The following is a 71280-nucleotide window of genomic DNA, read 5'->3' on the forward strand; positions in this document are numbered from 1 at the left end:
TGCAGATCAACGAGGCAACGAGGCAAGAAGAGTTTGATGAGAACAAGCTCTGGAGTTGAGCTGCTGATCCGCTCCTGCTCGTGATTAGAGGCTTAGGGATTTCAGTTCCCGACACCAGCATCCTACATCCTTGCTCCGCCTCTGACTGCCGTTTCATGACTCGGCTCGGGCTCGGGCTTATGAGGACTGGAGCTTGAGCACCCGCTTTGGCATGCTCCAGCCAGTTACTTCCTTGTTATGATTCCACCATTTCACAAGACGTCATCACCGAATCTGGGTAATGCCGGAACAAGAGCTCTCATGCTCTCTTTGATCCATCGAAGGAACGTTATCATAGCCTGACGAGTGTACACGCCAACAACTTGCTTGGCACACACGATCTCAACACGAGACTTCGGGTCGGCAATAGTTCGGTAAACTTGTATTTTAGGCACGAGTTTAAATTGAACTTGCTTTTATTAGGCACGAGTTTGCGGTCGACTCGCTTATTGTTAGACACAAGTTTACAAAAACTCGTCTTTGGCTAGGCATGAGTTTACAGAAGCTCTCCTTCCACTAGGCACGAGCTCTCAGTAAACTCGCCTCTGTCTTAGCATGAGTCAAGTAAACTCGTCTTTCGCTAAGCACGAGTTTAAAGCAAACTCGCTTCTTACTAGGCACAAGTTCAAAATAAACTCGCCTAAACCGTCATAGGCATGAATGTGTCTAGTTCATTGTCTAATAAACCCTATTCGTAAACTTCGCAGAGATCGATTCCATCTCTCTCAACGAACTTGGGGGGACTTACTGTTGGGGGTGGATTTACATCCTCCCTCAAGGTCCATTAGACAATGTACTAGGCCCATTTGGCTAGAAAACCCTAGACATATCTTTCTATAAATAAGGAGCTCCTCCTTATGAGAAGGGGGCTCTCCTCTCCCATTTTACATATCAAACACTTCTTACAAAGCATTTATAGATTTAGATTTACTTGATCACTCTTGTAATACAATCTTTGATCTATAAATTCTTTTTGATGTTCATTTCTCATTTGATTCTTCAAGATTTTTCTTAAACCTCAAGAATCTAATCTTTTATTTTTAGGTTCTTTTATTGTATTGATTCAACAAACATTTCAGCTTAAACACCATTATTGGATCAAACAATAGTGAGAAATCGGCATACGAAATCGGAGCCGAAGACTGTGAGAGCGGGTGAATCCAAAAGGTCTTTACCATCGCTCCATTCGAGAATTGTGTTGGAGGCTTTTGTTCCACTCAATGTTATGTAGGGTTTATTCACAGGAATCACCACCTTTTCTCTATTTCAAGCGTTAAAAAATAAGTTTGTCACGGAATGTGATTAAGCATATTAAACTAGTCATCACTAAATCAGCTGCAAAAATGAATTCATAAAAAGAAATAGTTGGTCGAAGTGAATTACAAACATAGCTAGCTGAAGAGGCAAACCTAGCAACAAAACATATACTAAAATATAGAAAACAAATAATTAATGAAAGTAGTCTAAACATTGAACAAGTATAAACCCTAAAACTCATTGTAAAATCATAAGCCCCAATAAAAACTATTCCTATACGGTATAAAATCTTAACCTCTAAAAACGATTCCTAAACCAAAATTCGTGAATCTTAACGTCTTAAACTTTATCTTCAACTATAAACCTAAAAGAATGATCTATTTTCTTAATTTTTAAATATATTTAGATTTTTTTCCCAATTGTCTCCATATAAACATGTATGTAATCATATACTCTTTCTGTTCCTTAAAGTTACATATTCTAGAGAAAAAATTTGTTTCAAAAAGATATATTTTTTATATTTCATATGCATATTTTATTAACTAATTGCAAACTTCAAAAAACTTAATTGCTCTAGTTGGATTTTTATTGGCTTAAAATTATGGAAAAAAAATAAACACAAAAAAAATGTAAATTTAATGTGTTTTATTAAAACGTGTGAAAAATCTAGAATATGTAACTTTAGCGAAGGGAGTAATATATAAGGAAAATGTTGTGATCGTATACCGGTAAACTCCAGGCTTAACCCAAATGAAATAAAGTTGAGAGTTGTTAAGATTGGGAGGGATAGATTCAATTGCTTCTTGAATCTTATTGAAATCTCCTTTGCCCGATTGATCAACCCTTATTAGAATTGCAGTTGAAAAATCAATTGAAGACAACGAAGAATAAGAAGAAGAAGAAGCCATGGATGAAGATGTGATTCAAGAGAGGATGAAAATCTTGATGATTGTGATTTGATAATAAGTAAAAATGTAATGTTCAGACTTTGTTATATAAAGACCCATATCAGCCATAGCCCATGTGAGGTTTAACGTCTTGGCGATTGTGCAGATGACAAGAAAATCAAAAACAAAATAAGAATCAAAATGGAAATTGATAAATCAATAATTGGCTAATAAGCAAGAATGCGAGAACTAAGATATAAAAAGGTTTCGTTTATACATAAAGGTATCTTTTGTATATGTATCAATGAGTTGACTAAATGTCGGATGACGTGCTGGGAGTTGCCAGCGGCAGCGATTTCTTATGATCGAAGTTGAATGGTTGTATTTTCGTCTCCATAAGATTTTCTATATCAGATTCATAGTTTGAGATACAAAATCTATACACGTTAGACGAGCTTTCGCAGTCAATTTATCTACATGCATAAATATATTTACTTTTATATACTGTATTTGATACGAATTATTTTCAAGCTAGATAGCATTAGCATACCAACATGAGGATACGAAATTTCTTTCGATTTCTCCTTGCTAGTATCGCGTTACGGATGATTAATTAGTTGCTCAACTGTCTGTACACTCTTTGCTTCATTTAAGTTTTTTTTTTGGTTACCACAAAATGATAACTAATTTGATATTCATGTAGAAGATGTGATTTCTATTATTTGGTAACTTGATTAAAACATATATACCCAATATCAAACTGTTAAAAATTATGTTAAGAAAGTAGATAATAACTTTAGATACACTTAAAAAAAAAACTTGAGAAACACTTTACGTGTTAGGTTGGCAGCTTGCATGCTTCCCGCATTAGTATCAGTCATGCGTATTCTCATTATACCCATAATATAAACAATGTTAACTGGCCGAAAGTACAAAAACTTAAGGACCATAAAAGAAAACAGTGGCCTAAAACATAGAAGGATTACATTATATACGCTTGTCTTATATTCTTATGGAGGCGTGATTGAGGTGTTTTGGATCCTTTTATGATGAGTATAATCGCGCAGAATGAGGAGGATTCCAATAACATCTTAAGTCAAATTCATGTACTCGAGTAATGGAGCTAGCTGACGCCGTTATGGACTTTCATCATTTATTAGTTAGTATATTATGTTGGGTTTGGTTTGGGAGCATTATTGGAATGAGAAGGCGCAGGTCGGAGCCACTCTTTGCCACCAATAAAGTCTTTGCTCAAAAAGACAGTAGCTTCGTCTTCCGATAATATTTTAATTTTAGAATGACAAGGTAGGGAATACTGTTTATATATTATAGTAATCAAGTAACCTTTAAGCCAAATTCATTACACAAAAATTCATTTATTCAAAACACAACGAAATTGTCTGCTCAGTTTATTCTTCACAAGAACATCTTGTTTCAGTTTTTTTTCTTCAACATCCCCTCTGTAATAAAAATAGATGTAGAAAACTCACTGCACATGTTTAATGGTTACATTCATGGAGAGAGAAAAAGGAGATGATTCACGCATCGGCAAGTGCAATAAGCTGATCAACGACACTAGGATCAGCGAGTGTGCTAATATCTCCAAGCTCTTCTAATTGCCTTGAAGCGATCTTTCTCAGGATTCTCCTCATTATCTTTCCACTTCTTGTCTTTGGCAACCCTGGTGCCCAATGTATTCTGTCCGGTGCTGCAAATGCCCCAATCTGTAACATTGATACACCAAAACTATCATTACATAAATCATCAAAGTTTGCAAATTAAAATTAGTGTTGACACCATATAAAAGTGGCATCTCTAAAGCTTTCACTATTCATATTTTTTTTGTGGTTAATATGTACCTGGTTTCGGACCATGAGTACAAGGCTTTTCCGAAGCTCTTCGCTGTAAGGAACACCCTCCACAAGAGTGACAAACGCATAGATACCCTGACCTTTCACCTGATACAAAACAGGAGCCAACCGAAAGTGATTTCTACTTCTATTTTCTTAATGGTAAAACGAAGAACGTTGAATGAAGAACCAAATCAAACCCAAGAACAAAGAAGCAACCTTATGTTCTGTAATTAAGAACCAGGAAACTCTCCATGCTTTCAAAAGGCCAATAAAACTAGTTCCAATTACTAGACGCACTAAACATCGTACGCTTTTCTTGCATATTGGACTCTCCATGCTTATCAGTGTCACACCTTACATATGCATACTCAAGTCTACATACCTCATGTTCTACACCTACAACAGCTGCCTCTGCACATTGGGGATGTGAAGCCAGAGCAGATTCCACTTCAGCAGTTCCAATGCGGTGGCCACTGTGCATTATTTAAAAAACAAATCCAAACTTAAGTCTAAAGTTGCGCAGTACGGAGAATACTGGAAATTCAGAGAATTTAATGACATCGTTCTAATAATTTGTGCCTTACCTGACGTTGATAACATCATCAACCCTCCCTGTAAGCCAGTAGTAACCATCCTTGTCTCTGGAACACAAAATCAAACGTAGATTAAAAAAACAAGTAAAACCACCATGCCACTATCTATGTGATAGTTGAAAGATAACACACTAACTGCAAATTTGTTTTTGTTTTTTAAAAGAAACTAATTAGATTAGATTGTCCTACCTGCTGCAACCATCACCACTAAAATAGTATCCAGCAAAAGGTTTGAAGTACGTGGTTTCATATCTTTCATGATCCCCAAACAGAGTTCGAAACGCCCCGGGCCATGATCCTTTCACACAAAGAAAACCACTACACTCGCCTTCGATTTCATTGCCTTTTTCATCAACTATGACAGGCTGCAGCAGAGAGATGAGAATGAAGTCATTCTAAAGGACAATGCAGCATACTAAGTTTAAAATTGCACACTACAAATCACAGACCTGAACACCAAAGAAAGGGAAAGTAGCTGAACCAGGCTTCTGCGGCCAAGCACCTGGCAATGGGGTTAACTGCCATGCAATTTGATGCACATGAGACACAGTATGCAAGAGGTATCAAGAGACATAAAGAGCGAAAGAGAAGAGAGTCCACCATGAAGCCACCAGTTTCAGTTTGCCACCACGTATCGGAAATGGGACATCTTGAATCACCAACTAGATTGAAGAACCATCTACATGACAGAGCGTTGGTAAACCATTGAATAAACTTCCCCATTCAATTGATCGCATGAATGAAAGATTTAAAAGACAATACGAGTTCTAACCTCCATGCACTCGGATTGATGGGCTCACCCACACTTCCAAGGACTCGTAGCGATTTGCGAGAATGATTTGTCACAAACTATAACAATCAAAATAAGTTGGAAACGGTAAAAAAAAAAATGCTTTAGATATCTAAAACAATCTACAATGCTGATTAACTTTTCACCACAACCGAAAGATTGCATAAATGTTACCTTATCATCATCGCGCATGAGAGACCTCACCAATGTTGGAGCAGTGTAAAATATGGAAACCTTGTATTTGTCAACAATTTCCCAACAGCGTCCAGAATCAGGGTAGTTTGGAGTCTGTTCAGATGATAATATCACAACCATCAGTTCAATCCAAATGACAGAGATGAAAAATGAAACTCATTTTGGTACACATTCATAAGCTTAAAATGCTGATAGCTATGTAAGAAAAAAGAATGTATTGTTATGGCAATGGAACCTAGAATTGAATTTTTTGATTTAAGACATTAATTGATAGAAAATTTCAAGTATCTAAACATCTACATTTATCCAAATGGATTTACCCCTTCAAAGACAACAACAGTGGCTCCATTGAGCATCGGTCCATAGGTAACATAGCTATGGCCAGTGATCCAACCACAATCTGCTGTACACCTAATGTGAGAGAAGCAAAAGAGATTAGCCACTCTATTGCATATCTTTTACTAAGTAGTTTGAACAGTCAATGAAAGTGTGTCTTTTGCATACCAGTATACATCTGTTGATTTGTAGTCAAATGCATATTTGAATGTTGTAGCAGTGTAGACCATATACCCTCCAGTTGTGTGTAGGACACCCTTCAAAAGGACTCATATTAAAGAGAGAAAACTAAAACAATACAAGTCAAAATTAAATCAAATACCTTGGGCTTGCCGGTGCTTCCACTGGTGTAGAGTAAAAATAATGGATCTTCCGCATCAACCCATTCCACCTCACATGATGTTGGATATTTGGGAATAACATCCTAAAGAGATTACCATCACCCAAAAGCAGATTTTGAGAAAAGGAAACGCATGAATTTTTGGCAATTAGTAAACAGCTCTGCAATTTACCTGCCACCACACATCTCTTCCATTCTGCCATTTTGTATTTTCCCTTGTTGTCGCTGATGAGTTGTCATAGGTCAAGCATACGTCTGGTTGCAGAGAAACAAGAGACACCAACAGTCACGCTTATGAACCCATCAAACCATATATTTTCTCTGTTGAGCTCAAAGAACGAACTAATAATACAAGGTATACACTATACAGGACAGAGACACAAAGGGAGATTGGACTAACCTACAGAGACTCCATCTTTAGAGGAGATGTCAAGAGCAGCATCAACAATAGCTTTAAGATTAATGGTCTTAGGGCCTCTTTTAACAGCATTGCAAGTCAGTATCAGTTTTGGCTTGCAATCAATGATTCTTTGGGCAAGAGAGTCAGCAGAAAATCCAGCAAAAACGACCTGTCGTGTCGAACAAAATTCGGTTTTTGTGTGGATGAATTAGGTAAAATATTGCATTTAAAAAATTCATAGGTTTACCGAATGAACAGCTCCGATGCGTGCACAAGCAAGCATAGCGATAGGAAGTTCCATCAACATTGGTAAGTAAATTACAACGGCATCTCCCTTCTTCACTCCAACATCTTTCAAGTAATTAGCAAGCTGCAGTAGGAGGAGGACAAGGCATGTAAAGAAGAGTCTAGAGGTGGTAGGAGAGCACGAACATCAAGTGCTTATATACCTGGCAAACTTGTTGAAGCAACTGAGAATAAGTCAAGGAAGCATCTACATCACGTTCATTCCCTTCCCAGAACATAGCTGTTTTATCACCCAAACCAGCTTCAACATTTTTGTCTAAGCAGTTGTAGCAGATGTTGGTGATTCCCCCCTTGAACCACTGGTGGTACATGCATGATCTCTCAGATATTGTCAACCATTTTAACAAGACAAGGAAAAAAAAACAAAGAAGAGAAACCAAACCTCAATGTGAATAGGACCCTTCCTGACATCGAGATTCTCGGAGACCACTTGGTCACCCCATTTCTGCTTCCAGTGAAACTCAGACGCAATGCCAGACCAGAACCCTGCAGGGTCCTCCATCGACCTCTTGTGCATCTCCATGTACTGTTGAGGGGAGGAGACAAGAGCCTGGCTGGAGAATTCCTTGCTGGGAAAGACGAGATCATTCTCCTCAGAGGCAATGGATTCACCTAAGACCACAGCGTTTAACTGAGAGATCTTGCCGGCACCTGAGGGTAGCAGGGACATTGACTCAACATGCCTTAGGTGATTGGATGACATTGTCTTACACCGGAGAAGTCTGTCCAACGGGGATGATCTGCTATATCAAAACAAAACAACAAATGTCTTTTTGACTTACATATCAAAACTGCTTAAACCCCAAACCCAATCATCATCATAACCATATTCATCAATCATTCTATCATTGGATCAGATTATTCAATCACCTTTGAGAAGCCGGAAGAATCCGAGATCCAAGTGATCCGCTTGTTTTCAGATCCTGAGGAAACAAAAACAGATCAAAGGCGAATATTCTTTTTTGATTACAATCAGATCATAAGAAGAAGAAAATATTGAAACTTTCATAAACCCAAAACATATCATTATAACAAAGATCACATCTTTAACTCCAATGATCCCTAAGATTCGACTTACAGGTCGAGCGAGCACGAAGAGAGGAAAATTTTGAAAAATTGGTAGAAGGGGCGAGTGATTGATTAAAAATAGATGTTTTGCGTAAATAAGTCAACTCACCGATGAGCCTGAGATGGAGACAACGGCGAGAAGCGGAGAAGAAGAAGACGAAGAACAACCTATTTTCATTTTTGCTTTATTAAGGGATTTTATTCTCTCTCTCTCTCTTTCTCTTTCTCTTTCTCTCTCTTCTGTTCTGTTTTTCTAATTTTTTTTTTAAATATTTAATTGTTCTAACAATAATAATTCCTAACGTGCCCACCTACTTATATATCCACTGTGTGTGTACTGAGCTGTCACATGTCCTGAGAAAAAAAAAATAATGTTCTTCAAGGGGCCATACCTATATTTTTTTTTTTCTTCAGGGGGCCATATCTATTTATTTTTATATGCATCAATATTGCAAAATCCCCCCCCCCCCCCCCCAAGAAGCTTGGATTCTTTTCTTATCTAATTTGCATTTGTCTATTTTATCTTGTTCGGATTTATACAATATTCGTTTCCGGAAATGCATGTATGCATTCATATAGTAAAAATCAATTGCATACTCTATTACAAATTGACAAACCAAAACATTTTAGAACATGTATGTTTGCTTCGATCTATCCCATGAAAGTTCTTGTTGATGGTGTATTCAAGTTCATTATATAAATAAATAAGTACTTTTCTCATAACGAGAAATTACGAATCAAAGAGATCCTGAAGGCATATATAATCATCAAAAAGGTGTTAAATTGTAGCGGCTTGAGATACCACAGTTCAGGTAAGAAAAACAAAGCAAGTGAGAAAAAAAACAATAACGGAGGTGCATACGAGGAAATCGATCGTTCCGGAATCATCCGAACATCTATCGAAGAAGCCCTAGATCGACAGATTTATGCATCTTATACAAAAACTGGAAATCGAAAAAGGATGAAGACTTACAAAGAAGGAGATCAGAACCCATAGAGAAGATGAATGATTGGGATCAGGATTCTCAGTAGGCTTGGGCATTTTGGTAGTTGGGTTGGGACGTCTCGGATCTTAGATATTAGGATCCATCCAATAGAGTAATTAGAATTTGTTGGGTTTAGGTCGATTCGGGTCCCCTTGTTTAGAAACGTTAATATCAATTATTTTTTGTTTCTAAAAGTTTCGGGTCGGCTTCGGCTAGTTAGGACCCGAAAAATACCCAAAATCCAAAAAAAATATCTAAACCCAAAAAAATATCTGAAAATATTCAAATATCCAAAAATACTAAAAAAATTATCCATAATCTGATCCAAAACTCGAAAATACGTAAAAAGTTTATATGATTATCCGAATTATATTTTTGAAAATCTAAAATTTTACTTGAAACCCAAAACTATACCTAAAAACCCGAATTCAAAACTTAAAAAAATATCTGTAATACCAAAATTATATATCAAAACACCTTATACCTAATATATATTAGAAGCTTCAGATATTTCGGATACTTCTCGGATTCGGTTCGTGTCGGATCTAAAATCCGCAATTCCTCCACAACAAGATTCATTGGGGTAAATGACATTACATGTACCTGATCCGAACCGTTTTTTTCTAGTCGCTCGGATCACATGCCAAACTTTTGAGGAGAGATTTGGGTAAACCTTCTTCAGAGCTTGGGAGGCAAGGATACTTTCGTAATTAGCTTATGTAATTTGACTAGATGGGCCTTCTCCGACAAGTATACTTCCGGAGCTTTCCATCTTTCTGCGACAACGTTTTCAAGACTACTGCGCTATCAATTTTACACAACCCAAACCTATTGGGCCTTTACAAGCCAATTCTCTCTACTGGGCCCCGAAGAATTCTCTGGGGCCACTCATCTGATCTTCACTTAAATTGTCTACTAGAGTTTATACTTTCTACAGATTTGTAAACTCTTGCAACTATTTTAATCTAATGCACCAAATGTAAGCAAGACAAAAAAATTGACTAGATGACGACGCAGATGTATGGAAAAATGGCGAGGATACTTTCGTGATTAGCTTCAAAATCTGTGATTTGGGATTAGATAACGAATCAAATTTTCAAGTGGACCAAGTGGGTTGGCAAAATTCTACTTTAGCTCTCTTCTAATTAGGGCCGACTCGTTCAAACGCAACGGTTGCAGTTGCGGAAGTTTGCGGTTGTGGATGCGGGAGTTTGCGGATGCAGATTGCGGTTCCAAGCGTTATTAAGCGTTTTGTACGACTGGCACAATGTTTAAAAATTATTGCATTTACGGGATATTTGTAACTGGTTGATTATGAGATATTGCAGCGGTTTAATAATAAATTATTAATATTAGCATATTATAACATTATAAAAATATAAAACAAGCTATTGTGATAAAATATAATGATTATTAATATGATTTATAATAATATTATGTTTACTTATGATACTCTTTGTGAATTTAAATTAATATATAAAATGTGTATATATATATTTTTATACTATTTCTATTTTAAAATTTTAAAAATAATTTTATATTTATTTATCTAGTTGCAATCGCAAACGCTAGCTGGAACCAACTTTTGATTTTAAGAGGTTCGGAGGTGTTTAAAACGTTTTGTAGCGGTTTGTATGATTGGAACAACAAATAATCTACGTGGTTATGCAGATCCGACAAAAACAAAAAACACACACACACAAAAAGGATGCCAGGCAAGAGAAATCTAGTTGTTCTCTGAATCAAGTAACTTACACCCGTGCCACAATGAGACATATAAAGCTTATCCCCAATGCATTAGTATTATTTGATAAGAAAATTATGTATAAGTTCCTATACTAATAAAAAAATTACTACAATATTATAAGATTTTTTTAAAAAAATTAATGCAATGATCTCTTTTATATATAATCAGGTATAATTTAGAATGAACATAATGGACGTGGTCGGGTTACAGGTTTGAAAATGTGCCAGGTAAAACACCCCGGATTTGAAACCTACCACTTAGATAAACTGCACACATGTGGGAATATAAAGTATTTATATGGTTTGTCACTCTGTCTCATGGTCTTCAGGATTAGTTGGGTATTCGAGCACAGACGACCCGAATTACCTAAAAATAAAACAAAAAGATAAATATATAAAAAAATTGACTTTAGATAATGATTTCCTTAGATAAAAAAACATCTACAACAAGATGAAAACAAAGCTAATCCTCCAAAAATTATTAAAATTCAAGTAATAGTGATTTAATTGGAAAATCAACTGATTTTTTCATTAAAAAAATTAAAGCCAGAAATAAATTTGATTTTTATTATTTTGTTGCAAAACTATAAATAAATTAAATATTAAATAACTATATAGATTCTAATGTGGTTAAAGACATTTGTTGATGAGAAAAATATTATGGAACTGAAAAAAAGCTTTGGAACAAAAATCTCCAGACAGTTAGTTGTTTCTAGATAAATTTAACAGGCTAATATGTTTGAGTCAAGGCTAATCTTCAAATATTTTAAGATGCAATACACAGAGAAAAGGATCACATATAAAATGTTACCAAGTTTCTAATAAAATTATATTTCGTTAAACTATAAAAGATGAATAGTTATATTATTATGTACAAGATATTTACTATTAACGAATAAAAACTGAAATACTTTTTTTGTAAAATATACTAAAACATGAACAATTTATTAAAATTGTTTTAACTTGAGTAACGAAAATATCAACTATAAATATTATATATATATATTAACTGTATTCTACAGAAAGCATAGAGTGGTAGCCTCGAGATACGATACGCACAAATCCGGTATATCGTATTCGTACGGAGCAAACATTCGTATACGTACGGTACGGTATGTCTGCATTGTGTAAGCCACACTTTTACAAGTATCAGATTTCCATTTTCCTGCCCAATTGTTTTTTTTTGTAATCGACGTGAATTCTTCTTCATTTCGCATAATTGGCAATGGATCTTTCCATTAAGAAGGAAGAACCATTAGACACATACTGGGTTCGACTTTCGAGAGAACTTCTTCTTCTTGATATGCTTTCCATTTTTGGGATTCTCCGTAAATAGTATTCATTACAAAAAAAGAACCATTTGATTCAGATTGGTTTATTGATTCCTTCTCGACGTGGGTTCTTCTGAATCCTTTGAATTATCCCTTACTCTATGATCACCATTTTTTGTAATTGATTCAGACAATTGGATTTTTTTTCATTAAGAAGAACCCTAGAATATATTTGGTTAATTAACTCTAGGGCTTTTTTTTGTTTTACACCTCGACATACTAGTAGTAGATTGTAAGCTTGTGGGAAAGAGCAATACAAACATGCTTAAAGTTGACTAACACATCTTTCTACGTGTTTCTCTTTTATTCTTGACCATCATCATACCATAGTTTATAGGTTCTGTTGCTTTTTCTTTCACTGCAGCTTCATGCTTCTCATCCTGCCAAACAAACAAAATTGTTTAGACATTTAGCTTCTGAATCTAGTTGATTTTGTTAGTTTTCATGTCAAAGAATCATCCTCCAATATAAGAGAAATATTGTAATTTATGGTAGAAATCTCCGGTTCTAAATCTTATTATCTTAAGCTCTGTTTGTGAATACAAAACATTTAGTATATTAGATATTATTTTTGGATGTTTCTTGGGCAATATGTGGGAATCAGTTCATATAAGATACTAGCTAAAGCAACAAGGAATGATTATAGGCATATTTAGTGCATATGTGGGTGCTTTTAGTTTGGTTGTAACAAAGCCTGAGAAGAAAACACTTGGCAGATTTAGAGACTCATATTGCTTAGTATCAGAAGTCAGAGAATCTTTGTAAAGTAAAAAGCCTTATGCTGAAACAGACATGCCCTTTTCCTTTTAAGTTTGATTTGGTCTAATATATTGCCATGGCATAGGAATATAATTTGTCTATACAATTATCTTTAAAATGGAACATAGAAGTAGCCTATATATTATGGATATAAACAAACTGGATTACCTGTAATTATCACAAATTGTGTCTAATTAGATTGAAATAGAAATGGTACCTTTTGTCCTCATCACGCAGCCTGCCCTTAGTGCTGCCTCCATTAGTCTTGTAGTTAGGGAATGCCACGTGCCCATTCTCAATGCTTTCTATGTCACGTACGAGAAGCTCGTATTGTCTCTTAGCTTCATCTGGTGTTGTCCCACCAACAGCTCTAGCGACATTGTACCAACGGTCAGGGGAGTCCTGGTCATAGGTTGCTAGAGCACTCTCAAAGGCTTTGCTCTGCTTAACAGTCCATGAGCCAGATCCATAAGCAGACATTGAGTTTGATGCCATTGTGAAAAAGAGTGTATATAAAGTTGATGTTTTCTTTGTAGTAGTAATAATATAATGAGGAAATGATGTGGGTACAGATGTCGAAGAGTTCTTGCTCTTTATAAAGAGATGTGTTTGGAGGAGGGATCGAAGTGGGGTATAGTGCCAGTTGGCTAAGATATCTTTGCCAAAACAAAATTAACTTTAGGTCTTTGTCTCCATAGGAAACGCATAACTAATCTTGAAAAGAATATTGAGCAAAAATCGTGGAGATCAGCATCAAAGATCCCAAACTAATCACCCCCAAAGATTACGTTTTAAAGTGATTATTTCCATCCACATTTGGCATATGATGCTCGGTAGAGAAATCTTTTCTATAAATGTTGTAATTAATACATTTACTTTTCTTTCCCAATGTGTTATAATGATATTAATACAGAATATTTAATAGGATTATACCCTTGAATTGTTACTCTCTTTGTATCACTTTAAGTGATGTTTAAGGTTTTTGCACAAATATTAAAAAAATACAAAATTTTATGTAATTTATCTTGATCATATAAAATAACATTAAATACAACCAATTCAACCAATAAGAAAAAATAGTATTTTGTAATTGATCACAAGTTTCAAATGACATTAAATTTTATCTATAATTATGAGAATATCACTTATTATGAAACAAAATAAAAATTGTTAAACATCAATACTATTAAAGCAGAATATTTAATAGGATTATACCCTTGAATTGTTACTCTGTTTGTATCACTTTAAGTGATGTTTAAGGTTTTTGCACAAATATTAAAAAAATACAAAATTTTATGTAATTTATCTTGATCATATAAAATAACATTAAATACAACCAATTCAACCAATAAGAAAAAAATGTAGTATTTTGTAATTGATCACAAGTTTCAAATGACATTAAATTTTATCTAGAATTATGAGAACATCACTTATTATGAAACAAAATAAAAAATTATTAAACATCACTTAAAAGGATACGGAAGGATACGGAGGGAGTATGTTATTTACAAGTTATGTCAGTGCCATATTTTTTCATAAAACAACTTATTAATTTCAGCCATAAAATGAACCAATCGTTTCGCAGTATTTACTACCCAATAGAATTTCAACATTTATTAATATTTCCTATATCACAAAATCATTCGAAAAATTAATCACCCCTAAATATTATCCTCTATTAAATATCCGATATATTCTCTTTTCCTTATTTTGCACATAATGTTTAATTGTTCTTCAAGTTAAAAACTTACCTAGAAAAAAAAATATCTTTTGAAAACAACATCAGATTCAACTTGGCCCATTACGTTTGTTGTAAATCCATGTTAGCAACAAACTCTAATTCATGACAAACTAATTAAATTATTTCCAATTTTATTAATCTTAATGTTTTTAGTTATATCATAGAAACTTTGGATTACAAAAGCTTTTGAAATGTATATATAATATTTAACAACAAAAATGTATCACAATCCTTTTATAAATGTCACATCAAAATTCAAAATTTCACAATCTCATTTATGCCATAAATAAACATTCTTTCAATTGCAAAAAGAAAAAGTCTATTGAAGGAAAAAACTTATAATTTACATTACTCGGTTCAATTTTTTTTAAAACCATTGTACTATAAAATTTACAAAGTTTGTTTGTTGTAATGAAAACATATAATATGGAAAAATTCTCTAGGATAGACCCAAAAAAAGTTTTTATCACAAATGTAGACCTTAAAAATAAAAATGACCAAAATAGACTTAAATTTTTTTATCAAAAGAAGTAAATATATATTTATACCCCTAAGGTTAATTAATCTAGACATTAGGATTTAGAGTTAAAGGGTGGAATTTAGGGTTTAAGATTCAAGGTTTAAGGTTTAGAGTTTAGGGTTTAGGGTTTAGAGTTGAGGAGTGGGGTTTTGGAGATAGGATTTCAAATTTTAAAAAATAAAAAAATTTAAAATTTTCAAAATAAAAAATGTTATTTTGGTCATTTTAGCTCTTAAACTCTATTTTGTGATAAAACCTTGAAAATATTTATTTGAGAGAATTGCCCTATAATATCTCAACAAACTTTCTAATTAATGAACATAAACATATGTGCTTTTAAAGAGCCGATCAAAATCTAGTTATCTAGATTAAAAAGGAACAGTTTAGGTGATGAGTAGTTTGGAAAATTCTCTTACTGGAACATTCTGGTCTCTAAACACAGCACAAAGCTAACGGTATCCGTAACAAAGGAAATCATAATTATTGGATTTAAGTTAGGGAGAAGTCTCTTTTAACAGATGATTTTCGTTGACTATAAAGATTTCTTCTTATCGAAATCTTTGTAATCTGCACTAATCCACACGAAAAATATATGGAGCTTTTCATGTGTTCTCTTGAAAGAAAGTGGGGGCAGAGAGCTTTACCTCGGGATTCTGAGTCCTGAAAAAAACATATCAAGATATCTAGCTGTATGGATTTTTTCCCCGTACAATCTATAGGCATACTTGTGTGTTCTTTTGTTGTTCTTGTTGAATAAAAGGTCAACATTGTTTACCTACCTTTTAATTCCTTGGCCGGTTGGGTCCATTTTTTGAAGTTAGGTAACTGTGTTTTTCTTCTTGGTCTTATATTTTATCATTTATGTGGATTCTTAGTCGTTAACTTGTTAAATAATCACTTTTCTTGGTGGATATTCAAATTGTTTTCTGTTCTTTGGTGTCTGCATTATTGACTATGGGTATGGGGGGTAACAAAAGATTTACAGCTGTCTTGACCTTGCTCTGATTTAATAGTTTTCTTTAGGCTGTAAATGTTGTTGTTGGTGGTGAGATATATCCACATATCCACTATTATACAGTGGTTTGATACTTTGTTATCTTAGTATCAGCACTTTTGGTTGAAATGGCCAATTAATTACTATGTTTGGAAGTATCCAAGTCTGGGATGGGCAAATACATTAACGTCCTGAAACTAGGAAGTTAACGTAGACCAAACTGTTTCATTGCACAATAGGAATATAGATACTTGGCTAAAAACAACAAATTCGTAAATGGTGCACTTGTTTGTTGGATTTTAACTCAGAAAGTGAGAACTTTGTTTCGAGTTATGTTATTCTTTATAGATTTGAAGATTTTTTTTTTTTTTTTTTTGCAACACATGTTGTTCATAAATGATCCACTTGTTGTTTGATTTTAACTCAAAATATATAGTTGATATTGGTTTGAAGTCTCAAGATTTTTCTCTCTCGGAAACAGGTGGTATGGAAGATGGACGACCATACACATATCTTATCACTACTGAATCAGGTTAGTTTTCAGAAGACCCCAAGTATTGTTTACATATTTTGTAAAGTAAAGCTAATAAGAACCCTACTTATTGGATCTTTCTTGTTTACAGAGTGTCTCCACTGATTTGTCATGTTTAGTCAAAGTGGTGAAACGTAAGTTGACTTCCCTTATGATAGTTTACTTTGCTTTGCCAATATAATCCCTTATAAGATCTTTATTTCTGTGATCCAAACTATCCCACGTTATATTATGCTTCAAGTTATTGTATGGATGTTTAGTTTCTAAGATGACATGGTTTGGTTTCAGGGTAGAGGCGAAACTTCTTGAGAAAGAGAACTTTAAACTAGAGAAAGAATCTTAATAATAATGAGGCCTTTGTCACACAATATATTCCAGAGATAATAGTTTGCAAGTTGCCAATAAATTTTGCAAGTAGGCATAGCACTACTGATATTCTCATCGTCACTATTCTTCAAAACCGACCCTGGTTGGTTGTTTTGAGCAAGATGCTAGCATATTCTGCTTCTTACTTTCTCACTCTGAATAATTACATCAGTAAAGATTTGATCAGGGTTTTATTCCATTGTTAATATCTTTTTATGTAAAAATTCTAGCTCCAGTGATCATTGCTGAGAATTTACCAGGAGTACCTTCCAAGGAATGTGTATGAAAAGGAAGGTAAAAGACAAGAGTTCTTTTGGGCTACAAATTTCCTGTTGAAATTTGGAATCCTTATCCACAAATCTATCAAAAAAAAACAAGAAGTATTCTTATTCCTCTCCAAGTGGTTGCTCCTTTAGCAACTTGGAGAACCCGAACATGAAGTAATCACTTGGTTCCTCTATAATGGATGTTTCTGTAGCTCATGTTCAAGATGTGTGTTCAAGTATCAGTACACAAACTTGAGGAATTTATTTTCCAGCCTAGTGGTGAGATATTATTATCACCAAAGGAATGATCCCTTTACAAATTGGGATTCGGACAAACTTTACTCAAAAGAAGTTTTATCACTAAGAATCTATATAGAGCAGTCCCGTTGAGGCACTAAACAGGCCATAGTAGCCGATAACAGTGGAGATATTTGCTTTACATGTTTTTGTCGTCTCTTGGGAATCTTTGAATAAAAGAACTTAGAATCTCCATGCTCAGAGGCTTTAAATTGGTTTAACGAGAGAATATCTAAACCCGGACGAATGTGCTAATATTTGCTTTTGAACAACTGATGCTTGTGTAACCAAAAAAAAAAAAAGAGAACAACTGATGCTAATCTTCTACCCATCTGAGACAGAGCAAGTGGAAGCATGCATTAGTAGCAGCAGAGAACTGTGTTCATATGTGTTGGTTTTGGTGATTTTTTTTCAGTAAACTGATATTATTGTTTTTGTTTTATTGCATAAAAATTAGAAGCAATGCAGTGCATAACTGTTATTACTTTGATTATGTTGCTGAGCTATAATCATACCTTTGTTCTCTGTTGATTTTTTTTATTTGCAGCAAAGACTTGATTTCTACTAAGCCAAGACCACAAAGAAAAAATAGGCTTCTTATCAGTTTGGTTCACATACACTACAAGAAAATAGCGGTATTCTGACGGACATTCCGACGGAAAATGAAATCCTCGGAATATCCCGAGGAATTTCCTCGGAAATTCCGAGGAAACCAAATTCCTCGGAATATACCGACGGAATTCCGAGGAAATATCAATCGGTCGGAATACTCTTATGGAATACCGAGGAAAAATGTATTCCTCGGAAAAAACCGATGAATTCTGAGGATATATTATAGCCGTTAGAGAGCCGTTGGAGAGCCATTGGGGGATTTTATTAATTTATTTTATTAATTTAAGCTCCTATTTTTATCTACTAATAAAAAATTGTCATTCAAGTTTTAAATATATATAAAAAAATCTAACAAAACATGAGTATTTAGTAGTCTTCGGATCTATGGATTTAATATCCGGATCCGGATTCGTGGTTTCCGGATATCCGGGTTTCGGATATCCGTCTCGATATTCTATTATCCGCGGATATCTGGATCCGGATCCGGATTCGTCAAAATAATTAAAAATAATTTTTTTAACAAAAAATACTAATTTTTTAATATAATACATAAATTAAATATTTATAAATATATTTATATATGTTTATAATATTGTAAAAATTAAAATATAATATTATAAGATTAATTCATGTATAAATATTAATATATCAAATATAAATATTAATAAAATTTAAAAATTTAATGTATTTTAAAAATACGGATACGGATATCCGGACCTAAAAATTAAGATATCCAGATCCAGATTCGGTTTGCACGGATCCAAGATTTTACTTTCCGGATTCGGATCCGGGCACCCCGGATATCCTATTTTCGGAGCGGATCCGGAGCAGATTTCAGATAATAAGTCTCAGGCCTAGTATTTAGTGCATTATATATTTGTAATATAATTTTTTGACATTCTCAAACGACATACTCTCAAAAGAATCTAAATAATAAACTTAGAACCATATTACTAAAATTTATAAACGAATGCTTATATTATATTCCCACCAATATACTTTTGGCTAAAGATATTTTATTACTACTGCATGATAATTAGACTTAAGCAAAGTATCGGTTCTGTTTTGGTTACCCAATTAAATCAGATCCATGATGTTTATGAAACATGGAATTGAATATCATAGGATTCGAACTCATCAAAAGGCAAATAGATACCACATATACATTGAACAATTTCAGCTTATTTGTAGTTACACATTATTAATACTAGGATTCAGACCCCGCGTACCGCGGAGGAATAATATCAAATTTTAATATAATTTATTATGATAATTATATAAATATTTAGCATGAAAATGATAATATACAAAAATGACATTTTCAATTTTTAAATGATATCTGATTTAGGCTAAAATTAATGTATTACAAAATACAATAATCGTATAATAAGGCAAAATAAAATTGTTTCTAGTACAATGTTTAAAATTAACCATGTTTTTTTCAACAAAAAAAAATTAACCATGTTATAAATTTTTTCATAACATTTTTCAAAGATAGACTACACAAATCTATTTACAGAATGAGACATCAAAGATTTGCCCTTAATATTAATAAGGATAATAGGAAATAGTTACAATTAAAATTTGCAGTTTTATGTGTGTTCTCTACGTATTATAATCATTTTTGGAGTAATATACTCGACTTCTTCACTGTGTTTTGATGTTGACTGCAATGTAACATTTAAACCATTGCAAATGTTTATCTAAAAATTGCAATTAGTGTTTTAATTTCGAATCGAACCGGCGGTCAAATTGGGTTAAACTGTGAACCAAAACACATCCGCGTCAGGTGGAAAAGATTGGGTTTATTTACAATTCATAATCAAAAATCAATTTTAATTGTTTTTTTATTTTAAGCTATTATAACTATTACAAATAAAACCTTTTATATTTCTATTACATATATTCAATTTTTTTTTTAATTTTACATAACTCACTGTGATAAATATGTAAAGTTAAAAATATTGATTTTGTATTTGAAATCAAATGTTAATTTTATATTTAATATTCATTTGGTTTATATTTAAATTTTATTTCATAATTATTTCCATTAAATTTTTAAATAAAAATATTAACTATGTTTGTAAATTTACCGAAGATAACTAACAAAATGTTAAGATTTAATTATATGTTTATTCTATTATTAACTCAATTTTTGGTTGAACACAATTAAATCAAGTCGAATTGTGGTTGACCCATGGCGCAAAAATTTTCCAGTTTAATTACCAGTCTTGTTTTTAATACATTGATTGCAATGATACACTTAAATAATTACAAATTTTCATCTTAAATAATTACAATGGCTTCTTAATTATTGAAATTATTTAACTAATTTTTTAAGAAAATACTACATTCTCTCCAAATTGAATTATCAATCTTCTATTTGTTTTAATATGTTAATTTTGTTCCAAACATATATTGCTGAAAATTGAATGTAAATAAAAAATTTGTAAGCTTTAAGAATATTTATTTATTTGTACCATCCAATAAATATGTTTTATTTTTGAAACCCCATATTAGGAACAGTCGATTAAAAGTGAGATTAATACCTTTTCAATAATTCTATATTGTTTTAAAATTCTACAATATTTTTTAATGTAACTAAGAAATTCTCAGATATGTAATTTTCTTGCAAATCATTATAAATAATGTTCCCATCTCATTAGTTGTTTTCTCGATTTTTATTAACACCATTTTATCTTTTCAGTGTTATAAATATTTTAGATGACTGCTAGCTTATTAATCAAAACTTCTTTTTTTTAACCACAAATACTTTTATTAATTCAAACCATAAATGGGGATACAAGAACTTCATTAACCAAACATGAGGAATATTAAAAACTCTGATTGTTGATCTTCGAGTAAGGTTAGGATGTCAGCTGCTTGATTTCTTTTTCTGTTTACATAATCGAGAGAGCTTTCAGACAATAAGAACCAAATTTGTGTATTGGCATGCATGGAAATAAAACTTATAATATATTAGTTTTAAATGTAAATTTGCAATTTAGAGATATGCGTTACAACATACGTAAGTAATCCATATTTAAAATAAATTAATCTAAAATATTTAATCAAAAAATCTCCTATAGAGAATGATGATACAAGAAAAATTAAAAGTGATTTCCCCTATATTCTAACCGGAAAATAAGAACCAAATTTGTGTATTGGCATGCATGGAAGTAAAACTTACAATATATTAGTTTTAAATGTAAATTTGCAATTTAGAGATATATTTTATAATTTAATGCAATAACTAAAGTATTATATTTTATAGTTATTTTAAAGTGTTATTTTATCATTAACATCACCACATTTAGTTAGATTTTAATTATATTATCATTTAAAAGTTTTAAAATATTTACCTTATTAAGTTTCAAAATACTCAATTGTTAGATAGACAATCTTAGAAATTCAAGGAGGATGTTTTTGGTAAATAAAATTATTAATAAAATCCTTTGGCCGGAAAAAGCATGTTTATTGTAAATAAAATTATAAGATTTTATAAATTTCTTTATTTTTAAATATTTGTATAATATACTGTACTTTTTACTTTTGTTTAATATCACACATGAGATTCTCTATTCTTCTTTTGATTGATTATTGTACAGAGAGAATGATTATCGCCTTCGAACCACCCTCTTCTCTACCCATGAATCCATGCTGTAAGGCATATAAGAAACTGGTTGCTTCTCCTTCCAATACTGACTAGACTCTTCCAAGTTGTGCAAAACCTGATCCCAAGTGTTTCCCTTGGTTGTCCCTTACTAACCATCCAAGTCCAATGATTAAATAAATGATTGACATCACTCGTACGTGAGCCACGCCTGCATCAGGTTGCAGAAAACTTTCCAATTCCGGTTTGCAAGGGTGCCGTTTCTGATGAATCTGCCCAACGGCTTGAAGATTGTTACTGTTGTTAAATGTTAACGTGTTGGCGCCATGGAGTCTTCTGTTTAATTCTGTCCTGAGACTGTAAATCACAGCTTCAGAGACTAACCCATTCAGTTTCCTTGGCGTGAGATTATCTCTCAGAAAAATCCAAGCCGAGAAAGCATCTCACGTATGGAAAGGGATTTGAGGTTGTCCACGTCGGCGAAGAGCCAAGTTCAACAATTTCTTACTGAATTCACAACGTAGCAGCAGGTGGTCACGAGTTTCATTAAAAGAGCCACATAGGCAGCATGACAGTGATGTTTGTAAACCCCATGATGCAATCCGCGCTCGTGTTGGAAGGCGATCAAAGCAACAAATCCAGAAATTGAACGCATGTCTAGGTACGGCACCCTTAAACCAAACGTGTTGGGTCCATGGCTGCTTGTCTTCTCTGTCCCTACGAACCTCCCAATAGGGGTACTCGATATCAATCACCAGCCAGCAGTACTCATCCTCCAATGGTCACAGTGAAGGAAGAGGTATTATATGATGTACCTAAAGATCTTCGGCTGCAGCAGAGCGAGCTCCACGTATTAGCCATTTTCTCTGATCACAAGCTTTTGATACAGTGGCTGTTTCCAGATGTGATGATGAGTGGCCCTAATGAGTTCCATGAGTCCCACTAGACACTTACTCGTTGTCCATTTCCAAGTCTTGAGTAGATAAACTGAGCAGCAATATGTCGCAGGTTCAGTATTGCTTTCCAATTACATGAGACAGCTTTCTCCTCATCTAAGCTCCATGAGACAGCTTTCCAAGTCCATGATGGTAGGAACTTGCATTCCTAAAGGCCATGCTGGTTAGCGCTCCATAGTTAACATGGAACTCAGTCACCAACTTTGGCATTTTTCTTCAGGAGAACGTTGGTATACACGTGCAATTTAAATGACATATAATAGCCAGAAGGCACCTTTCAAACTGATATGGCTCCAATTAGTAGTTACAACTACATTTGTCTGATCTTACAAATTTTACAAAGAGATTTTATGATAGACAAAATGACTTGTATTGAATTGTGGTTTCTATCAATATTCTGAATGGGAAGAATTAGAAACTTAACAGAGACAGTAATCTGAGTAATTGCAGAGAAATGGATCGGAAAACTCAACAGGGGTAACTCAACGTAAAACAAAAAAAATGAATTTATTGGAAACAAAAAGTTAGCAAAATCACCAAAAACTCATCAGGAAAAGTATTTGTGGAGATTTAGATCGGAAACTGCTGAAATTTAACAGGGCAATAAGTTCATCAGACACTCAACAGAGACAGAATACAAAGTCAAATTGTCTTAAAAGGAGAGGGTTAGAGGAAGAACATCATCGGAAACAGATGGCAACGAAGAAAAGAGATTAAAAAACCAGGGAGAGAGATAAGAAGCAAGGAGAGAATGGAAGAAACCCTCAAATAAATGTGACAACGTATACAATCTCTTTGATATATAACATTTTGTAAAGACGCACTCTTAAGATGATTAATGAGGGGTATGAGAAAAATCCGGCAATTTACTAAGGGGCGCCTTTGAAGAGATATGACTTGGTGTGACGAAGACGTCGCTTTGAATCTAGTATGTCATACTTTTGTTCTTAAACAAAATCCTAACCATTAGATTATATCATAGGCACAAATTTCACCATTAGATTTTGATTTTTTTCCTATAAAAAAATGATGATGTCATCAGTTAGATTAAAAAGGATTTGCTATTATATATAGATATATGTATCAAAATAAAAATATATATTATTTAGATATTAAATGGTTCCAAAAACTCTATAACTGAACTAAAGGGTGGACACAGTTCCTTGCTACTCGTTCCGTATTCGCTACTTGGTCCGTACTCGGTCCGCAAAATTGAGTATCCGTCTTGTCCAAGAAGAGTATTAAGTCATTTTGTTTCAATTATTTGTAAGTACAGACAAGTATCAAATATTAAAATAAAAAATGCTATTTAGCGTTGTTGGTTTGTTACCCGTTTATACTCTTCAACAAAAACTCTAAATTATGGTAGAATAACTCAATTATATGATAAAGGTTATTGTATACATAATGTTATTGGATGAAAACCTTTCTCTATTTCTTTTTAATGTTATCTTACGTCGACTTAAAACATATGACAAGCAATAAAAGATTCTTCACAAAATAAGAGAATTGTTTAGTTTGAAATTCTAACTAACTAGACTTTTTCAAACTCATGTATAAATTGAAGTAGCTAAAATATATAAATAGTTATCAAATAATTTACAATTTCTCAAATAAATAGTTCACAAATAATTAGTAAGTATTTCAAAAAAAAAAGTAGTGAGACTAGTTTGTAAGTATGCCAATGTCACCAGGTATTTAAAATTGGAATTACTTGTTTTTAACAAACCAAATACAAGTCCAAATTTCAATTACTAAGTATACTAAAAATGACATGTAGACTTGTGCACACCCATGGCCGGTTAATTAGGGGACCGGTTAATTAGGGGAGACAGACGGTGCGGCTGTCCCGGACCCAATCTCATATCTCCCGTATAATAAATGGTTTCAATTTTTTTTATAAATCTATATTTTTATACAAAAAAAATAAAATTTATGATAAATAAAATTAAAAAGGACCAAAAAAATATGATATGTATATATTTTTATTTCCATCACAAAACATACAAAATATTACTGATTAAATTTTAAAAATATTTTAAACATTATAATTTATATGAATATAAAATTTAAAGGATAAAAAAAATTGATCCAGGGCTCATAATAGTGTTAAGCGGGGGCCACGTGCACACCCCGTATTGCCAGTAGAAACCGACCGTATCCAAACCTAAACATTATACGACGGGTACAAAATCACTATATTTGATTTCTTCGAAGCAAAACGGTTTTATTTGGGATGTATACCCGAACCCAATCTTTGTTAATGATGAAGAACACCTTTGCGGCGAAAAATGAAAATTTAATCTGATATAACAAATCAATGTGCACTGTGAACCCGTGGTAAAACACTGGATTTTGTAATCTTATGCATGGGCCATGTTCTTCGACATGTGAGTAGCCCAAACCTATAGCTCTTGGACACAATACAATTTTCCCAGAAATTACATCAAGACTAGTACATTTGTTTTTAGTCTTGCTCTTCCCGAGATTAGAGCTTTTTGTAAGAAAAAACTATATTCATTCATCATAGGATTCAAGGGGATATACATGGTGGAATACGTTGGTAGGAAACATATTATGGTGAATTGTGTGTCAATAATACTGGGAAGTAACACATCATCTAGTACATCAAGACTAGTACATTTGTTTTTAGTCTTGCTCTTCTCGAGATTAGAGCTTTTTGTAAGAAAAAACTATATTCATTCATCATAGGATTCAAGGGGATATACATGGTGGAATACGTTGGTAGGAAACATATTATGGTGAATTGTGTGTCAATAATACTGGGAAGTAACACATCATCTAAAGTATGGGTGTAGAAAAGAGCTAAGCTAAGCCGCCCTACATTAAATTATTGATAAGGCCCACAGCAGTTATTATAGGGCCACAAAGAATAGAAATGCCTAATTTCACTCATATTAAGTATTGGACCTATCGGTTGATCACTTTTTATTTTCTGTAGTGTTGATCTCTTTATCTACGTGTATTATAGTTGACCAAAAGAGAAATCTTAGCTTGTAAATTATACGAGTTTGAAACATTCTTTGGTTTAAAAAGAAACATCTGTTATTTAACTTGGGTTCCTTCTTACAAGTGGTCGGTTGGTAACCTTGGTAGTGCAGATATTTACATTCTGTTCAAGTTTCATTTCTATCAGGAACTTCACCATAACATTATTGGGGAACAAAAATTAAAATGTTTATAGTGGAACGACGAATGAGCGGCTCTAAATGCGTTGTACTAGCTGCGAGAAAAGTGCGTATAATAGAGTGATTGAGCGTTTCGACAAGTATGGTTCAGATATTAAGCATAACTCGCGAAAACCCAAGAAGAGAGAAAAATGATTTAACATTGCGTTTCCAGATATTAGATACCTAATCACGAACTGTTACAATCCAAAATAGCACAAACCAGAAACCAGACAGCAGAACCAAACATCATCATAACACAGAGAAACATAAACCCGACCCAGAAACGGAACGGTCTCACACCTAATCTAATTACCAACCACCACCGCCGCCGCCCCCTCCGTATCCTCCATCACCACCTCCGTATCCCCCACCCTCACGTCTGCCACCTCCACCGTATCCTCCGCCACCACCTCCTCTCGAGGAGTAGCCACCTCCACCGCCACTGTATCCACCCTCCCGTCTTCCGCCTCCGTAACCACCACCGCCACCTCCGTAGCCACCACCACCACCACCACCGCGGTATCCACCCCCACCCCCACGGCCACCTCCGCCGCCGCCGCTTCCACGGGACTGAGCTTCGTTCACAGTGATGCTGCGACCATCGAGATCCTGCCCGTTCATCCCTTCGATGGCGTCCTTCATGGATTGCTCATCCTTGAAAGTGACGAACCCAAACCCCCTTGATCTTCCGGTCTCACGATCGTTAATGATCTGTTCACAAAAAGAATAACATAACCAAATCAGCAAACAAACCCAACTTATAAGAACAAAAGCATTCACATAAATTTTGCAAAAATCAATGTAAAACCGAACGATCTCCAGGCTCATGGTAGCGGGAAGATGAACGTACCGATTAAGAGGAAAAGCAAGTAACAGTAACAAAGAACATAGTAACAGTAATTTCGAATCAAGTAACAGAGAAACACAGATCGGAACATATCCGTCGAGGATCAGATCATCGGGTAGTCTGATCTCTGCGTGTAACGGACCTTGGAATCAACAAGTTCGCCGAACTTAGAGAAGGCGGTCTCGAGAGACCTCTCATCGGTGGCCCATGCTAGACCTCCAACGAAGCACCGGTACTCAACATCAGGGGCCGCCATTGAGATAAAACGTTTACAGTGAAGAGAAGGATGTGTGATGAAATGGAGGAGACGAAGACTCTATTAATAATAGTGTGGGCTGTGATATTTTAACCCAAGGTTAAGATATTTTCTAGGGTTGGGTCGGGTTTAGAGGGACATCGGTTAACTATGGTTAAGGAGTTGGTTTAAAAATGGGAGTTGTTGGGGACACATCACGTGACACTTTTTTGTTTGATGCGCAGATGGAAAGAGAGAGATAAAGATATTTTTCGTTCACTTGTCTCGAGAAAAATATCCCACTGGGAGAAAAATATCTTGTTATTCGGAATGACATATTTACCCCCTTAACGTTTGTAATAGGCCTGAGCATTTTGGGTATCGGTTCGATTCGGTTCGGGTATTTCGGGTTTTGGGTAGTTCGGATAGGGGCTAGAAGATCCATTTAGTACTTGACCTACTTTCGGTTCGGTTCGGTTCGGATAGTTTCGGGTTCGGTTCGGTTCGGATAGTAAATGTAGGAACCGGAAAATATCCGGAAAAAGTTCGGTTCTCATTTGGATCCGGTTCGGGTTCGGATAGTTCGGGTAATTCGGGTATTTCGGATAATTTGGATAAAATATCGGTTATTTAAGGTAAAATATCAAATAATTAAGATGATTTACATAAAAATTTTGGATATTTTGGATTACTTTGGATATTTCGGATAAAACTATCCGGATACTTTCGGATACTTTCGGGTAGTTTAGATACTTTATAATAATTTAGTTATCATAAACTATTTTCAGATACTTTTAATAGAATTTTAAATTTAAAATATATATTTAATGATGTTATATGTATATATAATTAATATTTTTATATATTCGGGTACCCGTTCGGTTCTCGGTTCGGTTCCGGTTCGGTTCGGTTATTTCGGATATAAAAATATAGGAACCGTTCGGGTATTTGAAGGTATTGGTCCGGTTCCGGTTTCGGGTATTTCGGTTCGGTTCCGGTTCGGTTCTTCGGTTCCGGTTATTTTGCCCAGGCCTAGTTTGTATCGTAGTATCGGATTGTTTTCGGTTACACAACTACAACTGCGCTATAATTGGGCCGAACCATAGCCCAAAATTAGTTATTAGATCGTAGAAATGCAAAAAAAAATGTTGACGGAAAGAACCGACGCCATTACGGATCAGAACCTTAATCTGCGTTATAAACTATGTTGTCTGCGTTATCTCACACCTCTATCTATATTATTTCATCTATGACAGTGAAAGTGATTCCACGGTCTATTGATGATCAATTCTGATGTTGACTTGAGGCATGTTCGCTCTAGCATCAAGGCTTAGTTAGACTTTCATGAACGTGCATGTAAATGATCTGAGAGCCAAGTTGGAAGCAGAGTTGCTAAGAAGCTAGAACATGATTAATCCGGGTTCTTAGAGCATGATTAACTCCAGTCTCTTAGCTGGAGGTTTTAATTCATGAGTTGATCTTTTTTTGCATTTTTCGGCTAAGAGATGGTTCTTATATCTCTTATTTAAGAGACGGTTCTTATGGTTTTTATATCTCTTATTTAAGAGACGGTTCTTAGAGCACCTCCAATGGGAGGTTCTACCCATTGAAGTTCTAAAAATGAATATGTGTGTATGTATATATTGTATATATGTATGTAGTTGTGGGGTCCACTAAATACTGTAGAACCCCTACCCAAAGGTTCTAAAAACAAAATTTTTAGAATCTTTGGATAGGGGTTCTACACTATTTAGTGGATCCCACAACTACATACACATATACAATACATACATACACACATATTCATTTTTAGAACTCCAATGGGTAGAACCCCCCATTGGAGGTGCTCTTATATCTCTTACTTAAGAGACGGTTCTTATATCTCTTATCCGAAGCTAAGAACCCCAGTTAAGAGACTGAGGTTAATCATGGTGGGTTCTTAGCTTCGGTTAATAACCGTTTCTTAGCTTTTAACTAAGAAAAGTTAAGAACCGGCTCTTAAATAAGAGATATAATAAGAACCGGTTCTTAGCCGAAAAGTGTAAGAAAAAAAAAAAAAAAGTGTCAAATCATGAGCTAAGAACCCCAGACTAATAACTAGCGGCCATGTTTTGGGGTTTTTATCTGTGCATATGCAATAACATTTTCTTTTTACTCTATGATCAAAATGAAATCTTGGTTTAGCGATAAATCAACACAAACCGGTGGGGTTTTAATTTTATGCCTACCCATTATCCAGACATACGAAATGTGAGCATACTTGTTTTACTAATGAAACTAGGGTAAGACTTGCGGCTTGCCCAGGATGAGTTTATTTGTATATATTATCGATAGTTTCTTTTATATATTTGATTATTTTATTTATACATATACAATATTTTTTTGTTATTATATAATTTCTTTCCGATGGATCGGATCAACTTTTATTAAAAATTATGAAACAAAACTATAATTAATATATCATGGTTTGTTCGGATTGGACATTAAACAAATTATAACATAAAAGCCTTATTTTTTCAATCGAATACATTCTTGAAAAAGTGAACAGTATTGTTTCTACAATTGAATTATTTTGACTTTTATCTTCCATATGGTTTTGAAAGCTTTCAAATCAACCATCGAATTGATACATGTCATTTTAATGTTTTTAGTCGTATACTTAAGCAAAACTTACATTTTTGTAATTTAAAGTCGTTTTAAAAAATTCAAAATATAACATATAACAAAAAATCTAACATATAAGAAAAATATAACATATAAGATGTCCTCATTTTTGTATTTTAAAGTCGTTTAAAAAAAAATATAACGTATAAGGTTTCCTTATTTTTGTAATTTAAAGTCATTTTAAAAAATTCAAAATATAACATATAAGAAAAAATCTAAATTTTTATTATATGGTTAATGTTATTGTTTATATTTTTTTAATAATATAAAATTAAACAAAAATGAAGAAGGATGCAAAAATTGTTATCAAATCTTTATTATTCATAATCATTAATTGCCATATATATGTAAATCATATTAGGTAATTTCGTAGTTTTTATTTAAGGAAAAAATACATACTTTTTATATTTTAGTTTAATATAATGTTCTCTAGTGGACATTAAACAAATTATGATATAAAAACTTTATTTTTTTCATCGAACACATTCTTGAAAGAAGTGAACAGTATTGTTTCCACAGTTGAATTATTTTAACTTTATCTTCCATATGGTTTTGAAAGTTTTCAAATCAACCATCGAATTGATAGATGTCATTTTAATGTTTTTAGTCGTATAGTTAAGGAAAACTTACATTTTTGTAATTTAAAGTCGTTTTAAAAAATTCAAAATATAACATATAAGAAAAATATAACATATAAGAAAAATATAACATATAAGGTGTCCTCATTTTTGTATTTTAAAGTCATTTAAAAAAAATGTAACATATAAGGTTTCCTCGTTTTTGTAATTTAAAGTCATTTTAAAAAATTCAAAATATAACATATAAGAAAAAATCTAATTTTTTATTATATAGTTAATGTGATTGTCTATTTTATTTTAATAATATAAAATTAAACAAAAATGAAGAAGAATGTAAAAATTGTTATTAAATCTTTATTATTCATAATCATTAATTGTCATATATATGTAAATCATATTAGGTAATTACATAACTTTTATTTAAGGAAAGAATACATACTTCTTATATTTTAGGTTAATATAATGTTCTCTAGTGTTATATAATTATGGAAAAACGGGACAACTTTAGATTAAACTATAGTTTATATTAGGTGCTCTAGAATTCTTAGAAAAAAGATTTAGAAGGCATTTAGATGTACCACATAAACAAAAAGTATTTTTTAATTAATACAAAATTGAAGTTACATTTTAAAAAATGCTTCTCAATTAATATATTGGGGATTTTAGCCGATTAATCAAATGTTGCATATACTTAATACAAATTATATGATCAAAATGAATCCTTGGTTTAGAGATGAAAGATCCAAACCGGTGGTTTGATGATTTCCTTATAAACACAAGTTCAAAAACCGAATTACGCTCGCTCTCTTTCACAAGACGTTGGCTCAAATGCCCGGAGGTGATCGGAACAAGAAACCGCAAGAAGAAGAAGAAGAAGAAGTAAAGACAAGCTTCGCGCATATTCCATACGACCTCACCGAGCATTGCCTCGCAATCACCCCGAGACGTCATTACCCGAACCTCTCTCTCGCCTCCAAATCCTTCCGCCGCATCCTCCGTTCCCCGGAGCTCTACCAAAGACGCTCCACCCTCGGCGTCACCAAACCCGTTCTCTACGCCTCCATCGGATTCCCTTCCTCCGAAACCCCGAGCTGGCACACTCTCCACCGCGACCACGTTTCTTTCCGCCTCCGCAAGATCGCATCACTCCCTTCCCGCCTCCTGAGCGCCGTCGCCACAGTCGGAACGGAGATGCACGTTCTCGGCGGAAGCGTCGGCGGAAACCCCACGTCGGACGTGAACCTCATCGACTGCAGGTTCCACACGAGCCGCTCGCTCCCGAGCATGAAGAGGACTCGCAGCCGGGCGGTGGCCGGAGCCATCGACGGTAAGGTGTACGTCATCGGAGGTTGCAGGAAGAAGTCTGATGATTGGGTCGAAGCCTTTGACGTAAAGACTCAAGCTTGGCGCGATATGCCAGCTGTCTTGCCACGTGCTCATTGGGAAGGACAGTTCGTGACAAGTGCCGTGACGGACAGTAAGATTTTCGTTTTGGACCCGAGTGCTACTTGTTTGGTTTTCGATCCCAGTGTAGGTGCTTTGGTCGAGTGGGACGATGGAGGCGAGCTTATGAGTCTGTGGCAAGCGTCGTCGTGTATGGTTGATGATAAGTTGTAGGCCTGCGATTCCGAACCAACAGAACCGACATTTTGACATTTCGGTTATTGTTCGGTTACGGGGAGGAAACCGTTCGGCAGAGATTTATATATAGTTCGGTTATTCCCTCAGTTCGGTTCGGTTAAGAGTAACCAATCGGAAACCCGAGAATCATTAAACCTAGATATAAATACTTCTCTTAAGCTCAATGGTCGGCTAACCTTTTACTAAGCAGATAGAAAACATAATCCTTTCTATCTAATCTTTAAACTCAAATCTATTTCTCTCGAACCGATCGATTAAAAAGGTTAGTTCTTCTTCAATCTTCATCTTCTTTCTGTTTATGATTTGGGTTGGGATTAGGGTTTGTATTTCGATTTTGGGATTTAGGGGTTTTTCACTTAAGATATTTTCGATTTCACTTTCTCTCTATCTATTACCACGGATTGTTTGTTGATTTTGTAGATTAGGTTTCTGTTTCAGATCGATTTTGAAACATTTAGCATTTAGGGATTAAAGTCAAAATCGATATGAGTTTTATGATTAGTGTTGAATAATGGTTTGATTTAAGTGTCTCACTGTGTCAGAAGCTCTATAAACTAGATTTCTTTTTCTTCATGTACATGTCTGTCGATTTTGTAGAACATGGTTTCAGTTTTTAGATCAATTTTGTGTTGAATGTTGAATGATGGTTTGATTTTGTATCTCATTGTCTTATTTTTTTTCCTTGATGTAGATGTCTGCTTGTGAAGATACATTGATGATGATCAACCTGGAGAAGGACATGAATCTCAAGCTGGTGGAAAGAAAAGGCCGGCTTCAGAGATATCAAGTACCGAACTGTCTCCACCTACAAAGAAGAAACAAGTTCACAGAGCAGAAGTGTGGCAACACTTTATTCAGAGGGAAGATGACCCGAGCATAGCTAACTGTCGATATTGTGGTCAAGATATAGGCTGCGACTCTAAGAAGAGTGGAACAAGTGCCATGAAAAATCACATATCTCGCTGTAAGTTGCATGAACTCTTTAAGTCTAGTGGGGGCCAGACAATCCTAGGTGGTGATAGTAGTGCTGTAGTAACTGCAGTGAAGTATGATGCTACCCTGTTTAGGAGATCTGTCAATGAGATGATTGTGTTGAATGAGTTACCGTTTGCTTTTGTGGAATCTGAAGGGTTTAGGCGTTTCTGTAAGAACGTGTTGCCTATGTACACGGTTCATTGTAGGAAAACAGCAACAAAGGACATTTTTGGGATGTTCTTGAAAGAGAGAGAATTGTTCAGTTCTGAGCAGAAAAGGGTCTCTCTAACCACAGATATATGGGTTGCTCCTACAACCTCTTGCAGCTACATGGTTGTGACAGCTCACTGGATTGACAGAAACTGGACTATGCAGAAGAGGATTATTAACTTTAAACCAGTGACAGACCATAAAGGAGAAACGATAGCTGAATATCTGAGTCACTGTCTTGAGGATTGGGGAATCAAAAAGGTGTTCACAGTGACAGTAGACAACGCCAAGGGGAATGATAAGGCAATACGACTGTTTACAGAAGCATTTAAGCAAGTAGGACCAGATGCTTTAGTTAGGAATGGGGCGTTGATGCATATGCGCTGCTGTGCCCACATATTAAACTTGATAGTGAGGGACGGTTTAGCTGAGGTGAAAGAAAGTTTGGTGGCTATCAGGAATGCAGTTAAGTATGTAAGATCATCTGGTCCACGGCTACAATCGTTTCAGTTGAGGGTCCTCACAGGAAAAGTTAGTAGAGGAAGCTTGTCTTTGGACTGTACTACAAGGTGGAACTCAACATATCTGATGCTGTGTGCTGCGTTGAAGTTTAGGGTTGCGTTTGAGAAGCTTCTAGCAGAAGATATGTTGTACAATGATTACTTCAACGAAGAAGAAGAGACTGGACATAAGAGGGTTGGACCTCCAACTTCTCACGGGTGGGATGAAGTGCAGAGGTTAGTGAAGTTTCTCAAGCTCTTTTTTGGTTGCACATTGGCGTTTTCAGCATCCAAGACAGTCACTTCAACTATATGTTATAGTGAGATTGTTGTCATCTAGAGAAACCTCATCAGTTTGAGCAACAGCAGAGATGGACTTCTTCAGATTCAAGCAAGGGAGATGAGGAACAAGTTTGAGAAATATTGGGATGGCCTTATCAACATGAATCCACTTATCATCATTGCAAGCGTGTTTGATCCAAGAAACAAGATGCAGTTTGCTTGCATTTGCTTTGATAAACTCTACGGTAAGGACAGTGTCAAGAGTACCCATCTTAGAAGCTCAATTAGGACTTTGCTGAAAGATCTGTATGAGGAGTATGCAGTAAAGATGCGCCCACAATCTCAAGGAGATAGTAGTGCTGGTAACAATAGTGAGAATGTCGAACATGAGACTTGTAACATGTTTGACATTTCTGATGATGATGAAGAGTATGAGGGGAGGGATTCTTTGTACTCAGAGATGGAGTCAGAGGTTGCAAATGATGAAGGCAGTAGCGAGCTTGATATTTACCTGATGGAAAAACCAGTGCCACGAACCTCAGACAGGATGGGAAGGGAATTTGATGTTTTGGGATGGTGGGGTCGTAATGCTGCTAAGTATCCAGATCTATCAGATATGGTGAAGGATGTTCTCGCTACCCAGGTCTCTTCGGTTGCTTCAGAGTCGGCATTTAGTACTAGTGGAAGGATTTTAGATCCATATTGAAGCTGTCTTACACCCTACATGATCGAAGCACTCGTACGCACACAGCAATGGATTCGAAATAATATACATGCCGAGAAGCTTGCAAGTTTGGTTCAGATGTTTGAAGAATTGGATTTTCATGAGTCTTTAGGTAAAATCTTTCACTTTTTCTGTTAATATTTATGATTTATTTTGTGCTAATTGTATTTGTCATTGTGTAGAGACTCCGGAACTACCAAGACAAGCTGAGAATTAGAGGTAATGTCATCTTCTTTAGTGTTTTGTCTCTTTATTTACTTTGTAGTTTGTATCTTCTGAAGTCTGAACTGATTTGTACCTTAATAAATTGCAGGTTGGACTGTGAGAGTGAGCATGGTGATGGCCTGTCCTTTTTTGGCTCTTGTTCTCTGTTTTTGGACTTAAGCTTCCTTGTTTCCCTTTCTCTATTTTTGGTAAAACCACCACTTGAATCTATAACTCTTTGTCTTTTTGAATGTGTGTTTCGTGCAAAGAGAGTTAGATTCAATAGGTTTTAATGTTTTATGAACTATTGTAGATGTTTGGGAAATAGATGTATTTGGTTTGAAGTTTTAACAATGGAATTTTTTGTGTGTTTGATTAATTTTCTGAAATTTTAACATATTAACCGATTAACCGAATTGAACCGACGAACCAAAATTACCGAATAACAGATTTTTTAAAATAACCGTAAACCAAAACTAACCAAAATTAACCGTAATTAACCGAATTAACTGATTTTCATTCTCTTTTATAAATATAATCGGTTAATTTCAAAAATTCCATGATTCCGAAAAAACGATTTCCAAACCGAACCGAACCGATAAATTTATCGGTTATTATCGGAATTACTTTCCGAAAAATCGGTTAACCGAAAACCGAAAAATCGGTTCGGTTCGGTTCGGTTTTGGAAAACCGAAATCGCAGGCCTAATAAGTTGTATACAATTGATACTGGGCGTTCTCTCAAGTATCCGATAGTTGTGTATGATCCAAAGGCAAAGGTGAAGAGGTGGAAACCAGTTTATGGTGTAAATTTGAGGAGAGATTTGCTTCCTTTTAGCTCTTACTATGACTCCAAAATGGCGAATCTTGGTGGGAAGTTGTTGATTTTGATAGGTAATAACCCCTGGCCTATTTTTCATTACGGGAGACAAGATGTGTGGTGCGTAGAGATTGCTTTGGAAAGACACGGAGATGAGACTTTTGGGCGTGTTGAATCAACTATGCTGGTGCTTACATCACAGAAGTGGCCTTCCATTGAGCTTTCTCGAACTCTTACCATATGATGATGCTTTGAGATGGGTTCTTCCAGGTACATAACTATGGTAAATTCTGAGCTTGCAGGTGAAGGATTATTAGTTCAAGTCTCAAGGCTTAGTTGTGTGTTTCATTAACTTTGCAGGTGAAGGAACTTCTTTTATTGCATCTACTGTTTTAGCAGCTTCAGTATGAGAGCATATATGAAACAAGCAGCTGTTATCTGACACCTCAAGAGTAACTTCTTCCTTCTTAAAACTCTTGAGTAACCATTGTTGTAGCTGCCTTTTGTACATATATACTTCCCAAAACTTGTTGAAATGCATCTATGGTTTGCTATGTTTTAAGTTATTTTCGTTTGCTTTTATATATAATTCATCTGCGAGTAATCACTTTCATACATGCAAAAAACATCCCACGTGCTTCTACCAAATGAGTAAAATGAAATCTTGGTTTAGAGAAAAAAGCAGAGCAAACGGTTTTTGATCTGGCTGACAAACTTGTTCATAATCAAATAAAAATGCAATTGTCAAAAGTCAAAACTCTCGAAACGTAGGAGAGTAAAGACACTGTTTAAATTTCATAAAGAAACTTGTTCGTAATTAAATGAAAAAAATGCCATTTTCAAATTATAAAAACAAAAACAAAAAGGAACAATTGTTTTGTTCAAAAAAAAGGAACAAGTGTAAAAACTCAACATATAAATTTAAAAATTTATGATCGATACTCAAAAAATATACATTAGACTAAATGTTTGTGTTATTTATTCATATTTTATATATCTATTTGAGGCATTTCTTAAGATTTTTGACTATATTGGATATTTATTCGAAATTAGATTTGGATTTATTATGTTTTTGTTTGAATTTTTAAATTTTGGATTTCTTCGTTTGGATTTGAAAAATATTTAAAACCTCAAAAACCATTATATATGTAGGACAATCCACAATGGTTTTTTTCCAAGTTAACCAACGGTTCGGTTTGCTGACCAGTAAGTTTACATTGATTGGAATTTTTTTCAACAGCCTATTTTTTTCATTTTTAACCTTCCACCTCATAATTCTCTCTAGTCCACTTCATTTTTTTTCTTTTTTATGTTTTCTTCTACTTTTCATATTTTTATTTAGAAACTTATGATAAAAGAGATTTTCAGATATGTCCAACATATGAAACTAATTTCTATTTGTAGAACACGTACATAATAATTTTGATATAAGAAATTAAAGAAATAAATAAATTTGCTATTGTACAGGTGACCAAAAATATTAAGGTGAATACTTGTGGATCCAAAGTTTTATGCTTTTAACACGTTGAAAAAATTCAACAGCAAATAATATAGGGCAATTCTTCTAAATAGACAATTTTCAAGTTTTGGTCAAAAAAATAGATCACAAGGAGAAAAATGACTAAAATGTTTCATTTAATAGGTAAAATGATACTAATACCCTAGATATAAAAAAAATTAAAAAAAAAATCCTTTTTAATAGTTTTAGATTATATGTTTTCAAATTCGAACTTTTTTATAAATTTTTTTCGAATTTTTTTTGTTTTGAATTTTTTTTTTTTCAAATTTTCTTTTTGTAATTCGAAAATACTTTTTGAAACTATTTTTAAATTTTTTATTTTCAAATTTTTAATATTTATTTTTTATTTTATAAAAATTTAAACTTCAATCTCAAATCTCCACCTCTTAACTCTAAACCGTAAGGTTTGGATTAGTTAATCATAGGGGTATAAATGTATATTTTCTTCTTTAATGAAACATTTTGATCATTTTTCTCCTTGTAAATTATTTTTGTGACCAAAACTTTTTTATTGCTATGGTAGGGTATTTCCGGATGATCTATGTCATCGTGTTTTCAAGTTTTTTTTTTTTTTTTTTTTTTTTTTTTTTTTTTTTTTTTGATTAACCAGGTGTTGACCTTGCGGCCCCCCACCTAGGCCCGGCGCCAGCTTTTGCCTGTACCCACAAGAGGCCCTGGGCACGCCTCCCCCTCCCCGCGAGTCGAACAGCCGACCTCCCCTCCCCAAGGAGGTAGTACCACTGGACTACGAGGTCCTGGGTTGTTTTCAAGTTTTTCAATACTTGGTTTGAACGGACTGAAACATTTCTCTCCCATTTTCTTGTATGAAGGCCACGAGAACAAATAAATGATAAAATATATTTATCAGCCAATCAAACTAAATAACAAACATTTGATTTGCTTGCGAAACAAGCAACACCTGGAAATACAACTTTTCATTTTTATAACTATGTCCCAACTTTTTTTAAACTCTGCTATGGCAGAAGATTACTTTGATCATTAATATCAATTTAAGTTCGTGAAAAACAAAAAAAACATCTGATATCCAGTTATATCATATTAGTTGTTTTAAAATCATTATATTTGATATCCAAGTTTGAAGCAGAGTTGCTAAGAAGCTGTAACCGGTAACTCTTGCAGAATAAGCCATGTTTTGGTGCTTTTGTGTATGTATGTACACTAACATTCTACTCTACTATGTCGGTTTAGAGATGAATCAACACAAACCGGTTTGTTTTGACGTTTTGATTTCAAAACAAATCTTGGTTTAGAGATGAAAGCTTTGTTGGTTTCCTTGTAAATAAATACACAAGAAGCGAAGCGAAGCGATCAACAACTTTTTCAAAAACCAAAGCTTTCTGTATCTCATTCGCTTCTGACTGACTTAACAAGACGATGGCTCAAATTCCCGGCGGCGGCGATGCAAACAAGAAACCGCAAGAAGAGCCAGTTCTCTACGCCTCCATCGGATTCCCTCCTTCCGAAAGCCCGAGTTGGTACACTCTCCACCGAGACAACGTTTCTTTAACCTTGCGCAGGATCCAAGAACCATTACCTTCGAGGCTCCTGAGCGCCGTCGCCACGATCGGAACAGAGATGTACGTACTCGGTGGAAGCGTCGGAGGAAACGCCACGTCGAACGTGACTCTCATAGACTGCAGATTCCGGACGTCTCAGCCCTTCCCGAGCATGAGAAGGGCTCGCAGCCGCGCGGTGGCTGGAGCAATCGGCGGGAAGATATACGTCATCGGAGGCTGCAGGAAGAAGTCTGACGACTGGGTCGAAGTCTTTGACGTCAAGGCTCGGAGTTGGCGTGTTGTCCCTGGCGTCTTGCCTCACGCTCATTGGGAAGGACAGTTCGTGACATGCGCCGTGATGGACGACAAGATCTTCGTTCTGGATCCGACTACTTGTTTGGTTTTCGATCCCATTGTGGGCGCTTTGGTTGAATGGGACGACGGAGTTGAGATGAGGAGTTTGTGGCAAGCGTCGTCTTGTGTGGTCGATGATATGTTGTATACCGTTGATCCTGGGTGTTCTCTTAAGCATCCGATAGTTGTGTATGATCCTAAGGCAAAGGAGAGGAGGTGGAGGCCAGTGTGTGGTGTAGATTTGAGGAGAGATTTGCCTCCTTTTGATTCTTGGTATGACTCCAAAATGGCGAATCTTGGTGGGAAGTTGGTGATTCTGGTCGGTAGTAACCCCTGGCCTTGTTTTCATCACGGGACCGAGGAGATTTGGTGCGTAGAGATCGCTTTGGAAAGACAGGGAGATGATATTTGGGGGCATGTCGAGTCAACCACGCTGGTGCTTACATCCCGGAAGTGGCCTTCCATTGAGCTTTCTCGAACTGTTACTCTTTGATGATGCTTGAGATGTGGTTTCTTGCAGGTACGTGTCTCTGTGATAAGTAATGGCGTTGTCTTCTAACTCTCAAGGCTTAGTTTTGTTTTCATGAACTTGCAGGTGAAGGATCTTAGCTTGTTGATATGATGAGAGAAAAATATATATGAAGCAAAGTGTCTGTCATCCGACACCTCAAAGAGTAACTCGTCCTTCTTAACCTTTGTGGCATTAGTGTGGATACTCTTTACAGATTTAGCCTTGAGTAGATTTCTTTTTAGCTGCCTTTTGTAAATAGATACTTCTTGTTGAAATGCATCTTTGGTTATCTGTGTGTTTACATATATAATAACTCCTCTGCGAGTAATCACAATTAGACAATTTGAAGTAGCACACTGTTTACAAAAGGCTATACTATTCTTATGGAAGATTTCTTCAGCTTCATGGTTAGGCCTAGGCCATTTTTTTATTGCGTCACTGTAGCATTCTTACGAATCTTATTTGTTGAATATATTTCATCTCCAAGTAACCACAATTAGATATAACAACAAAAACCAGTCTGCTACTATTATACGAGCAAAATGAAATCTTGTTCATCTCCAAGTAACCACAATTAGATATAACAAGAAAACAAAACCAACCAGTTTAGACAACCGGTGGTTATGACCTTATGCTATCCATCCTTGTTGGACCCAAATAAGATAAATTAGGATTTGAAACAAGGCCCGCCAGAAAGCAAAAAATAAGGTCCCACCGAGAATTGAACTCGGGTTACTAGATTCAGAGTCTAATGTCCTAACCGCTAGACCATGGGACCATTTTGCTGTTTTTTAAGGATAATGCATTGTATCTTCTCTTTTGCTCTGTTTGTCTCCAATATCACTCCTCCCTCCAAGCTTCTCTTAAGCTTTAGATTCTCTTGTGCTTGTTTTAAGGTTAGATTTTTCCAGGACATGGGTATTCTTAATGAGGGCAATTGGAAATATGTTAGTCAACTTTCCTTCTGTACTAACCAATAGCATCTACAAGAAAATCCGACCAGTGGTTAAAAGACCTGAAGTAGCAACACACCATTATGGTTGACAACAGAGTTAACTTGAAGCTCATGTACATGCTGGCTTGTACTGATGAAGAATCTGAGAGGAGGGTGAGAGACAAAGGGGAGAGAAGAGATACTCTGAGGATTGGATTCTCAAGGGTGAGACCATCTTCGATGAGGAGGTTACTTTCTCCGACTACTACTCTGAGAATAATAGATAGTTCGTAAAATGAAAGCTGTACACTAAACACATAATTATAAACTTATCGAATGTGCGAATCAGTCTTACAATATTAAAACGAATATATTCATTCTTTAATTGTCTTATAAAAACAAGTTAATATAATCTTCAGCTGATAATATACGAAAACAAAAGTAAAATTTACAGGATCATAGATTCTGCACTTAGGCATGTATCCAAAATCAAGCTGATTCGATTCCAATGCGACAGATGGGATTCTCTTTAACTTTTTTAAGATCCACCTGTGTATACCATAACACATGAGAATTATTATTACTTTTCTTCAGATATATTGTATTAAGTAAGATCTGGTACCTTGTGTCCAAACAGCTCGCGGATGTTGTCACATTTGTATAAGATCATTGTTGGTCTGTTTAATGAAGCAAAACCAGAAAAGAATATCAGCAAACTTTCTGTGATAAAGAAAAAACATGTCAATGAATGTCTTTATCTTTCTATTGTACCTTTCAAGAGAGAGACCCCATGCAATGACTCGAACATCCTCTGGAAGACCCATTGGTTGTAGCATTTCAGGTCTGAACATGCCAGAGTTTCCAATCTCTACCCATTTCTCTAGTCCTGCATGGTAGCTGGTAAAAAGCAGAAGACACATTATCTTCAATGTCTGTTTTATCTTCAATGTCTGTTTCTTTTATTAGGGCCTTTTTAGAGATGATGGTTTGTTTGAATGTACCTGAAAATCTCCATGCTTGGTTCAGTGTATGGGTTGTATGCAGGCTTGAAACGTAGATTGGACATCCCTGTAAGTGCGTGCACAATCTAGTAAGTGACTCTGAAGCATCAAAATTAAAGAGCAAATGGCAGAAATAATTAAAAAAAAGCACTGACCTAATCGAGAGAAGAATTCTTGTAATACACCAATGAGATCACCCAATGTAAGACCACGATCACAGACCACACCTGAGCGAAAGTGAGAGAAACTTTTAAATAGGAAATAACGGTGCGTATTTTAATGATTCTCTGACTACGAAATTCTACAAAATGTTTAAAACGCATTAGCTAGTGTAATTACCTTCAATCTGATGGAACTCTGCCAGATGGGTTTTGTCAACAGCCTCGTTTCTGAAGACACGGTCTATTGAAAAGTACTTCTTCGGAGTGAATGGTCCCTACAAAAAAAAAGAGCGATCAAATGAGTACAGAAACAATGTTGCACAGCTTGTAAATGCTTCACGTTCACTGAAAATTTGAAATGAGGTAAAAATTTACTCAGACCTTTGCGAGTGCATAAAGCATCCTAGACGACACCGCCGTTGTGTGGGTACGGAGAAGATTTTTGTTTGCTTCCTCTCTTTTCCACTCACAATTATACCTGTACAGAATTGAAATGGGAGATTAAAAATTATAGTTGACTATACTTACTAGTAAGCATCGAAAACAAGTTGTTACCCTCGCGATCCATATCCACCAGACTCATGAACTTGTTTCACCCTTGCAACATAATCTTCTGGTAATTCCCTTGTCATCGAAGGAGCTACAATCAAATATTCACATATTAACATTAAGAGTTAGAATCAGATATTCACAACATTCAGATATTTCCAGAGACAAACTAAGTGACTGAGGATTCAAGCATTGAACCTTTCAGAAAGAAGGTGTCATGAGAGTCACGAGCAGGGTGCTGCTGCGGTTGGAACAGTGCATCAAAATTCCAGAAGCTACAGGGCAGAGGAAAAAAAAAAAGGTTCGTGAGAAATAGAGAATTCCCTCTGTCTCACAAAAAGCTTAAGATATCCAAAAGGCTGATAGTTGCATGAGTTGCTTTGATAGATTGATAGTATAAAAAGAGAGATTTAGATACCTGCTCTCAACAAAGTTGTTTGTTGGCATCTCTTCAAACCTGCAGCCGTAAAATCATTATTCCCCGGTAGAAGAAAAATTGAAAAAAAATACTAGTAACGTGGTAAAAGTCTCACCCCATCTGACAAAATATGTCTTTGAACTGCTTCCGCACCTGAAACGAACAAGAATAAGAAAATTAATAGGCAGGTAAAATTTATTTCAAACTTCAGCAAGAGAAAAGGTAACCACCATCAAGTAAAATTTATTTCTTTGTGAGTTATATAAAACAGACACCGAGCTTGAAGTAAAGACATCCAACAGCTCGGTTTTTACATTTGAGTGTACCTTTAGAAGGGGGTGGAGATGCCCAGAATCAACAGGCTGTCCCTTAGCATTGACGTTATACTCCTTGAAATCTAACTCTTGCCAACTGCATGATTTATTTTCTTATTTGCACTATACCAACAATATAATTAACAAGTCGAAAACAAAAGGAGTGGTACTACAACATACTTTTGTAGATTTTCTCGAGTCAAATCAGTGGCCAAACTCCTCCTTTTGGGAGCATAGTTGGGACCTTTCTTTACTTCAGAATAGCCACTCCATTTCCTAAGAAGAAGAGAGGGAAGCGTTAAATAATGTCTCACTAAAGAAAACAATTTAAAAAAATATGAAAAGCGCTGTTAGTTACTCTGTCAATATGATGAGTTTCCTGTATTTGAGAGATTTGAGAGTTTCTTGGTCAAGTTCCTGAAGGTGAGAAAAACCAACTTAGTCACCATAAATTATACAAATCTGGTTTAGAATTCTCAATAATAGTTCTGAAACAAACCAGTCCTTGCTGTATTTGTAAAAGCATCTCCTTCACTTTATCTTCAACATGTTGAACCTACAAAAAGATAGATGGCTACTCAGAGCTTATGATAGAGACTAACCAAATTCAATACTATAAAGAATAAGAAGTCAAATCACCGTTCTAGAGACTTGCTGTCCCATTGCAACCCACTTTTTCTTTGGAGCTTGTTTACTTCCAACATCGAATACAAAAGGATCTAGCATTCTCTACAAACAAAGACAACAACAACAAAGTTTACACATTGAAGCTAAAACAAATTGGAAGAAGCATGAATTGCAACCGTACCTGTAGATCATCCATGGATATGGTACCTTCCTCGGGAACAGCCGAGAAAAAGTGAAACTCCGGCGACCCTTCAGCCGCATATTTCTTCCCTTCATCAGTCAAATCGAAAAATTCCCGTTTAAGCACCTGCACGCACATCACCATTAGCGACAATGCTTAAATCACTAAATCCTCACCCTGTAGCGAGCGAACTGGTGGTACCTTAGCTTCGATGTAGCGAAAAGCCTGTAAGCTCTTGATGACGTTTTTAACTTCTTCGTGATCGAGGTTGTGCTCGGCCGCGAAGTAACCTGAATGTGCGATTTCATCGTTGTTCTGCAGGAACCCTAGAATCGCCTCCTCCGCCATTCTTGCTCACAAAGAAAACTATTTTTTTCGTCAATACTCGTTTATATAGAGGAGCATCGGCTGATTTTCGGCCCATTTATTCTTAAAGGCCCATATTTGAAATATAAATTTTCGGCACTTTCACTTGAAACGACATCGGTTTGTTTATGATTCTCAATTCACGCCTATTTGCATGGGAATGCCACGTGGCACATGAAGACGTTGCCAGTGAACGAGTTCTTTTTTTTTCTATCAATGTCACCAAAACCGAATGCGGAAAGAAAAACAAATCACTAGAGGAAGAAAGACGATGAGCAAGATGAAGCACTTATCCTCCATTGCTAACGACGTCGTTCTTAGATGCTCACGGTATATACTTCTTCTCTCCCTAGCTATTTTATTTACAGATCTGTGTTTTGATTTAACTGATACAAGGTTAAGGATTGATTTCGTTTTAAGAGAAAAAAAAATAGAACCGGTTTATTATGATTATGGTTTGTTATGATTGATGTTGAAGGGAGCTAGGGTTAACCATTGATGAAATGGTGGAAGAGTTTGAATGTCAATGGAAGCCTGGAAACGAAGGTACTTACTCCAAGAAGTTTGTAGAATTTTGCAACTCAAAGGTGGCTACTCGGGTTTGTGATCAAAACATACCTGAGAGAATCAAAGATGGTTCTTTTACACGTCTCACGTTCGATATGATGCTGGCCTGGCAACAACCTGATGCTGATGACAACGATTCTCATCAGGTACCTATTTTTTAAACATTGACACTCTGAATCACTTGGTTTCTTGGATTTGGAGTTTGTTAATGCATGTTTACTTTATTACTTGTGTTCAAAGGAAGCAGTAGGTAAGGAGAGTGAAGACAAGAGGATTCAAGCAACCTTATCACCGGAGCAAGACGACATTTCTCTTTTTTATTCAGACATCATGCCGCTTCTTGTAAGCAAATTCTTGTGTGTTGAAACTTGACGGTGATCAACTTTTCAACCTTTGCTTCGCGTGCATTGATTAGGCTGATCATGAACCAAGTGTGGGTGAAGATGCATTTGTGTATTTGGCCTCAATCATTCCTCTCCATGTGGATGTCATCAATGGAAGATACACGTTTGAGACTCTAACCGCTCCAACTGGCCACCAACTTCACTTCCCAGCTTACGATATGTTTGTCAAGGAAATACTCAAGTAACTATTCTTATATATATATTTGGGTTTTAGACTTTTAGGCTCAGTATGAACCATATTTTCTTTTCTTTCAGTTTTTTTCTTTCTTTTCTTTCAAATTGCTTCAACTTGATTTATTATTCATACAATTTTTGTATATTAAGGTGTATGAAACATTTGCAAAAGCAAGCAAAGCCTAAAGGGGTCGAATTGGCGGATGATGAGATTATATTGCATGTTGAAGGAACAATGGCTTCACAAAGAGTGGTTCGCCACATTAAAGAAACAAGCTGGCCTGGTTTGGTTTTACTATTATTTATTTTGTTATGTATGTCAACTTAGGAGTCATATGGCTGCTAAGTTTCTTATCAAAATGTCGTTGTAGGTAGGCTTACTTTGACAAACTATGGACTATACTTCGAAGCCGCGGGAATTATAAACTATGAAGATGCTCTTAAGATAGATCTTACAAAAGACGGTGCCAGTTCCGCAAAGCCTATTTCCACTGGTCCCTGGGGTGCCCCTCTTTTTGACAAGGCCATTGTCTACGAGTCTCCCGACTTGTAAGTATTTCTGCATAAGGATGGTTTAAAATAGTGTTAAGCTACATATATATATATATGTATTGTTACAATTTAACGTGATGGATTTTTAGTGAGGATGGAATTGTCTTGGAGTTTCCCGAGATGACAAGCTCAACAAGACGAGATCATTGGCTTATGCTTGTAAAGGAGATAACATTAATGCACCAGTTCTTGAAGAAAAACAATGTTCAAGCTCCCTCACAAATATGGGAAGTCCATTCCAGAACAATATTGGGAATCATACGGTTGCATGCAGCCCGTGAAATGCTGAGAATTTCTCCCCCTGATCCAAAAAAGTTTTTAATATTCAGTTTGTTTGAGGAAGTTCCCAAGGGAGACTTTGTACTAGAAGAGCTCGCAGAGATTAGTATAAAGGTGGGTGCTACCAAAAACCCGTGTAGTGCTAGCTCCATATTGAGGAGTATAAACATGGATCAGCTTGGTAACATATTAAAAGAAGAAGGAGAAGCTCAGTGCAAGGAAATAGTTAAAGAGACTGATCATAAAGAAGAAATGCTTACTTCTCTTGAAAGTGCAGTAAATCAAACAAGAGAAGAGGAAAGGGAGATTGAAAAGGCTAAAGCTACAACAACTGAACTCGAAGAAGAAGGGATTACTGAAAGTGTGGCAGTTCTTATGGTAAGAAAGATTTTTGTGATGGGTTAGCATAGTGAACAATAGCAATTAAAATGATTTGGCAAATCATATTATATATTTTGGTGGCGAAAAAAAAGAAAAATATGAATAGTTGTTTTATGGTGTATTGAACTAACGATAATGATGCATCTAGCAGGAGTTGATGAGGCCATTGCAAGACGCAGTGCCATGGTTCCAGGAAGTGCTTTATTGGGAAAGGCCTTCTCGTACGCTTTTTGTTCTAGCCATAACAATTTTAATCGTCTACAAGTGAGTTTAAAGTAACTTCTAATCTAGAATTCTAATTGTTTGTAGTATATGGTATTAATGCTGAAGACAAATTGATGTTACAGGGAGTGGGTTGGCAAGGGTATAGCTGCTTGCTTAATATGGTTGGTGGTTAAAATGGCTCAGAATAGACAAAAGAGGGTACATACAAAAAAGGAGGATGAGGTAAGAGTGAGCACCGAATCTGACCAAACAGTGACCGAGAGCATTGTGTCGGCTCAATATGGCTTGATAAGACTTCACCAGTTGATGCAACATGTCAACATCACAATCATGAAGTTGCGATCCATATATACATCCAAGGCTACCAAGGTAACTACCATATAATATATGTAATTCGATAATAGTTTTTGTTATTTAGAAATTGTATTCTCTCTTACTCCTCTTGGATCATAGCATGCAAACATGGTGATGGCGTCGATGTTAGCTTTGGCAAGCTTCTTTGCGGTGGTACCGTTCAAGCTGGTCATCATATTTGGTACAATATACTGCTTTGTAATGACATCAAGTATCGGGAAACGCATGAGCAACGATCAGAGTAACCGGAGAATGAAAGAGTGGTGGGATTCCATACCCATTGTTCCCGTTCGCGTACTGGACTCTTCTTCCAAGTAATCCACATAATGTGAGTTTACTAAGGCGACTGTTTTTCGTTCTTTCCTATAATAAACTAAATAGAGAAATAATGTTTAGAAAAAAGTTATGTTTTGTAAAATATTACAACCATATGTCACCAGGTCCACAACTATTATAATAAATAAATTACAGAGTGTATTTGTTTTTATTTTCATGGATACTTTTGATTAACTATTAAACTAAGAAAACTTTCATATTTTATTCGTCTGCTTTGGAATTTTATTTTGATAATACTATGTTGTTAGTTCAAACTTTAAAGAAATTTGTAATGACCCAATCCCACCATCTCCACTTCTTTCCCCAATCCCACCATTTTCACCTTCTTTTCTACCATCTCCACCTTCTTTCCCACCATCTCCATCTTCTATAATTCACAAATTAAGAAAGAGAGAGAGAGAAGAAGAAGAAGAAGGGAGAAAGCTCACCTGAACTTGTCGCCGGAGCCACCACACGCCAGGACGTCGTCAAGCTCGTCACCACCATCATCCGCAACCAAAGGTAATCGGAAACCGCAATGTTTTTGAGTTAAGTTTCGGCCGTTTCAGTAAATCGACAATAACTTTCTAACCGTGATGAATCTCGTGAATCCAAGACTATCATCGTGTTCTTCTCGTCGAGAGGAATCCGTAGCCACCAAAAACGCCTCAATCAGAGTCCGGACGAAGCCGTACGCGCCCCCGCAAGTTTCGCCGACTGTGCGCATGTCGTCCACGCGCCACCGCCGGAAATCGTCTCCACCGTCGCACCACCTTCGCCGCCGGTAAGCTCCGCCGGTGACTTGGTCAACTCGGCCGAGTCAACTCAGCGAGCCAACTCGGTTGACTCGGTTAACCAATCGGTTAGCCGGTTTAAATTGATTTCAATTCGGTTAGGTTAAACCGGTCGGTTAAAATCAATTGTAAATCGGTTAGTAAAAACCGGATTAATTAATTAATTGATTAATTAATTAAATAATTAATCTTTGACCAGCGGGTTGACTTTTCCGTAAATATCCGTTTTAAACCGTTCGAAAGGCGTTCTGACTCGAAATTTCGATCTGATTTCAGATTTGGAGTCTATTTGAGCAGCTGGAGGTTATATATACCACTTCTCTTCATTGCTAAGGTGAGGGCTACTCCGTTAAATCCCGAGCTAGTTTAGTATTACCATTATGGAAAGTTTAGTTTCGAAACATGGATCCGTCTCTTTGAATCGAGTCTGTTTGAGAGTCTTGCTTGCTCATTATTGATATTAATTGTTAAACTAGAAATGGGATAATAGAGGATTCAACGGTTGATTGAATTGATTGATGTTAAGCACTGTTATATATATATATATATATTTGAGTCCAGGTGTTGAGATTGCGGGGCGCAGAAATGTCTGCGCTAGGCCGTGAGATTTGCGGGGTACAAAGACGTTTGTACTAGGCTGCATTGTTTGAGATTGCGGGGTACAAAGATATCTATGCTAGGCCGTGGGATTTGCGGGGTACAAAGACGTTTGTACTAGGCCGCCTTGTTTGAGATTGCGGGGTGCAGAGATTTCTGCACTAGGCCGTGGCTTTGCGGAGGGTACATAGTGGACTACTGTACTTACGACGCTTGTAGAATATATTCATATATATATATATCCTTATGAAGGAAATGTGGTATGATATCATCGCATTGGTTGTAGCATGTCTAGTCCTCTAGACATATGTTGATTGTTCTGTGTGGTGTAATCGACACCGTGTTTGTTTCATGCTAGAGCTAGGCCTACATTTTAGTAGTGCTATGAACTCAGTCAGTGGTTTGCGGTTTAGCATCCCATACCTCACTAGGCGATTCCCCTGTTGCTCACCCCTCCTTCTTTCCCCTTTCAGGTGAAACCTACGAGCAAGAGTGATTATCTGACTGGTGCTATTGGGCTTTTGGGCTTTTACTACTATCGAGCTTTGGACTTCTATCACTTTTATCGTTTTTATCGCTTTTTGGCCTTTGGGCTTCTATCCATCGTTTATGATATTTCGTATTTCGGACTTTCGGTTTATGTTGAACTTTTTATTTTGGATGTTATCGTTATTGGGCCTTAGGGCCTTATGCCATCGTATTGACTTTATATTATGATGGAGGATATTATTATTATTTTGGTTGTGTTATTCTTTTATTTTTCCGCTTTTATCTATTTATTATATTTCGAAAGTGACGGGTGTCACATTTTGGTATTAGAGCTATTTATTTATCGTAACATTTTATTATGTAAATCGGGGTGTCAAATTTTGGTATCAGAGCGGGTTCCGTCCCGGCTCCGACCCGGGATGGCGATTTTGGAGACTCGGTTTTATTTGGTTTAAACGGTTTTTAACGATTTCAAAATATTTTGGGGATTTGGAAGTTTTGAAAATGAAAATAAATCGCACATTTCCGTTCTGTATCACTCCTTTCTAATCTAATTGTCTTTTTACTGACTATGAGTTACTCATCGTCATCCGCTCTCTAGCTAACAGGATTTCGGCCAGATGTTCGACATATGGATGATGATGTCACAGTTGAACGGATTGCTCAGGTGTGTATCAGTTTCGTCAGGCGTATTCGGAGATTGTTCGCATGTGGATGTGTGACGTTGTTGCCACCACCCAAACTTCAAGTCATCGCTCAACGAGTTTTTGTTACTGGAGATTATGTGGTATGAGTTGTGAGCCATGAGTTGGCATGTGTTATTTGTGTGTATGATATATTGACTGCCTTGGAGGCATGGTTAGTTTGTAATCTCGTGTGGATCGCTTTTAGATTTGGGGTGTGGCAGCTTGCGTTGTGTGATATTGGAGTTATGCTTGGTATGTTTGCCAGTTTTTGGCATTGTTGATCGTTTCAGAGATGTGTCAGTTCGGACAGCTGACATAGGATGTTGAGAGCTATTTATATTCAATGCGGCGTACCAATTATTCTTGGAGGAGTCAAGTTATTCGGAGACTCGTCAGAGATGGAGCTATGTTTTACGATATCATTCGTGGGATGGATTGGCTGTCACGACATCGAGTAGTGTTGGATTGCATGAGGGAAAGAGTTCAGATTCCTGGAACGGAGCATAGTTTTACTGCATGTATGCTACATATTGAGGAGTTATTGGACATATGAGCAGAGGGATTTTTGGCGACCATTTCAATAGTTAAGGATGATGGACAGTATGAGCTGCATGATCTTCTGATTATTGCAGAGTGTGAGGATTTTTTTTTGTGGCCTTAGGAAGGGTCACCACCAGACAGAGGATACACTCTTGTGATTGATTTGGAACCACAGACATCACCGGTTTCACAAGTTCTATACTGATTAGCGCCAGCGGAGATGACCAAGTTGGAAGAGCATATTAAAGTTTCATCAGACAAGGGTTTTATCAGACCAAGTACTTTACCGTGGTTAGCATCATCATTGTTTGCAAGGAAGAAAGATGGGAGTTTCAAGCTTTGTATCGACTACATAGACTTGAACATGGTAACCATCGTATTGATGAATTTTTAGATGAGCTGCATGGAGGATCATGGTTCCCGAAGGTTGTCTTGGCATCAGGATACCATCAGATTATTATAGCTGAGGAGTATGTACGGAATGCAGATTTCCGTTATGGATATTATGATTTTTGGTGATACCATTTTGGATCGACAAATGCACTGATAGCATTCATGAAGTTTGTAAATGATGTCTTTCGTGACCACTTGGACAAGTGTGCGATTGTACTCATCGACGACCCCTTTGATTTATTTTTGTAGTAGAGGGAGCATGTTGAGCATTTATGGATTGTGTATTGATACATAAGGATCAGGTCATTGCATATGCATCGCATCAGTTGAGACTTCACGAGACCCACTACCCTATTCATGATTTGGAGTGGCTGCAGTGGTAGTTGCGTTATAGTTTTGGAAATCATAATTGTATGGGAATGAAGTTGAGATTTTTTGGGATCATTAGAATATGAAATTTATCTTCATTCATTAAAACTTGTACTTGGACATTGCAATTGGATTGAGTTCGTAGCAGGCTATAGTTTGGATATCGCATACCATCTGGTAAGGACAACCAGGTGATAAATGACTTGGGTAGGCATATGAGTTGTATCTTAGGAACCAAGGAGATTCATGTATTATTGGGACACTTGCTAATCTCATATTGTGTGTTGTTAGTGTTAAAGGAAAGACATATGGCCTTAAGGCTTGGAGCATGCAGTTTTGCTATGGAGGATACGCAAGCACAAGTTAGAATTATGGATTTGGTTGAGCAGATCGAGATTGGGAGTATTGGATATCATACAGCTTTGAGCAGGATATACTTGTACCGAAACCAAGTTTGTGTGGTGGACGATAAGCTGTTAAGAAAAGGGATCTTACAACAAACATATCACTCGTGTTTCTCTACCCATCGGGAACACCAAAGGGTACAAAAATATGAAGAGTTAACTATAATTGGTGTAGTATGAAGATGTTTGTAACTACATTGCGTCGCGGTGCCAGACATGTTATATGGCTATGACAGAGGATCAGTTATCTATCATGTTATTTTTGAGCTTGCTTTTGCCGGAGTGGAAATGAGGCATGGTGATTATGGACATTGTTATTGGATTTTAAATCACCATATGTGGAAAGGATGCCACATGGGTAGTCATGGATAGACTTACCAAGTCAGCCCATTTCCTAAGTAATTAAGAAGACAATCAGAGCTAATCAATTGGAGCAGACCTACATTATTGGGTTTGAGAAGTTTCATGGATGTCAACATTGTATCGGATTGGGAATCGAAGTCACATCTACATTTCAGAGAGCCTTTCGGAAGGCACTTGGGACAAAGATCATATGAGTACATCTTATCACCCGTTGACATATTGTCAGTCAGAGAGGACTACTCAGAACTTAAAAGATATGTTCAGAGATTGCGTGGGATGGAATTTCGGAAAGCATCTACGTTTACCAGAGTTTGCCTACATCGATAACTATCTTTTGAATATTGAAAAAAAAAATTACAATACGAGGGTTATTTATGGTAGACCTTATAGTATACCACTATGTTGGACGAAAGTGTGGTAGCAATATGAGTTAAAACTATTAATGGTTCAAGAGACGGTAAAGCAAAGGACATGCTCAAGGATTGGCTTTCGGAAGCCCATGACGTCAGAGGATTTATGCAGCTAAGCACCGTAAGGATTCAGAGCTACATATGAGCACCTAATATACCTGAAAAATAAGGACATTTCAGGAGGGACCTAAGACTCAGAAGATAAATGAGCTTAAACCGAGACACATGGAATTGTATCCTTAACTGGAGTGGAATGGATTAGTTGCTTGCAGTTCCTTTATCAGCAGTATATCAGCCTTCTAGGACTTGGTTTATATGACAACATTGCAAAAGTAAAGAAGGCGCTATAATTATTTTGCAGTAGACGTCAAGTGACTTCAGAAAGTTTTATGGACCTTATCATCTATTGGAGATTTTGGATCATCAAGTGAAAACAGTTCGGGGAATGTCGACCGTGTTTGTTCGAGTTCGTTGGGAAAGATATAAGACACAGGAGGAGACCTTGAAGCCCGAGCGAGGATTAGTATTCGAGGTTTTGTTATGATGACATTGGGCACGTCAGCTTATGACATAAATTCGGGGACGAATTCCTTATAAGTGGGGGAGAATTGTAATGACCCAATCCCACCATCTCCACTTCTTTCCCCAACCCCACCATTTTCACCTTCTTTTCCACCATCTCCACTTTCTTTCCCACCATCTCCATCTTCTATAATTCAAAAATTAAGAAAGAGAGAGAGAAAGAGAGAGAGAGAGAGAGAGAGAAAAAAAGAAGAAGAAGGGAGAAAGCTCACCTGAACTTGTCGCTGGAGCCACCACACGCCAGGATGTCGTCAAGCTCGTCACCACCATCAACCAAAGGTAATCGGAAACCGCCATGTTTTTGAGTTAAGTTTCGGCCATTTCAGTAAATCGACAATAACTTTCTGACCGTGATGAATCTCGTGAATCCAAGACTATCATCGTGTTCTTCTCGTCGAGACAAATCTGTAGCCACCAAAAACGCCTCAATCGGAGTCCGGACGAAGCCGTACGCGCCCCCGCAAGTTTCGCCGACTGTGCGCATGTCGTCCACGCGCCACCGCCGGAAATCGCCTCCGCCGTCGCGCCGCCTTCGCCGCCGGTAAGCTCCGCCGGTGACCGACACCGGTGACTCGTCGGTGACTCGGTCAACTCGGCCGAGTCAACTCAGCTAGCCAACTCGGTTGACTCGGTTAACCGATCGGTTAGCCGGTTTAAATTGATTTCAATTCGGTTAGGTTAAACCGGTCGGTTAAAATCAATTGGAAATCGGTTAAGAAAAACCGGATTAATTAATTAATTAATTAATTAAATAATTAATCTTTAACCGGCGGGTTGACTTTTCCGTAAATATCCGTTTTAAACCGTTCGAAAGGTGTTCTGACTCGAAATTTCGATCTGATTTCAGATTTGGAGTCCATTTGAGCAGCTGGAGGTTATATATACCACTTCTCTTCATTGCTAAGGTGAGGGCTACTCCGTTAAATCCCGAGCTAGTTTAGTACTACCATTATGGAAAGTTTAGTTTCGAAACATGGATCCGTCTCTTTGAATCGTGTCTGTTTGAGAGTCTTGCTTGCTCATTATTGATATTAATTGTTAAACTGGAAATAGGATAATAAAGGATTCAACGGTTGATTGAATTGATTGATGTTAAGCACTGTTATATATATATATTTGAGTCCAGGTGTTGAGATTGCGGGGCGCAGAAATGTGTGCGCTAGGCCGTGGGATTTGTGGGGTACAAAGACGTTTGTACTAGGCTGCATTGTTTGAGATTGCTGGGTACAGAGATATCTGTGCTAGGCCGTGGGATTTGCGGGGTACAAAGACGTTTGTACTAGGCCGCCTTGTTTGAGATTGCGGGGTGCAGAGATTTCTGCACTAGGCCGTGGATTTGCGGAGGGTACAGAGTGGACTACTGTACTTACGACGCTTGTAGAATATATTCATATATATATATATATCCTTATGAAGGAAATGCTGTATGATATCATCGCATTGGTTGTAGCATGTCTAGTCCTCTAGACATATGTTGATTGACTTTTCCGTAAATAGTCCTCTAGACATGCTACAACCAATGCGATGATATCATACCGCATTTCCTTCATGAGGATATATATATATGAATATATTCTACAAGCGTCGTAAGTACAGTAGTCCACTCTGTCATGTCCCTGATTCTGGATAGGATCGTCCGGACGGACTGCAGTGCGTGGAAATGCACCAGTATGGTCATATGGCCCAAAGACAAGCGTGTCATAGCCTGGAAGTAAGGTTAAGGGCATCAGGAAGCTAAGGCATAGCTAATCCAAGAAGGAGACAAGCTCAAAGGAGCTGGACAAGCGAGCTGGTGGCTGGACAAGATCCAGGTGAAGCTCGATGAAGTGAGTGATCAGAATGGATCATGGGAAAACTAAGTCTAGGTCTGGAAATTGACCAAGGGACTTAGAAGGATTGAAGAAGATAAAGGAAACAAGCTGGACACAGTGTATAACAGCTGGGTGATGCAGTAAGCAAGCTCGACCAGCTAGGTAAAGTGTAGTGCAGCTCAGTGTAGCTCACTGAAGAGTGTGTCAGCTCCCTGAGCTAGATGGACTAGCTCACTCAGCTGGGACAGCTGGGGATCAGCTCAACTCAGCTGGACTGAGTGTTCAAGTCATGGGCAGTTGGGCCGGGTCTGGACAGTGGCCGGGCCACATGGGTGACCCGTGTGTGCCGATGGGCTGGTGGGCTCTTGGGATTGAGCCAGGAGCATGGGAAATCCGTGTGGGCTTGCTTTGGACATGTCCAGGAGTGCTTTGACAGTTACAAACCGTGTGGTAACTGCCAGAGGTGAAAGGGTGTGATCTGGACCATTGATTTAAATCAATGGCCAGGATTGAAACCGAAGGGATGGAGTGGTTAAAAAGTAACCACCAAAAAGTAACCACCCCTTCTCCTATATAAGGAAGGCAAGTCCGTGCCTTTGCAGGCACACCAGGGACTTCCTTCTACACCCTGAAACACAAAGAAAACCAGAGAAAAAGAGAGAGAGAGTCGGATTGCTCCATCCAAGATCAAGAGTGGTGTGAAGGCAGCAAAGAGGCAGTTTTGTGGGCAATCACAAGGGGAGTTGAGAACGACCCTTTGATGGTGATTGATCATGGATGATCATGTCCTAGGCTTCCTCTGTGCCCTGGGAACACACTCAAATGGTTAGGAGGGAAGGGAGAAGGCCGGACTCCACTCTCAATGGCATGAACAGCCTTAAGGGCAGATGTGTGTAGAAAGGCAGTTTCATGGGCACTGAAGGGGGAAGTGATGGACGACCCTGTGAGGATGTTTGATCATGGATGATCACATCCTGGGCTTCCTCTGTGTCTTGGGAACACACGCAAATAACCAGGAGAGAAGGGAGAAGGCCAGACTCCACTCTTACAGGCCAAGACAGCCTTGAAGGCGGATGCAGTGTAGAAACTGGTTTCATGGAAGTTCCATGGATGGGAAGTTGGTGCGACCCTTGAATAGATCTTATCAATACTGGAGGTATGTGATAGGACAATGATGGAGGCGTGCCCTGGAGGAGCATGACCGTCCATGATAAGGGAAGGCACATGATCTAATCAGATCATGTATAAGGTAACCGGTTTTATGATTACCTTTTGAATTCCATTCTGTTGACTGAGGAATTGATCATGGCCAAGTATGGCACGTCCTTGAGGAATATATATATTATGAATGATTATGGTGTAGTCTGTTGGATCAGACTTGATGACACTAAACCATGGCCTTGGCCGGTTAGGAGAAATCCTCCATGGCCTTGGTTTGGAAGGTATGATCGGATCTCATAGTTCCTGAAGGGCTTGAGGGGATCTGATGATTGATTCTTCTTAGTGGGTATTTATAATGAATTATCATGGTATTTGGGGATTTTTATCTAATTGATTTCGAGATGGTCAAGGTGGCCGGTGGGGCTGTTCTAGGTCAAGATCTATAGGATCGAGATCGGTTCTTGGAATTCTGACTTGACCATTCTCTTAGTTAAGATTTATCATGAATTATCATGAATCCTAATGAGTTTTTAGGGATTGATTTAGAGATGGTCCCTCGGGCCGGTTTGGTTGATCTTGGCCGAGATCTAGGGGCTGGAGGCCGGTTCTGGGAAATCCGATTGGACCATTCTCTTAGTTATGATTTATCATGAATTGTCATGAATTTTAATTGATTTTTGGATCACATTTGAAATCGGCCAGATTTGGGTTTAATGAGAAAATGATCGGTTAGTTATGGAACCAGCCATGCAATGATAGATCCTTGTGTTAGGTTATCGGATCATATGCTTGTGTATTGTGAAATGTTTGTCACTTATGATTATTGATCATAAGGAATGTTAGTTATCAACCTTGGGTTGGTAAGCTATGTGCAAAGCATTGGCTATGTTTTGGAGCAGGTTTGCTTGCGGTCGAAATTGCACCTGAGGGCATATTGGGGTCAGATCCTTGTGTTAGGATATCTGATCATATGTTTGTGTGCTGGAACATATTGTCACTTATGATATTGATCATAAGGAATTGCTGGTTATCAACCTTGGTGTTGGTAAGGCAGGCCGTGTGTGATCTGATCATGGGTAAGGATGGACGACCTGATCCTTGGATGATGGATCAAGGTGTCTGATCTGATTGATCAAAGGATGCACCGGTGGTAAGAGCAACACTAATCAGGTTCAGTGGGACATGGTTCCATGACTGATTAGGAAGTATGAAGACTCATCAGTTCTGAGTCATGTGGGGTGGTTGGTTGATTGACTCAGGATCTGATGGGCATTGTTAGTCCATGAGCTGGACTTGGTATCATAAGTTGAAGACTTCTCAAGGGTTACTTATGTCTGTGGGGATGGTTGGCTGAATGACTAAGTACCCAAGGGAAGAGTTTATGCAGGTATAAGGGAGTTGGACGAGTGGACGGGGAGCTGGGCAAGGCTACCTCGCAGCTCGATCAGCTGGTTTATGAGTTCATTCAGCTAGTGTAGCTGGGCCGATGAGCTAACAAGCTCCGTGGATGTGGCAAAGGTATGATCTAGCAATGTTGCATAGATCTAGTTAGAATGGTTAGGGGAATGGAACCTCTGATTGTATGACTTGGTCTAGGCTCAGGATCGACCTTGGAGCTAGTTGGCAGTTGTGGTTACTGACCAGTAGCTGAGGTGATCTGACCAGACAAGTGTTAGATTGGATTTAGTCCAATGGATGATAGATGTTATTCCGCTGTGCATAAGTTGAAATGATCTAAGCTAGGGAATGACTAAGGTAGTCTTGAGCTAAGATCTGAATTAGCCCTCGCCAATGGGCGATATTTTAAATAAAGGGCAAAATTTTTAGAGGTTCGGTCCGGGTATGGACTGAGCGACGTGAGGCATCGACCGCGGCCTAGTCGGCCGGGATCGGGTCTTACAAGTTGGTATCAGAGCATGCTTGATCCTGTTACGGACAGTGCTCAAAGATGTTGAGTTCCAAACCGAATTATTTCTGAAAACTGAGATGACTTGGAACCTTAGTTGTGGTGAGCCAAGTGAGGGTTGAGGTAAGTTTGGGTTTCATGCTTGTGAACGGGGAAGTTCCAAGATGAGCCGGCTTAGCCAAGATACACTCTTCCACGGCAAGACCCTGAAAACATAAAGGTTAGTTTATCTAGTTATTTGGGAATAATGGACGGATTGGATGATGGAGCAATGCAAGATCTTTGTATGGACGACCTGGACAAAGGAAGTAACATGGACCAGAGAGTGGCTTAGGTTGAAAGAAACGTGCAGCACTCTCTTGGAGGTAAATGTTATCCCTTGGTGGCCGTTCAAAACAAGTGAGCATATGCAATGTTCATGTTAGTCTAAGGGAGACGCTACATGGCTAGTACATGAGTGGGCTTGTGATCAGATGGATCAGCTTGGACTCAGTGTAAGTCAAAGTAGGATTCCTTAAGATTGAATGAATGGAATGGATCAATTCCAAGAGGAATTGGAAACACGATGTTAAGTATCTTAGTATGAGGAGGATTGAGGTATACTATAAACACTTTTGTGAATGGTATGGGACGTTCACAAATGTGTGATGCTTTGGAGAATGGTATGGGACATTTTCCAAATGTGTGATCAAACCGAGATCCTACTCATCTAAGTACTTAATGATTGTGGTGATCTTGGATAGGCCGATGCCTATAGATCTGATTGTGGTGATCTTGGATAGGCCGATGCCTATAGATCTGATTGTGGTGATCTTGGATAGGCCGATGCCTATAGATCTGATTGTGGTGATCTTGGATAGGCCGATGCCTATAGATCTGATTGTGGTGATCTTGGATAGGCCGATGCCTATAGATCTGATTGTGGTGATCTTGGATAGGCCGATGCCTATAGATCTGATTGTGGTCCCCCTCAAGTATCATGAAGTGATCTTGGGCATGGACTGGTTGGGAAAATATCGGGCAACTCTAGATTGTCACCTGGGAAGGGTGCAACTTGAGAACGAGTTTGGACCCCGATTAAGTACCAAGGAATCAAGCCAACCTCTTGTATTTTGGTGGTTTCAGCAGTCCAATAGAACGGATGCTTGGAAATGGTTGTGAGGCCTTTTGGCTACCATTTACACTGATGAGGTTGTAGGGGCCTGTGACCCGGAGGGTATACCGTTGGTTCGGGAATTTCAGGATGTGTTTGGGGCACTACAGGGCATTCCCCCTGATAGGGCTGGCCCATTCATCATTGAATTGGAACCTGGAACGGCCCCATTATCTAAAAGTCCATATAGAATGGCACCAGCTCAGATGGCAGAGCTGAAGAAGCAACTTGAGGAGTTGCTTGAGAAGGGGTTCATATGCCCTAGTGTATTGCCTTGGGGAGCACCAGTTCTTTTTGTGAAACAGAAAGATGGTAGCTTCAGGCTGTGTATTGATTGAGACGGTTGAGTCCCTGAGTGGACCAGAACCGTAATATGATCAAGTCCGGTAAGGGACGAGGATCAGGACACGACCTACTCGGAGATGGACCTATGGTCGGAATGCACGGTCGAGTCCTTCAGTGGACCAGGACCGGAATATGATCACGTCCTAAATGGACCAGGATCGAAATATGACAAAGTCCAGTGATGGACAGAAGTAAAGATAAGGCGGTTAGTCTAGTAGGGACTAAGATCGCAATATGGCCAAGCTGGAAAAGGCTGTGGTCGGTTAAGGGATGATCCAGTACGATTAGGCTGTGATCATGAACCCTTGGTGTCTGTAAGGACATAAGGAAACAAAACAATCTGTTAGGACTTGTGGTACAACAAGCGGCCTAAAGATTGGAACGAGTTCATTAAGACTTGACTGATACATTGAGTGGCTTGGAGATTGGGTAAATCTACTAAGACTCGGGTATGCAGTAAGTTCTTAGGGACTGAAGATGATCTAGTCATGGACTAGGGTCAGAGAGTAAGAGACTTGGTGTCTACTAGGACCCCAACCTGGAGAGTTGGGTCAGTGACACAAGTCATGTCTTTGTATGGGTGCTTGATGGACCACTTGATAAGATTTTGGGTTAAATATCTATCAAGTGGGGGAGACTTGTTGTGTATATGATGACCAGGACGTGGTCAGTGAGAAGGAACAAGGTGGGAGATGCAATGAATTGGTTAGAAAGAACCAATCGAGCATGCTCCATGTTCCGGGTACAAAGGAGTTCGGATGGAACCTTTGTCATGAGACAAGAGGTTAACACCACTGGATTCGAGGACGAATCCTTCGTAAGTGGGGGAGACTTGTCATGTCCCTGATTCTGGATAGGATCGTCCGGACGGACTGCGGTGCGTGGAAATGCACCAGTATGGTCATATGGCCCAAAGACAAGCGTGTCATAGCCTGGAAGTAAGGTTAAGGGCATCAGGAAGCTAAGGCATAGCTAATCCAAGAAGGAGACAAGCTCAAAGGAGCTGGACAAGCGAGCTGGTAGCTGGACAAGATCCAGGTGAAGCTCGATGAAGTGAGTGATCAGAATGGATCATGGGAAAACTAAGTCTAGGTCTGGAAATTGACCAAGGGACTTAGAAGGATTGAAGAAGATAAAGGAAACAAGCTGGACACAGTGTATAACAGCTGGGCGATGCAGTAAGCAAGCTCGACCAGCTAGGTAAAGTGTAGTGCAGCTCAGTGTAGCTCACTGAAGAGTGTGTCAGCTCCCTGAGCTAGATGGACTAGCTCACTCAGCTGGGACAGCTGGGGATCAGCTCAACTCAGCTGGACTGAGTGTTCAAGTCATGGGCAGTTGGGCCGGGTCTGGACAGTGGCCGGGCCACATGGGTGACCCGTGTGTGCCGATGGGCTGGTGGGCTCTTGGGATTGAGCCAGGAGCATGGGCAATCCGTGTGGGCTTGCTTTGGACATGTCCAGGAGTGCTTTGACAGTTCCAAACCGTGTGGTAACTGCCAGAGGTGAAAGGGTGTGATCTGGACCATTGATTTAAATCAATGGCCAGGATTGAAACCGAAGGGATGGAGTGGTTAAAAAGTAACCACCAAAAAGTAACCACCCCTTCTCCTATATAAGGAAGGCAAGTCCGTGCCTTTGCAGGCACACCAGGGACTTCCTTCTACACCCTGAAACACAAAGAAAACCAGAGAAAAAGAGAGAGAGAGTCGGATTGCTCCATCCAAGATCAAGAGTGGTGTGAAGGCAGCAAAGAGGCAGTTTTGTGGGCAATCACAAGGGGAGTTGAGAACGACCCTTTGATGGTGATTGATCATGGATGATCATGTCCTAGGCTTCCTCTGTGCCCTGGGAACACACTCAAATGGTCAGGAGGGAAGGGAGAAGGCCGGACTCCACTCTCAATGGCATGAACAGCCTTAAGGGCAGATGTGTGTAGAAAGGCAGTTTCATGGGCACTGAAGGGGGAAGTGATGGACGACCCTGTGAGGATGTTTGATCATGGATGATCACATCCTGGGCTTCCTCTGTGTCTTGGGAACACACGCAAATAACCAGGAGAGAAGGGAGAAGGCCAGACTCCACTCTTACAGGCCAAGACAGCCTTGAAGGCGGATGCAGTGTAGAAACTGGTTTCATGGAAGTTCCATGGATGGGAAGTTGGTGCGACCCTTGAATAGATCTTATCAATACTGGAGGTATGTGATAGGACAATGATGGAGGCGTGCCCTGGAGGAGCATGGCCGTCCATGATAAGGGAAGGCACATGATCTAATCAGATCATGTATAAGGTAACCGGTTTTATGATTACCTTTTGAATTCCATTCTGTTGACTGAGGAATTGATCATGGCCAAGTATGGCACGTCCTTGAGGAATATATATATTATGAATGATTATGGTGTAGTCTGTTGGATCAGACTTGATGACACTAAACCATGGCCTTGGCCGGTTAGGAGAAATCCTCCATGGCCTTGGTTTGGAAGGTATGATCGGATCTCATAGTTCCTGAAGGGCTTGAGGGGATCTGATGATTGATTCTTCTTAGTGGGTATTTATAATGAATTATCATGGTATTTGGGGATTTTTATCTAATTGATTTCGAGATGGTCAAGGTGGCCGGTGGGGCTGTTCTAGGTCAAGATCTATAGGATCGAGATCGGTTCTTGGAATTCTGACTTGACCATTCTCTTAGTTAAGATTTATCATGAATTATCATGAATCCTAATGATTTTTGGATCACATTTGAAATCGGCCAGATTTGGGTTTAATGAGAAAATGATCGGTTAGTTATGGAACCAGCCATGCAATGATAGATCCTTGTGTTAGGTTATCGGATCATATGCTTGTGTATTGTGAAATGTTTGTCACTTATGATTATTGATCATAAGGAATGTTAGTTATCAACCTTGGGTTGGTAAGCTATGTGCAAAGCATTGGCTATGTTTTGGAGCAGGTTTGCTTGCGGTCGAAATTGCACCTGAGGGCATATTGGGGTCAGATCCTTGTGTTAGGATATCTGATCATATGTTTGTGTGCTGGAACATATTGTCACTTATGATATTGATCATAAGGAATTGCTGGTTATCAACCTTGGTGTTGGTAAGGCAGGCCGTGTGTGATCTGATCATGGGTAAGGATGGACGACCTGATCCTTGGATGATGGATCGAGGTGTCTGATCTGATTGATCAAAGGATGCACCGGTGGTAAGAGCAACACTAATCAGGTTCAGTGGGACATGGTTCCATGACTGATTAGGAAGTATGAAGACTCATCAGTTCTGAGTCATGTGGGGTGGCTGGTTGATTGACTCAGGATCTGATGGGCATTGTTAGTCCATGAGCTGGACTTGGTATCATAAGTTGAAGACTTCTCAAGGGTTACTTATGTCTGTGGGGATGGTTGGCTGAATGACTAAGTACCCAAGGGAAGAGTTTATGCAGGTATAAGGGAGTTGGACGAGTGGACGGGGAGCTGGGCAAGGCTACCTCGCAGCTCGATCAGCTGGTTTATGAGTTCATTCAGCTAGTGTAGCTGGGCCGATGAGCTAACAAGCTCTGTGGATGTGGCAAAGGTATGATCTAGCAATGTTGCATAGATTTAGTTAGAATGGTTAGGGGAATGGAACCTCTGATTGTATGACTTGGTCTAGGCTCAGGATCGACCTTGGAGCTAGTTGGCAGTTGTGGTTACTGACCAGTAGCTGAGGTGATCTGACCAGACAAGTGTTAGATTGGATTTAGTCCAATGGATGATAGATGTTATTCCGCTGTGCATAAGTTGAAATGATCTAAGCTAGGGAATGACTAAGGTAGTCTTGAGCTAAGATCTGAATTAGCCCTCGCCAATGGGCGATATTTTAAATAAAGGGCAAAATTTTTAGAGGTTCGGTCCGGGTATGGACTGAGCGACGTGAGGCATCGACCGCGGCCTAGTCGGCCGGGATCGGGTCTTACACACTCTGTACCCTCCGCAAATCCACGGCCTAGTGCAGAAATCTCTGCACCCCGCAATCTCAAACAAGGCGGCCTAGTACAAACGTCTTTGTACCCCGCAAATCCCACGGCCTAGCACAGATATCTCTGTACCCAGCAATCTCAAAAAATGCAGCCTAGTACAAACGTCTTTGTACCCCGCAAATCCCACGGCCTAGCGCAGACATTTCTGCGCCCCGCAATCTCAACACCTGGACTCAAATATATATATATAACAGTGCTTAACATCAATCAATTCAATCAACCGTTGAATCCTCTATTATCCTATTTCCAGTTTAACAATTAATATCAATAATGAGCAAGCAAGACTCTCAAACAGACTCGATTCAAAGAGACGGATCCATGTTTCGAAACTAAACTTTCCATAATGGTAGTACTAAACTAGCTCGGGAATTAACGGAGTAGCCCTCACCTTAGTAATGAACAGAAGTGGTATATATAACCTCCAGCTGCTCAAATGGACTCCAAATCTGAAATCAGATCGAAATTTCGAGTCAGAACGCCTTTCGAACGGTTTAAAACGGATATTTACGGAAAAGTCAACCCGCTGGTCAAAGATTAATTATTTAATTAATTAATTAATTAATTAATTAATCCGGTTTTTCCTAACCGATTTTCAATTGATTTTAACCGGCCGGTTTAACCTAACCGACTTGAAATCAATTTAAACCGGCTAACCGATCGGTTAACCGAGTCAACCGAGTTGGCTCGCTGAGTTGACTCGGCCGAGTTGACCGAGTCACCGACGAGTCACCGGTGTCGGTCACCGGCGGAGCTTACCGGCGGCGAAGGCGGCGTGACGGCGGAGGCGATTTCCGGCGGTGGCGCGTGGATGACATGCGCACAGTCGGTGAAACTTGTGGGGGCTCGTACGGCTTCGTCCGGACTCTGATTGAGGCGTTTTTGGTGGCTACGGATTCGTCTCGACGAGAAAAACACGATGATAGTCTTGGATTCACGAGATTCATCACGGTTAGAAAGTTATTGTCGATTTACTGAAATGGCCGAAACTTAACTCAAAAACATGGCGGTTTCCGATTACCTTTGGCTGCGGATGATGGTGGTGACGAGCTTGATGACGTCCTGGCGTGTGGTGGCTCCGGCGACAAGTTCAGGTGAGCTTTCTCCCTTCTTCTTATTTTTCTCTCTCTCTCTCTCTTTCTTAATTTGTGAATTATAGAAGATGGAGATGGTGGGAAAGAAGGTGGAGATGGTGGAAAAGAAGGTGAAAATGGTGGGGTTGGGGAAAGAAGTGGAGATGGTGGGATTGGGTCATTACAAAATTTTTCAACATGTGTCTTGAAGTATCCATAGATAGAGTATGTTGTAATGTTAAAGACTGTGTTGTGTGTTACTGGTTTTGTTAGGGCTGGATATAGTTGCTTTTTGTATTTGTTATTCAGTATCTTTGACTCATAAAACCAGGTAATAGTCTCGACTAAATCGAGTATCAAATAATTTGTTATAAATTTTTTTTTTTGGTTTAATGTTATAAATAACTTGCATATAGAATACGTATCAAATATTAAAATTGTAATTATTTGGCGCTGTCTTGCTACATGTTTTTACTCAAAAACATTTTCTAAATTACGATAAAATATTTTATTAATGCCACAAGTAAATTAGTTAAATGATATATTTGTCTAGTGTTTTGGAGTTTTGTTTTGATACATGTTAGATGTGGGACAGGAAAGTTTTTTCCTTCTCCACATCAACTAAAACATTTTTTTTTAGGTATACGGGAGAATGACTCTCAATTTATTTTTTTTTAAAATCCAAACTTCAGCTTACAAGATGAGTTTGTCGTGGCCGCAACGGTCCAGCAACATCCCCATGATCTAAAACAGCGACCTCAATCGGTGCCACAACAAAACTATGAAAACCAAACGGAAGAGAAAATGCAAGGTTAGCCAAACCACCAGCTAAGCGGTTTGCTTCCCTATACACATGAACGAATCGGACCAGCCAGTCCCTTGTCAAGAAGTCATGGCACAAGCGTACCAGGAAAGACAGCGGATGAGTATCCCTAATCCCTATCGTAAGAAACTCCATCACCATCATAGAATCGACCTCTACCTCCAGCCTTCTCTCCCCTTTCTCCCAAGCAAGCACTAAATCATAGTACACACCCCATAACTCCGCTAATGGTGCCATACAACTACCTATATTAATCGCAAAACCACTGCACCACTCGCCTTCTCCGTTTCGTAGTGCTCCCCCTGCAGCCGCCGGCCCCGGGTTCCCATGTGATGCCCCGTCCGTGTTCAGTTTCATCCACCCCACACAAGGTGGCTTCCATCCCACCATTATCTCAACCATATGTCTCTCCTTTATGTGAGTATTCTCTACTCTATTCGCTGCTATAACTCCCTTAGCCAAGTCATGTAAGAACTTGACTCTATCTCTCCACAGTCGGGTATCACCAAATACATTTCCACATCTCCACTTCCATCCCCACCACAGAGTCAAAGCGAATATTGTAGCCCACGGAATACCACCACCTGCATTGTTGTCACATAGGTTCTTATATAACCATTCCAGTAACTGCATTCTGAAGAAAGCATCCGTTCTCGTTCTCGGAACAAATCTCTCCCATATACTTTTTATCGCAGGACAATCACGTAACACATGTATTATAGTCTCAATTCCTCCTCTGCAGACCTGGCATAAGTCAGTCCCACTCAAGTGCCTTCTATGTCTCTCTGCATTCGTCATGATTGCTTGGTTTGCCACTAGCCAGAGGAACATTCGAACTCTCTCAGGTGCTACAACGCGCCACATAGATCGAAAGAAACTCCCCATCTACGGTCTTGGATTCTCATCTCTTGTAAGCAAGGCGTATGCAGACTTCACCGTAAACTGCCCATTCGGAGTCTGCCCCCATGCCAAACGGTCCTTTGCTCCAGTAACAGTATCCAATACTACTGCCATAAGCTCTAGTCTTCTTTCAGTTGTTACCAACGGGGTAATTCTATCAAAATCCCAACCTCCACCTTCCCCCCACATATCACTAACTGTTATATCTTCATATCCTTCTGGAAGCCCTACAATCACTTCAGTCATGAGTGGTTGGCCTGCTATCCAACTATCCGTCCAGAACCTGATATTTCTCCCATTACCAGTGACCCACCTATGGCCCACAAGAACCACTTCTCTTATCCCCATTACCACACTTTTCCATGTTGACGAGCTAGAGCTACTCCCTACCATCCAATCTGTGTCATGTATGTCCCCCACACCGTACTTACTTCGTAAAACTTTGGCCCATAAGCTCTTAGTATCGTGTAACAGATGTCATCCCACTTTAGCTAACAAGGCTTTGTTCATCTCTCTCGACACCCTGATCTCCAAACCTCTGGCCGCCTTCGGTTTGCATATTTTATCCCAGGAGACTAAGTGTTGTCCACTTCCCCACACAAAGCTCCTCGCTAGGCTATCAAGCTTCTCCAGTATACCCACTGGCATGCTAATCGTACTCATCGTATGCACCGGGATTGATGACAGAACCGACTTTGTCAATGTTACCCTTCCTGCAAGGCTTAATGTTTGTTTCTTCCATCCTGCTAGCCGTGAAGCTACTTTCTCCAGTACCTCCCCAAAAGTATCTTTATTAATTCTTTTCTGTAGTATTGACATCCCCAAGTATTTTCCCAGCTCCTTTGTTGATGCAATACCAGAAAATCTTTGATTTCTGGAGGCTTACTTTCTGACCAGAGGCTTTACAAAACTTCTCCAACACTTTCCTGATCACTCGAATCTGCGTCACCGATGCCTCTGCAAATAGGATTAGATCATCTGCGAAGCAAATGTGAGATAGATGTGGACCACCTCTCGACAATCTTATCGGTTTCCATCTTTTATCCTCCACTGCTTTCTCAATCAGTTGACATAATATCTCCATGCATAAGACAAACAGGTACGGGGAGAGTGGATCTCCTTGTCGCTGTCCTCTTGATGGCTTAAACGGCTCAGATTTCTCCCCATTCCACAAAATACACATTGATGGACCAGACACACATTCCATAATCCTCTTGACCCAATTCTCAGACAAACCAGCAGCCCTTAGTGTATCTTCTAGAAAATCCCAACGCAGCCTATCATATGCTTTCTCCAAATCTAGTTTCAGCAGCATCCAACCCTTGCGGCCTTGCTTCTTTTTCATCGAATGAACAGCTTCCTGAACCACAACAATGTTATCCGCACTCAATCTACCCGGGATGAAACTAGACTGAGCATGACCAATCAGTTTAGGCATAATACTCTTCAGTCTCCCTACCATGGCCTTCGTGATAGTTTTAAACAACACGTTTCAGAGACTTATCGGTCGAAACTGAGTAATATACTCAGGTTTCGTCACTTTCGGAATTTGCACCACGAGTGCATAATTAGTATTCTCCGGCAACTTCTCCGTCTCAAGGAAAAGAAGGACAAACCTGATCACAGATGCACCAACTGTCTCCCAGCACCTCTGATAGAAAACTGGTTGAAACCCATCCGGACCTGGTACATTGAAGCTGCCCATAGCTCTCACCGCTTTCTCTACTTCCTCCGCAGAAAACATTTTATCAAGATCCATTTTCTCTTGTCTTGTAAGCCCCACAAATCTCCTCTCCAATAGCATTTGTATGTTTGTATCCACGTCTTCCAGAGAATATAGTTTTCCGAAATAATCTACCGCTAGCTTTTCAAGTTCTTTTGCATCAGATACCCACTGAGTTTCATCTTTCTTTAGCATCTCCACTCGATTTCTCTTTCTCCTAATGATTGTCGACATATGAAAGAACTTGGTATTTCTATCTCCATGAACACACCACTTCTCCCGCGACTTTTGGAACCAGAGCACTTCTTCTTGCTCGAGGACGATCTCAAGTTCTTTTAATAGCTCTCCCTCCTTTAACAAGATCTCATCAGAGAGGTCTTGCTCAATTTTGTCATGTATCTCTGTAATCTCCATCAACAAGTCCTCTTTCCTTCTTTGGACATTTCCGAAAACTTCTCTGTTCCACTTTCGGAGTGTCACTTCCAACCTCTGCAAAGCCTCTCTTGTATCAATATCACGATCCCATGAAGCTGTTAGCAAGTCTTGAAACTCATTATGTTGTAGCCATGCCGCCTCAAAACGAAATGGACGTCGACGTGCATCACCCTTAACCTCGGTGTGAGCTGTAGATACAAAGGAGCGTGGTCTGATGCTAAGAAAGGTAAATGCCTCACACTTGCCTCCTGCCACCTGAGTCTAGACTGGGCACAACATAATATTCTATCCAGCCTCTTCGCTACAAATGTGCTTTCAGTTTTCCCTCTTTTCCATGTGAATTGATTGCCATGAAATCCCATATCAATCAGTGACATATCATTTATCCAATCACCAAACTTTAGAGAATCCTCAGACAATCTCTCATTCCCACCACTCCTTTCATCTATCCTCACTATTGTATTAAAGTCTCCCCCAACGAACACCGGACCCTCCGCATTACGCAAAACGTCTTCTAAAGCAGCCCATAAGCCACTTCTACGGCTCGGTGAAGGAGCCGCATACACAACAATCAGATTAATCACTTTTCCTCCATTCCCGATTCGAGCATGTATAAACTGATCCGATGACTTGACCACTTCAAGCTCTCCAATCTCCTCCCTCCATAACAGCCATAAACCTCCACTCTGGCCACACGCATCCACCCGAAACGAGTTCTCAAACCCTAGACCACGACAAATCCGGCCTGCCGCTTCTCCACCAGCATGAGTTTCAAAAACAGCAAGGATATCTGTCTTGAACTTTTTCACCAAATATCTAATCGATCTTCGAAATTGGGGTTTATTTGCCCCCTGGCAATTCCATAGAATGCACTTCATCAGATCTTTATAATCAATAGATAGAATCACCGGGGCAAAATTTTATGCCACCACACTCTCCAGGACTTCTCGTCCTTGGCTCGCACTAGCTTCTGCCTCATCCAACTCCAGATTCTCCATCTCTGCAAGTTGCTTCGGAGCGTTGCTTTTATCGTACACATGCCCAGATTTCTTCTCATTTCTGTCTAACTCCCCATCTCCTGCGAAAACACCACCTGGTCGGCCGACATTTTCCTTCTCCACTCGTAGTCTCTTCCCTCTCGCCGACAGGCCACTCTCCCCACTTATTGGACCAAACACCAAACCCCGCATAGGCCCAACATTTCTCAGTTTGGTCTTAGGAGGATTTGGACCTCTCATGTTGCTAATCTTCTTATCTTTTGGACCCAATCGAGCTGGTTGTTGGTTCCTTCTGTTCTCATTCTTTCCAAACGAGAATTCCTTCCCAGTCTCTTTGCTTGCTCCTCCAGAAACTATATTAGTAGTATTCTCATTTTCTTTATTCTCTTCTCTATTCCCACTCTCCTCCACTTGTTCCTCCATATCCTCCTCCACATTCAACCCTCCAAACCTATTCGAAACCCTTATCTCCTCCGACATACTCTCTTGACGAGCCCCCCGACTTTTACTACCGATCAACGTCTTATTTCCTACCATCTCCCTACTTTCATTACTCCGCAGTGTAACTCCTCTCTGCCCATTCTGAGTTTGCCCTTTCCTCGCCTGTCTCACTGAGATAAAATTTGTATCCATACCTGCAATCTCCGTATTCTTTTGTGTCATGTCCACTGGAAGAACCGCATTTATAGGAGTTTCCTCCAGTACCTTACGTGGGCATGAATAGGCTAGATGTCCATACATACCACATGACGAGCAGATCGTCGAGATTCCTTCATATGATACGCAATACCTCTCACCATTAATCATCACTGTCCCTTTCAATGGCTTATTAAGGTTAACCTCCACACAAATTCTCGCAAATCTAGCTCTTTCGACTTTTAGCGTGGTGCAGTCAACCTTAATCGGTTTTCCTAACCCCTTGGCAATCCCCATCAGTATCGTTTTATGATAAAAATTAACTGGGATATGTGCTAAACGAACCCAAGGTGTCGTAACTATCTCATCCCTCAGCGGATCAAACTCAGGCGTCCATGCTTAGGTAACTCCCAAAAGCCCTCCATGGGCCACCTGATAGCGCATTCATATACTCCTCCTCTACTCCAAAACGAACCATGAAAAAATTCTTCGGGAGATCTATCACAAACATTGATCCGGCAGGTTTCCATAGCTCCTTCAGCCTTCTCGTTAAGCTCAATAATGGGATACTCCTCCCCCAGAACTTAACAATCATACATCTCTTCCATAAACCATTCATAGCAATCAAAACCTCCTCTCCAATCGTTATCACCGGTTCTCCATTCTCACCATTCGGGAACTCTAGTTTCAGATTTGATTCCACAAAAGACTCGTCCATAATCTCCTCCGGTACAGGCATCCCTCCTTCATTGCACCCTAATACCTTCTTCACCCAAGAGTCTGGAGCATCCGGTGGATCTCCGGGCGGTCTCCCATGCTCCCCGATCTCCTCCATATTCTCATCATGCACTTCCTCACCCAAACCCTAAAATCACCACCCAAAACCCTAGCCGTCAGATTTTTGCACCTAACGTCTTCTGTTCTCGCCGAAACCCTAACCTTAAACTTTGTTCGAGATTTTAATTTATAAACTTAGATTGTACATACATGTCATGTCTTCTCTTAATTAGAAGGACATACTATTTTTGAAAATACAATTGTCTAATTTTATAACTCCATGGTGAACTAATTTATATAAAGCTTTAATTATTAAAAAAACATCTAACCTCGACATAAAAATATAGGACAGAAATTAGGTTCACCCCCTAGGGTGAACCTTTAAATTAACCATACCTTTTATGAGCAATCAAAGTGACAAATAAATTAAAAAAATATTAAATTAAATAAAAAATAGCTACAAAAAATAAAAACACTAATTTTAACGACGCTAACGCTTCCAGCTAAACCCTAAACCCTAAATCTTAAATTCTAAACCCTATACC

The 71280-nt window shown here is 38.1% G+C and overlaps 6 protein-coding genes, 1 non-coding gene and 1 pseudogene across 9 annotated transcripts; 2 read left to right on the plus strand and 6 right to left on the minus strand.

Moving 5' to 3' along the window:
* Nucleotides 1-3543: 3543 nt before the first annotated feature.
* LOC106420757 (acetyl-coenzyme A synthetase, chloroplastic/glyoxysomal) lies at nt 3544-9058 on the minus strand. Of its 3 annotated transcripts, none has more exons than XM_022701150.2 (19): nt 9038-9058; nt 7867-7919; nt 7379-7736; nt 7140-7295; nt 6938-7060; nt 6691-6859; nt 6463-6545; nt 6273-6374; nt 6119-6207; nt 5935-6025; nt 5594-5707; nt 5402-5478; nt 5230-5308; nt 5079-5147; nt 4819-4994; nt 4621-4677; nt 4419-4509; nt 4043-4141; nt 3544-3907 (listed from the first exon to the last, which is right to left on the minus strand). In XM_022701150.2, exons 3-19 carry the CDS (start codon nt 7697-7699, stop codon nt 3722-3724), a joined length of 2082 nt encoding a protein of 693 aa, XP_022556871.1. In that variant the 5' UTR covers nt 7700-7736; nt 7867-7919; nt 9038-9058; the 3' UTR covers nt 3544-3721. The 3 variants fall into 3 exon arrangements, with proteins under 3 accessions (XP_022556871.1, XP_013717054.1, XP_013717053.1); XM_013861600.3 differs by lacking the exon at nt 9038-9058 and adding an exon at nt 8174-8379; XM_013861599.3 differs by lacking the exon at nt 9038-9058 and adding an exon at nt 8174-8371 and having other exon boundaries at nt 7379-7739.
* Nucleotides 9059-12248: 3190 nt separating this feature from the next.
* On the minus strand, nt 12249-13470 carry LOC106420674 (protein RADIALIS-like 2). The gene is made up of 2 exons (XM_013861521.3): nt 13104-13470; nt 12249-12507 (listed from the first exon to the last, which is right to left on the minus strand). Exons 1-2 carry the CDS (start codon nt 13379-13381, stop codon nt 12483-12485), a joined length of 303 nt encoding a protein of 100 aa, XP_013716975.1. The 5' UTR covers nt 13382-13470; the 3' UTR covers nt 12249-12482.
* Nucleotides 13471-26112: 12642 nt separating this feature from the next.
* Nucleotides 26113-27224, minus strand: LOC106420770 (glycine-rich RNA-binding protein GRP2A-like). The gene is made up of 2 exons (XM_048756287.1): nt 26964-27224; nt 26113-26685 (listed from the first exon to the last, which is right to left on the minus strand). The coding sequence occupies exons 1-2, from the start codon at nt 27075-27077 to the stop codon at nt 26284-26286; spliced, it is 516 nt and encodes a 171-aa protein (XP_048612244.1). The 5' UTR covers nt 27078-27224; the 3' UTR covers nt 26113-26283.
* Nucleotides 27225-38492: 11268 nt separating this feature from the next.
* Nucleotides 38493-39868, plus strand: LOC106420769 (putative F-box/kelch-repeat protein At2g29810). Its single transcript, XM_013861614.3, has 2 exons — nt 38493-39563; nt 39639-39868. Exon 1 carries the CDS (start codon nt 38568-38570, stop codon nt 39534-39536), a length of 969 nt encoding a protein of 322 aa, XP_013717068.2. The 5' UTR covers nt 38493-38567; the 3' UTR covers nt 39537-39563; nt 39639-39868.
* A 392-nt stretch (nt 39869-40260) lies between these two features.
* Nucleotides 40261-40332, minus strand: TRNAQ-CUG. Its single transcript has one exon. It is a non-coding gene; the product is annotated as a tRNA-Gln (tRNA).
* Nucleotides 40333-40793: 461 nt separating this feature from the next.
* On the minus strand, nt 40794-44111 carry LOC106420610 (phenylalanine--tRNA ligase alpha subunit, cytoplasmic). The gene is made up of 18 exons (XM_013861468.3): nt 43941-44111; nt 43740-43865; nt 43571-43660; nt 43431-43487; nt 43290-43348; nt 43112-43207; nt 42944-43028; nt 42733-42770; nt 42618-42656; nt 42398-42474; nt 42206-42290; nt 42032-42128; nt 41829-41925; nt 41645-41716; nt 41490-41556; nt 41260-41385; nt 41111-41165; nt 40794-41037 (listed from the first exon to the last, which is right to left on the minus strand). Exons 1-18 carry the CDS (start codon nt 44085-44087, stop codon nt 40978-40980), a joined length of 1473 nt encoding a protein of 490 aa, XP_013716922.1. The 5' UTR covers nt 44088-44111; the 3' UTR covers nt 40794-40977.
* A 107-nt stretch (nt 44112-44218) lies between these two features.
* Nucleotides 44219-47528, plus strand: LOC106420737 (annotated as a pseudogene).
* Nucleotides 47529-69244: 21716 nt separating this feature from the next.
* On the minus strand, nt 69245-70255 carry LOC125586124. Its single transcript, XM_048755940.1, has one exon. The coding sequence runs from the start codon at nt 70253-70255 to the stop codon at nt 69245-69247; it is 1011 nt and encodes a 336-aa protein (XP_048611897.1).
* Between the last annotated feature and the right edge of the window lie 1025 nt (nt 70256-71280).

Source organism: Brassica napus, chromosome C4 (assembly GCF_020379485.1).
Source record: "Brassica napus cultivar Da-Ae chromosome C4, Da-Ae, whole genome shotgun sequence".
In the NCBI taxonomy this organism is placed as follows: domain Eukaryota; kingdom Viridiplantae; phylum Streptophyta; class Magnoliopsida; order Brassicales; family Brassicaceae; genus Brassica; species Brassica napus.

Coding starts and splice junctions, on each gene's coding strand:
- LOC106420757 (XM_013861599.3), bottom strand. CDS start 8,242: ATGAAAATAGGTTGTTCTTCGTCTTCTTCTTCTCCGCTTCTCGCCGTT. Junction 7,740..7,866: donor ATTCTTCCGGCTTCTCAAAG/GTGATTGAATAA, acceptor GTTTTGATATAG/CAGATCATCCCCGTTGGACA. Junction 5,708..5,934: donor CTGTTGTTGTCTTTGAAGGG/GTAAATCCATTT, acceptor TCATCTGAACAG/ACTCCAAACTACCCTGATTC.
- LOC106420674 (XM_013861521.3), bottom strand. CDS start 13,381: ATGGCATCAAACTCAATGTCTGCTTATGGATCTGGCTCATGGACTGTT. Junction 12,508..13,103: donor CTGCGTGATGAGGACAAAAG/GTACCATTTCTA, acceptor TTTGTTTGGCAG/GATGAGAAGCATGAAGCTGC.
- LOC106420770 (XM_048756287.1), bottom strand. CDS start 27,077: ATGGCGGCCCCTGATGTTGAGTACCGGTGCTTCGTTGGAGGTCTAGCA. Junction 26,686..26,963: donor GCGAACTTGTTGATTCCAAG/GTCCGTTACACG, acceptor TTTTGTGAACAG/ATCATTAACGATCGTGAGAC.
- LOC106420769 (XM_013861614.3), top strand. CDS start 38,568: ATGGCTCAAATTCCCGGCGGCGGCGATGCAAACAAGAAACCGCAAGAA.
- LOC106420610 (XM_013861468.3), bottom strand. CDS start 44,087: ATGGCGGAGGAGGCGATTCTAGGGTTCCTGCAGAACAACGATGAAATC. Junction 41,717..41,828: donor AGAGTTCCATCAGATTGAAG/GTAATTACACTA, acceptor ACTTTCGCTCAG/GTGTGGTCTGTGATCGTGGT. Junction 41,386..41,489: donor CCAAGCATGGAGATTTTCAG/GTACATTCAAAC, acceptor GCTTTTTACCAG/CTACCATGCAGGACTAGAGA.
- LOC125586124 (XM_048755940.1), bottom strand. CDS start 70,255: ATGGGGATTGCCAAGGGGTTAGGAAAACCGATTAAGGTTGACTGCACC.